At 47.8% G+C, this 72,089-nt stretch overlaps 1 protein-coding gene across 1 annotated transcript; it reads left to right on the top strand.

Annotated features, from left to right (window-relative positions):
* The first annotated feature begins 31,267 nt into the window (after positions 1-31,267).
* Positions 31,268-38,711, top strand: LOC123133423 (disease resistance protein RGA2-like). The gene is made up of 6 exons (XM_044552915.1): positions 31,268-32,302; positions 34,872-36,282; positions 36,334-37,026; positions 37,467-38,229; positions 38,368-38,483; positions 38,590-38,711. Exons 1-6 carry the CDS (start codon positions 31,268-31,270, stop codon positions 38,709-38,711), a joined length of 4,140 nt encoding a protein of 1,379 aa, XP_044408850.1.
* The last annotated feature ends 33,378 nt before the right edge of the window (positions 38,712-72,089 follow it).

The raw sequence follows: 72,089 nt of genomic DNA, 5'->3' as shown, positions 1-72,089 counted from the left end.
TTTCAAACAGCGCTTAATCATCCTTGTTCAATATTCCATTTGAAATTCCAGTCAAATCAAATTCAAGTAAAGTTTGATGTTGCTCAAAAGTTGCTGGAAAAATGTTCCTCTTTTAGCAAATAATCCAAAACTTTTACTGTTAAGGAACACAACATCATCATCAACTCTAAAAGGGCCTAATGCATTTTAACAGAGCAAAAACAGCCTTTATAATGCCCTTTTCATTATTGAGTAAATTCAAATGAACTCCGGAAATGCCCAAACTTTTTGTGGCAGTGCTGCATATTGCAAAGTAATTATGTGACCAAGTTTCACATTTTTGCAAAATCTTATGGAAGCTCAAAATATTACTAAACCCCCCCCCCCTTTCTGTAAAAAGAAAATAGAAAAGGCCACTGTGCACTGGCCCAAGTGCACAGTGCCTAGAGCCCAGCCCACCACGGCCTCCTCCTTCTCCCCCGTTCTCTGTTCAAGCGACCGAGGCGCACCACCGTCGCCGCCGAGCCAGCTCGCCGACAGTGTTACTGGGTGGATAAGGCCTCCACCGAGGCCTCCCCCCAAGATATTTTCCCCCTTTCTCGCTCCGCCTCTCCCTATCCCCGCCAGATTCTCCCTCACGCGCTCGCCGCTCTTCCCTCTCCTTGCCCGAGCACTTCGTCGTCGCCCTCCGTCGATCTCGCGGTCCCTGGCTCCCCCCTCGATCATGTTGGTGGCTGGAAGGAGCGCCGTCCTCCGCTCCGTCGTCCTCGACCATCAGCGGGAGCTGGGAGGCCCTGTAGTGGCCGCTCTCCTCCACCCCCCTTCCGCCTCTGTCGCCGGCAATCTTCGTCGTCTCCGGTGAACCCGGCGCTCCTAAGCTGTCGCAGGCTTTTCGTAGCCGCTCGGTGAGCTCCTCCCTCCCTCCATTCTTCTCCTTGCACTGCGTGGCTCTCCCTAGCTAGCTCGTCGCCGTTGCCGTGAGCTCACCGCCGTAGATCACCTCACCGTCGTGGCCACCGTGGCCCGAGCTCGCGCCCGAGCTCGTAACCGGGCTCCTGGAGCTCGTAGGAGCACAACGCCGCTCCCCGCATCGCCTGACTTGCCCTGCGTCACCGTAGACACCAACGGCCGAACTCTGGCGTCCGCTCCGCCGCTAGCCATCGCCGTCTCCGGCCGTTTTCGGCCAAATCGCCGCGACAGATCGACGCGCGGGCGAGAGCCCGTTTGAAAGAACCTAACCGCGTGCCAAGTGATGCGCTTTAGCGCGATTCCGGCCATCTCCGGCGTTCGGCCGCCGCAGATGGCCTCGCCGGCGTTGCTCCGGCGCTGGCGCTGACCTGGCACCGGTAGGGCCCGCCTCTGGGTCGCTGCCTGTGGGCCCCCTGGACCTAGTTGACCACGTTGACCGTGGTCAACTATGCTGACTGGGCACTCAGTGCCCCTGACGTGCGGGTCCCACTTCTTAATCCTCTAATTAAAACATTTTAATAATTAAAACTAATTAGTTTAGTTAATTAGACACTGACAGGTGGGCCCAGTAGTTTTACTAACTAAATTTAGATTAGTTTAAACCCTGTTTAACCCACTGTCTATGACAGATGGGTCCCCATGTCAGTTTTGATCGGTCAGCCGTCCTATTGACTGTTGATGTCGCTATGACGTCATGCTGATGCAATATTCCTTTTCTGTTTTTTTATATAGTTTCTGAAAATGCTTTAATCTTTGAAAATTCATAGAAAATAAACCGTAACTCGGATGAAAATGTTTTCTATATGAAAGTTGCTCAGAAAAATCCAACGAATCCGAATACGCGGTCTGTTCATCTATCACATGCCTCTAGCATGCTGAACATGGAACTTTCCCCCTCCGGTCATCTGTTTGACACAGGTCCGGAACCGGGAAAACATTCCCGGTTGACTTCCGCCCTCGTCGGTATCGTGTTGCACCATGTTACAACATGTCTAGCTCTACCTGTTGTCCTAGTATGCACTTGCTTGCTATGTATTTACTGTTTCCCCCCCCCCTCTTCTTTTCGGTAGCCCCCGTTGACGATGCTGATGCCCCTGTGATCGACTACGTCGACGACGACCCCTCCTTGCCAGAGCAACCAGGCAAGCCCCCCCTTTGATCATCCCGATATCGCCCATTCCATTCTCTCATGCTTGCATTAGATTTTACTACTGTTATTGTTTGCTCCTATTCTGATGCATAGCCTGCTTTTGTATCTACTGTTGTACCTTACCTGCTTATCCTAAACTGCTTAGTATAGGTTGGTTAGTGATCCATCAGTGACCCCCACCTTGTCCTTGTTGCCCCTGCTTCATCATTGAAGACCCGATCAACGGGATTGAAGACCAGGCCCCGGCACCGCACATCACTTTCCCCTTAGTTGTTCGACACTGCTGGGTTACTATCGAGTGCCGAGGGTGAGACCTCTACAGCACTTCTGATGTTAACCCTGTAGTGTAGCTATTCGGTCGTGGTCATCGAGGGTGATTCCACCTTAACCACTTCCGATATGACTCTGTCGTGCAACCCCTCAAGTGTGAACCTCGGGGGTGATTCCTCTTACGTTCACCTTGATGATTACATTGAGTGGAATTCACCGGGGGTGATTCCTCGGGTTTTCCCCTTGATGTTTAAACACACAGTTACTATGGTTACTATGACTTTACACTGAACCATGTTACTAAAGACGGGTCGACCCTGAGGGGTGCCCGCGCGAGCATAATTGCGAGTGATGAGGAGTCGGGTTGACTTGGAAGGTGCCCGTGAGATAATTACGAGGCGTGGCCGGGCATTCTTAGCCCTTGCCGCAAGTCCTCGAGACGGGGCAATGGGGTCACATCTTTCGTGAGTCTCTGCTTGTTACCGCGCGTTCCTAATCCACTACGATTTGGATATTTGATCCGAGGGGTCTCTGGCCTGATAGCACTAACCATCACGTGGGCATAGTATGGGCATTCTGCGTCGTATGCATCAGCCGAAGCTTAATAGACGTCAGCGACTGAGCGGCGCGCGCCGGGTTGGACTGGTAAGCACCTACCTTTTTAAGGAGGTAGCTAGGTCTGCTCACCGGCCGCGTTCGCAACGTGCAGGAGTTTCCGGGGAGATGGCCCATGACCCCTGGGGGCATAGGTTTAGTCCGGCGTGCTGGCCTCTCTATTAAGCCTAGGTCGGGTTGCGGCGTATTGTTTGGCCAAGGCCGGGCATGACCCAGGAAAGTGTGTCCGGCCGGAGTTAATCGAGCGTGGTGGGTAAGTTGGTGCACCCCTGCAGGGAACAAAACATCTATCGATAGCCTGTCCTACGGTAACGGACACTTGGAGTTGTATCCCGATCGATACAACTAGAACTGGATACTTGTGATGAGAACTGGATGGTGATGAGGATTTGATTGTGATGATAACTGGATAGTATGGCTCTGGGATTGCTTTCTCGCAGGGAGTCGAGAAAGGATCTCTGGCCGAGGTTGATAACACTACTACCACTTTACTTTATGCTACTCTACTCCCTCTTGTTTGCTGCAAGATGGTGGTTTCCAGAAGATGCTAGTCTTCGATAGGACTAGGCCTTCTCTCTATTCTGGCATTTCTGCAGCCCAGTCCACATATACAACCCCTCTTTGATAATGTTGCATCTGTAGTGTAGATCCTTGCTTGCGAGTACTTTGGATGAGTACTCACGGTTGCTTTGCTCCCTCTTTTTCCCCTTTTCCATTCTTCTCGGATGGCGCAACCAGATGACGGAGTCCAGGAGCCAGATGACACCTTTGACGACTGCTACTACACCGAGGGCGCCTACTACTACGTGAAGACTGCCGACAACCAGGAGTAGTTAGGAGGCTCCCAGGCAGGAGGCCTTGCCTTTTCGATCGATGTTGCTTTTGTGCTAGCCTTCTTAAGGCAAACTTGTTTAACTCATGTCTGTACTCAGATGTTGTTGCTTCCGCTGACTCTTGTGTATTCGAGCTTATGTATTCGAGCCCTCGAGGCCCCTGGCTTGTAATATAAAGCTTGTATTATTTTAATTTGTGTCTAGAGTTGTGTTGTGATATCTTTCCGTGAGTCCTTGATCTTGATCGTACACATTTGCGTGTATGATTAGTGTACGATTGAATCGAGGGCGTCACAACCTGCCTCCAGAAGCTTGAGTATTTCTTTTCTTACCACTTCTTTCATTTTTGGATTCAGACGTCGTTGAGGATCACGAACTGGTTTGGCATCTGCTTCCAAATTTATTTTATGTTGACATAGAGTGAGACTAATGCCCTTAAGATCATCAAGAGTATATCCAATAGCAGCACGATGCTTCTTCAGAGTTTTCAATAATCTCTCTTCTTCATGCTCTGAAAGGTTAGCACTAATAATAACAGGATATATCTTCTTTTCATCAAGAAGCATATTTAAGATTATCAGGCAAAGGTTTAAGCTCAAACACGGGATCACCCTTGGGTGGAGGGGGATCCCCTAAAATCTCAACAGGTAACTTGTGTTGCAGAATAGGTTCCTGTTTAAAGAATACTTCATCTATTTCCTTTCTTTCATTCATGAACATATCATTTTCATGGTCTAGCAAATAGTGTTCTAAAGGATCACTAGGAGGTACGGCAATAGAAGCAAGACCGATAATATCATCCTTACTAGGCAATTCTTCCTCACGATGTTGTTTATAAATTTAGAGAAATTAAACTCATGAACCATATCATCCAAGCCAATAGTAACAACATTCTTTTCGCAGTCTATCTTAGCATTAACAGTGTTCAAGAAGGGTCTACCAAATATAATGGGACAAAAGCTATCTTGTGGGGAACCAAGAACAAGAAAATCAGCGGGATATTTAGTTTTCCCACACAAGACTTTGACATCTCTAACAATCCCAATTGGTGAAATAGTATCTCTATTGGCAAGCTTAATTTTGACATCAATATCTTCTATCTTAGCAGGTGCAATTTCATGCTTAATTTCTTCATATAAGGTAATGGGTATAACACTAGCACTAGCATCCATATCACATAGGCCATGATAACAATGATCTCCTATTTTAACAGAAATAACAGGCACGCCTACCACAGGTCTATGTTTATCTCTATCACAAGGTTTAGCAATTCTAGAAGTTTCAGCATTGAACTGAATAACATGCCCATCAATATTATCAGATAAGAGATCTTTAACAATAGCAATATTAGGTTCTACTTTAACTTGCTCAGGGGGTACATAAGTTCTGATATTGCTTTTACGAACAACAGTTGAAGCTTTAGCATGATCCCTTACTCTAACAAGGAAAGGTGGTTTCTCAACATAAGAAGTAGGAACAATAGGATCATTATAAGTGACAGTCTTTTCTTCAACTTTAATAGGTGCAGCTACTTTTACTTCTATGGGAGGATGATATTTAAACCATTTCTCCTTAGGGAGATCAACATAAGTAGCAAAAGATTCACAGAAAGAAGCTACTATCTTCGAGTCAAGTCCATATTTAGTGCTAAACTTACGGAAAATATCGGTATCCATAAAAGATTTAACACAATCAAACTTAGGTGTCATACATGACTCCTTACCTTCGTCGAGGTCCCAATCTTCAGAGTTGCGTTTAATTCTATCCAATAAATTCCATCTGAATTCAATAGTCTTCATCATAAAAGAGCCAGCACAAGAAGTATCGAGCATGGTGCGATTGTTTTCAGAAAGCCGAGCATAAAAACTTTGCATAATTATTTCTCTCGAGAGCTCATGATTGGGGCATGAATATAACATTGATTTAAGCCTCCCCCAAGCTTGAGCGATGCTTTCTCCTTCGCGAGGCCAGAAATTATATATATAATTGCGATCACGATGAACAAGATGCATAGGGTAATACTTTCGATGAAATTCCAATTTCAATCTTTTATAGTCCCACGATCTCGTATCACATAGCCTATACCATATCAATGCGTATTCCCTCAAAGATAAAGGGAATACCTTCTTCTTAGCAACATCGTCGGGTACACCTGCAAGCTTAAATAATCCACAAACTTCATCCACATATAATAAGTGCTCATCAGGATGCTTTGTTCCATCTCCTGTAAAAGGGTTAGCTAGCAGTCTTTCCATCATACCCGAAGGAAATTCAAAAGGAGTTTCATTTTCAATAGGTTCAGTAGGTTGAGGAGCAACTCTTTGCTCTACTGGACGGGGCGAAGATACCCCGAACAAGCCCCTAAGAGAATTACTTTCCATAGTAACAAGTGATAGTAAATTTCAGCACACTATATAAATTTTTCCTTACCAAATTCCACCTACCAAAGGCGCTACACTCCCCGGAAACGGCGCCAGAAAAGAGTCTTGATGACCCACAAGTATAGGGGATCTATCGTAGTCCTTTCGATAAGTAAGAGTGTCGAACCCAACGAGGAGCAGAAGGAAACGATAAGCGGTTTTCAAAAAGGTATTCTCTGCAGGTACTGAAATAAGTGGTAACAAATAGTTTTGTGATAAGGTAAATTGTAATGAGCAACAAGTAACAAAAGTAAATAAGGAGCAGCAAGGTGGCCCAATCCTTTTTGTAGCAAAGGACAAGACGGAACAAACTCTTATAATAGGAAAAGCGCTCCCGAGGACACATGGGAATATCGTCAAGCTAGTTTTCATCACGTTCATATGATTTGCGTTTGGTACTTTGATAATTTGATGTGTGGGTGGACCGGTGCTTGGGTGTTGTTCTTACTTGAACAAGCATCCCACTTACGATTAACCTCTATTGCAAGCATCCGCAACTACAACAAAAGTATTAAGGTAAACCTAACCATAGCATGAAACATATGGATCCAAATCAGCCCCTTACGAAACAACGCATAAACTAGGGTTTAAGCTTCTGTCACTCTGGCAACCCATCATCTACTTATTACTTCCCAATGCCTTCCTCTAGGCCTAAATAATGGTGAAGTGTTATGTAGTCGACGTTCACATAACACCACTAGAGGCTAGACAACATACATCTTATCGAAATATCAAACGAATACCAAATTCACATGACTACTAATAGCAAGACTTCTCCCTTGTCCTCAGGAACAAACGTAATTACTCACAAAGCATATTCATGTTCATAATCAGAGGGATAATGATATGCATATAGGATCTGAACGTATGATCTTCCACCAAATAAACCAACTAGCATCAACTACAAGTAGTAATCAACACTACTAGCAACCTACTAGCACCAATCCCGGACTTTGAGACAAGAATTAAATACAAGAGATGAACTAGGGTTTGAAGATGAGATGGTGCTGGTGAAGATGTTGATGGAGATTGCCCTCTCCCGATGAGAGGAGCGTTGGTGATGACGATGATGATGATTTCCCCCTCCCGGATAGAAGTATCCCCGGCAGAATAGCTCTGCTGGAGCGCTATATTGGTTCCGCCAACGTTCCGCCTCATGGCGGCGGAGTCTCGTCCCGAAAGGTTGCTTCTGATTTTTTTCTCATCGAAAGACTTCATATAGGAGAAGATGGATGTCGGAGACCCACGAGGTAGGGGGGCGCGCCCTAGGAGGGGGGGCACGCCCCCCACCCTCGTGAGAAGGGTGTGGGCCCCCAGGACTTCATCTTTGGCGAGGATTTTTCTTTATTTATTTTAAGATATTCCGTGGTGTTTCAGGACTTTTGGAGTTGCACAGAATAGGTCTCTAATATTTGCTCCTTTTCCACCCAGAATTCCAGCTGACGGCATTCTCTCTCCTTATGTAAACCTTGTAAAATAAGAGAGAATAGCCATAAGTATTGTGATAGAACGTGAAATAACAGCCCATAATGCAATAAATATCGATATAAAAGCATGATGCAAAATGGACGTATCAGCAACCGGGGGCGCGAGGGCCCCAAGAAGAAGAAGAAGGGCCCTCCGTGCCCCCCGGCTTCCGCCTCCACCACCGCCGCGGCTCCTCCTCCGGGCACCAACGCCTCTTCCGACGGTCCGCCGTGCTTCAATTGCAGCTTGACTGGCCACTTCCAGGTGGCTTGTCCCAACCCTCCGATGTGCTACCTGTGCAAGGATGCCGGGCACCCCGCGATTCTCTGTCCGGACCGCCCGGTGACGGAGGAGATCATGATGTACGGCCACGGCATCGAGGACATGGCCTTCTTCCACATCGAGGTTCCGGAGATCCCCCCTCCCTCCCCCTCGCTGCTGGCAATTGTGACAGTCGTGGGCGAGGCCGTCGCCACCCCGGAGCTAATTGAGGCAGGCTCAACCACTTGTGCAGGTGCACGTGGGATTGGCAGGTGACCCCCACCGCTTCCAACGCCTTCTCAGTGATCTTCCCCGACGCTATGAGTATGGGATTCTGTACCCGCAGCAACAACATCACCTTGGCTCTCAACGACATTGTGGTGAACATATCTGAGCCGAGGTGGGATCCCAAGGTCGTGGCTGTCTTGGACACTGCTTGGCTCCTCATCGCCGGTCTACCAGATGTGGCCCGGTCTGAGCGGGTCATCCGCAGTATGTCCAAGATCCTAGGCAAGGTGGTGGTGGTCGACGAACTCTCCTTGCGCAAGGAGGAGGAGGTCCGGGTCAAGGTGAAGTGCCTGGACTCCTCCAAGCTCCACGCCACGATCCGTGTCTTCTTCAACGACGACGGCTACGACATCAAGATCTGCCCCGAGCCTCCGAACCACGTCGGCCGCCCCCGCTTCTCTGATGACAGCCACCTGGGGGTGGCCCAACCGATGCTGACGACTCCCACCACAGACGCTCGCGCCACTCCCGCCTCGACGACCCAGGAGATGACGAGGACGGCTCGGAGCACTCCCGCTCCCCCCCTCCCGGGAGCCCTCCAACCCACCAGCGGGTCGTGGCGGTCCCGGGGCGGGGCGCACTCGAGTGTCGGCCGCTGACCTCGCGGTGGCCCTCCGCCTGGCCACCCCGCCGGTCATGCCCTTTCAGTCTCCGTCGGAGTCGGCCAGTGACATCTCCAGTGTGGGTCTACTCGTCGCCCCGCCATCGTCGCCTCGCTCTGCCTGCGCCGTCTCCGCCCTTCGCCCCTCTCCGTCGGGGCCGGACCCCCCGTCCCCCGCCGGCTTGGCCTCCCCGGTCTCCACGGGTGGAGGCGGGTGTGAGGCTTCCGACGCGCCTGCCCCGTCTTCCCCACCCGCGGGGGCCGCGACCAGTGTCACCCTGGAGCTCGCCGGCCCGCTCCCCTCGCCGGTGCCCTCCGGCGTCCGCCTCTCCTCGCCGACCTCCCCGACTGCCTCGGTGGCAGTGGACGTCTCCACTCCGGCCTCCGCGCACCCTCCTCCGACGGTGGCGTACGCCAGGCGGCCCCGCTCCACCTCGATGCTGGTGACGTCCTCCCGCCGCAGCACCCGCCTCGACGCGACCAGGCTGGCTGACTCTCCGGCTCCGTCCATCGCCGAGCGCACTAAGCTCCGGGCGGCGGTCCGGAATCTCGAGTCAGGTGCGGACCCCGACCTTCCTAGTTCTTCCAATTGTTCATTTTCCGCACTTGAGGCCGCTCCGCTTGGCCACCTCGCCAAGGTGGCCACTAACTCGGCCGTAGTCTTCAACGGGAGGTCGGTCCCCCCTTAGAACAAATCGCGGCCATTAGGGCCCGTGAGATTCTCGACAGCAAGCTGGCTGAGACCCGAGCTCGCTTGCTTCGGCCTCCCGAGGGATCGACCTCCACCCCCGCGGTTCAGGCCCCTCCGGTGGCCGACGGGATAATCCGTGGACGCACCCGTTCGCGCACTGCAGCTCTTCGTGCTCAAAGCGCTTCCCGTGTCCTGGGGTCAAGCAGTCCCCCGATGGGGGCTTAGATGCGGGCCCTTTTCTGGAACATCCGCGGCTTCGGCCATGATGGCCGTCGCCGCCAACTCATTGAGTACATCCGTGACGAACACATTGACATCATTGCCATCCAGGAAACCTTGCGTACTAAGTTCGCCCTTCAGGAGCTTGAACGTCTTAGCTCCCACCTCTTTGCTTGGCACTGGCTCCCTTCTAGTGGTACCTCAGGCCACTCTGGCGGCATCCTTTTAGGGGTAAAGGATGCCACCTTTGAGGTGGGTAGCATGGACCGGGGCGAATTCTTCGTTAGTATGGAGATCTTCGAGCGTGTCCTGAACTTCAAATGGGAGGTCATTATTGTATACGGACCGGCGGACCACCGCCGCTCCCCGGCCTTCTTAGCAGAGCTGCAGCTGAAGATCTCTAACTCCCTCCTCCCAGTTCTCGTGGGCGGAGACTTTAATCTCATCCGATCCCCGGATGAGAAGAATAATGATCGGATTAACTTCCCCGGATGCAATTATTCAACGATTGGATCACAGAGTTGGGGCTCCGCGAGCTTGATCGGATGGGGGCCAGGTTCACCTGGACGAACCGGCAGATTGTCCCGACACAATCCGTCTTGGATCGTGTCCTAGTTTCCCCGGAATGGGAATTACGCTGCCCCTTGGCCTCGCTCCGGGCTGTCACCCGGATCGGGTCTGACCTTGTCCCCCTCCTCCTCTCCACCGCCGACGAGCGGTCTCCCACCCCGCCGCGATTCCGGTTCGAGCCCTTCCGGCTCAATCAGGCCGGCTTCCGGGAGGCTGTTGTTGCTCGCTGGATTTCTGCTCGCTCTGCTCCCCATCGCTCCATGTCTGCTGTCGACTCGTGGCACTTCTGCGCCAAGCTCGCCCGCCAATTCATGAAGGGTTGGGGGGCCAACCTTGGTCGGGACCTTAGAGATCGCAAAAAGGCCCTCCTGATGGCTATCCAAGCACTGGACGCCCGCGCCGACTCGACCCGGATCTCCCCTGATGAGTGGATGTTGCGATACGACCTTGAAGACCAGCTCTCCACCATTTACGCAGATGAAGAGGCCTACTGGTGCTTGCGCGGTACCCAACGGTGGGTGCTTCGGGGCGATGCCAACACCGCCTATTTCCAGGCGGTGGCGAACGGCCGGCGTCGTTGCAATTCCATCCATTACCTGTGGGATGGAGACACGCCTATCGTTCTCCCCTCGGCCATCCATACCCATGTAGACGGCTTCTATAAAGCACTATTTACCCCCACCCCGCAGGGTGGGGCTAGTCTCGCCCCCCGACATTTGGTCGGGTACGCAATTGGTCTTGGCGGAGGCCAGCGCGGCATTAGTTGCCCCTTTTGACGAGGACGAGGTCCTCGCTGCCATTAAGGGGATGAACCCCTCCTCGTCCCCGGGTCCAGATGGCCTGCCCGTGACGTTCTTCAAGACGTTCTGGCCTACCATCAAGCCGGAGGTCATGGCCCTGTTTGAGGATTTTTATTCGGGCTCCATGGACCTTGGGCGCCTCAATTATGGGATTGTGACCCTCATCCCCAAGGTCCCGGGCACTTCTGACATTCGCCAGTTCCGCCCAATCACAGTGATTAATGTGATTTTCCGGATCTTGGCCAAAGGGTACGCCAATAGGGTGACCCTCCTCGCTGACACGATTACCCATCCAAACCAATCCGCCTTCATACAAGTCTGATTTATTCTTGATGGGGTGTTAGTATTTCACGAAGTCCTCCATGAGGTTCGGCTAAAATGCCATCGCGCGGTCTTCCTAAAGCTAGACTTTCACAAAGCCTACGACATGGTACACTGGCCATTCCTGCGGGAAGTGTTGCTTCGCAAGGGCTTCGACGACCGTTGGGTGACTCGCGTCATGCAGCTTGTCTCCTGTGGCCGGACCGCGGTGAACATCAACGGTGACATTGGGCCCTAATTCCCCACCCTCTGTGGGGTCCGTCAGGGTGACCCTTTCTCGCCGTTCTTGTTCAACATGGTGGTCGATGCCCTGGCATCCATCCTGGATAAGGCCAAGGTTGCTGGTCATATCCGCGGCTTAGTCCCCCACCTAGTCGGAGGGGGAGGGGTCTCCCTCCTTCAATATGCGGATGATACCATTATAATGGTGGAGGGATCCTCTCTCGATATTACTAACCTGAAGTTCCTCCTCCTGTGCTTCCAACAAATGTCGGGTCTAACCATCAACTTCGATAAGAGCGAAGTGATGGTTCTCGGTTACCCCTTGGAGGAAGCACATGCTATTGCTGACCGACTAAATTGTCGGCTGGGTTTCTTTCCCCACGACCTATCTGGGGATCCCCATTAGTGATTCACGCCTCACCGTGGCTGATCTTCGCCCCACGATGACCCGTATGCAACATCGCATTGAGCCCTGGAAAGGGCGCTGGCTGTCGAAGGCTGCTCGCGTGATCCTTATCAACTCTTCGCTTGCTAGCCTCCTTTGGTTCCTCATGAGCTTCTATAGCCTCCATGAAACCCTTCACCAGGAGATCGCCAAATACCAATCCAGATTCTTCTGGGCTGGGGAGGGGGATAAGCAGAAGTACCACATGGTCAGCTGGCCAGATATTTGCAAACCCAAGGACTAGGGCGGTCTTGGGATCTTGTCCTCCCGGCGCATGAACATTGCCCTCCTGACCCGTTGGCTCTGGCGCATTGCCAATGGAGATGGAGGTCTCTGGCTTACTATCATCCAGAACAAGTACCTTCGTGGATAGCCTCTCGCATTTTGTCAGCGCTCAGGCGGCTCCCAGTTTTGGCAGGCCGTTGTCCAGCTGCTGCCCATGCTTCGCATTGGCACATCCATCTCGGTGGGTACTGGGTCCTCGAACCTGTTCTGGTTTGATAGGTGGCTTGGCGACACCCCCCTGGCCGCGCGTTTTCCAGTGCTCTTCAACATCGTTGTTGACCCTCGGGTTTCTGTCGAGACGACCCTTATTGACTTAGGGCGCCTCGCTTTCCGCCGCCCCTTTGGCCCCTCTGAGGTTGCAGCTTGGGATGCCCTCCTCCAGGACATCGCCCTCCTCTATATGGACGTCGCTGACACCCCGGACGCCATCTCTTGGCGCCTGGAACCCTCCGACTGCTTCTCCACCAAATCCCTCTACGCGGCTAACGCCCCATCGACGGCCCCCGAGCCCTTCAGTTTGATTTGGGACATCCGCCTGCCCCTGAAGATCAGGATCTTCCTGTGGCAATGGATCCGCGGTCGCCTCCCGTCCGGCGTAGAGGTCCTTAAGCGTCATGGACCTGGAGATGGGATGTGCCCCATGTGCGGCACGGTAGAGGATGCCAACCACATCTTCTTCTCGTGCTACACGGCACACTTCCTTTGGTCCTGTTTCCGTGAAACGGTTGGGGGCCAGTGGTGCAACACCAACTTCCCTGACCTGCTTGCGGAAATTCAGGCCTCCCCCTCGCTATAGGCATATTAGATGGCTTTGCGTTGGGGTCCTTGCCTGGACGTTGTGGACTGTACGCAATAAGCTTGTCATACAGAAGGTGCCTCTTCGGCGTGCTACTGACTCCATCTTTAAAATGTGTGGTTACTTGTAGCTCTGGCGGCAGCTTAGCCGCCCCCAGGACCGGGACGTCATCAGCACCCTCCTCGCCGACCTTCGATCGATGGCCTTCCGCTTGGCGCCTCCGCTCCCTACGCCACCCCCGGAGCCCGACTAGATGTTGTGTCACTCCCGGCGCGTGTGCTTTTTTGTGTTTTTTCAGGGCTTGTTGAGCTGTGCTCTCAGCATTAACCCTTTGACTACTTATCTGTCTGGACCTTCACTAGTAGAAAAGGGGGCAATGGTCCAGGCCGGTCCAGCCCATTAGTCCCGGTTCAATCCAGAACCGGGACCAATGGGGGCCTTGGACCCGGTTCATGAGCCCCAGGGGCCGGCCGGGCCACGTGGGCCATTGGTCCCGGTTTGTCTGGACCTATTGGTTCCGGTTGGTGGGACGAACCGGGACCAATGGCCCTCGCTCCTGGCCCACCACCATTGGTCCCGGTTGGTGGGCTGAACCGGGACCAAAGGACGACCATTAGTCCCGGTCCATTCCACCAACCGGGACTAAACGGTTGGTCCTCGTTGCGGCCAAAGTTTAGTCCCACCTCGCCAACCTGAGGGGAATCAGACCGGTTTATAAGCCCCTCCCTCTCTGCCTTATTGAGCTCCTCTGAAAATGAAAATAGATGCCCTTATATAGGGAATTTAGGCTAAATTCATACGAATTTCTCTTGAATTTGTTATGAATTTAATTTGAATTTCCCCTATAAGCGCATCTATGCTCATTTCTGAGTAGCTTTTTATATAGTTTTTTTCTTTTCTGCTATATTTATTTTTTCTTTTAATTTTTGAGTTGTAATAAGTCATTAAAAATAAGCATCTATGCTCATTTTTTAGTAAAATTAATCATAACTATTTTTTCTTCTATTTATTTTTGAATTGTAATAAGTCATTAAAAATAAGCATCTATGCTCATATTTTAGTAAAGTTAATCACAACTATTTTTCTTTTTTTTATTTCTGAGTTTTAATAAGTCATTAAAAATAAGCATCTATGCTCCTTTTTTAGTACAGTTAATCACAACTATTTTTTGCTTCAAATCATTTCTGAGTATCTTTTTATATAGTTTTTTTCTTTTCTGCTATATTTATTTTTTTCTTTTTATTTCTGAGTTGTAACAAGTCATTAAAAATAAGCATCTATGCTCCTTTTTTAGTACAGTTAATCACAACTATTTTTTGCTTCAATTTATTTCTGAGTAGTTTTCTATATAGTTTTTTTATTTTTAACTATATTTATTTTTTTCTTTTTATTTCTCAGTTGTAATAAGTCATTAAAAATAAAAAAAGAGGCGCAATGCTTGTTAATTTGCTTCAAGCCTTTCGGAATAGTGTCAACTGCACTGCACATAGCTCTGTGCAGTCTACCGTATTCCTCAAGGCTTGAAGCTAACCAACGTGCAGGAGCATTGAGCCTCTTCGTCATCGTCTCTGCACTCAGGGCTTATAAACAGCTGCGAGTGCCTCTCGCTTGGCGAGGTGGGACTAAAAAAACAGCTGCAGGAAGAATCAAAATAAAATAAATAAAATAAAAAAAGTGCCACCTAAAGGACTAGAAACCCAAGAATGGGCCAGGATTCAGGCCCGCAATAGGCCCAATAGGCCCACAGGCACATATAGTGCGTTTAGGCCCGTAAGCCTGCATTTGAGAGGAGGTCGAGAGGGCAGCGGGACTGGGGCTTATAAACCACTCTCGAGCTCCCTCAGCTAGCGAGGTGGGACTAAACTTTCGTGCCGCGACGCGGGCAGCACATGGCATTTAGTCCCGGTTGGTGGAACCAACCGGAACTAAAGGGGTGCATTGGTACCGGTTCGTGGCACCAACCGGTACCAATGCCCCCCGTTAGTCCCGGTTGGAGCCACCAACCGGGACCAAAGTTCTTTGTTTCCCGCCCTTTGGGCTGCTGAAAAGAGGCCTTTGGTCCCGGTTGGTGGCACCAACCGGGACTAAAGGGGGCATTAGTCCCGGTTGGAGCCACCAACCGGGACCGATTCTCTTGCTATATATACAGGACTTAGCAGTTTTCGATCTCTCCCTGCTCCACTCCCATAGCCGCCCCGCCCCGCCACGCCCCGACGCCGTCGCCGCCCCGCGCCGCCCCGCCCAGCCCCGCCCCGCGCCGTCGCCGCCCGCGCGCCCCGCTCAGCCCTTCCGCGCCGCGCCCCGATCGACGTCGCTCCCGGCCCGCGCCGCCCCCGGCCCGCGCCGCCTCGACGCCGTCGCCACCCCGGCCCGCTCCGCACCTCGCCGTCACCTTCGCCGTCGCCGTCGCCGTCGCCGCCCCGCTCCGCACCTCGCCGTCGCCTTCGCCGTCGTCGTCGCCGGCCGCACGTAGTAATTTAGATATGTAGTAATTTAGATTTTTTTTTGTTAGATTAATTAGATTTTTTGTGTTAGATTAGATGTGTGTAGTAATTTAGATATGTAGTTCATAGATTTTTTTGTTAGATTAGATTTTTTTGTTAGATTAGATGTGTAGTAATTAATTTGTTTATATTATGTTAGATTTTTTTGTTAGATTAATTAGATTTTTTTGTTAGATTAGATGTGTGTAGTAATTTAGATATGTAGTTCATAGATTTTTTTGTTGAATTAGAATTTTTTTTGTTAGATTAGATGTGTAGTAATTAATTTGTTTATATTATGTTAGATTTTTTTGTCAGATTAATTAGATTTTTTTTGTTAGATTAGATGTGTAGTAATTTTGATATGTAGTTCATAGATTTTTTTTGTTAGATTAGATGTGTACTAATTAATTTTGTTCATAGAATTTTAATGATTTTATTGTTCATAGTATTTAGAAAAAGGAAAAAAAATAAGAAGTAGTTTATATATAGTTGAACTAGCTTTATAGAAGTAGTTTGTTTTTAGTAAGTACTAATTATTTATTTATAGTAAGTGCTTAGTAGTTGAACTAGATAGTTGATTTAATTAATAAAACTACTTTTATTTAACTATATATAGAAATAGTTGCCGCATCGACGTCGGCGATGCCTATCCCGCATCCTCTTCTTCGTCGACTCGGCGGTGGAGGCCTGCTTGATCAGGGCCATGTTCGGGACTGGGCTCCGCCGGGCTGGTATTGGGAGGTGCTATCTTCCGGGGGACGTAGGTTGGTGAGAAGGCAGCCCGTTGTTGACCCGATCCTTGTTTGGTGGCGGTCGAGTGGGCCAGTGACGGTGGTGAGGCATCCGGACACCGCGGAGGTGGTACGTCACCGTGTCAGCGAGGAGGACGAGCACGTCCGTCGCTACATGGTTGCATTGGAGGGCAGATTCGACAATACCTGGCAGGTTCTTCAGGGATCTCACTGGAGCTATGATCCCGTGATGGTTCCTTATCTTTGGGTGTCCACCGCTTGCGTCGATACCCGTCGGGCGCTACGGTTCTAGTTGTATTAGTGATAATATTCGACGATGTACGAACACCAAGAGATGATGTACTTTTGCTTATAATTATTGAATGCATGCTAATTTGAATACTATACTTTATTTTATGATTTGGTTTTGCTTATTTTATGATTTAGTTCTGCTTATTTTATGATTTGGTTTTGCTTATTGAATGCTCATATTGGATAAGTTCTCCTTCATTCCCGTGTGCTAGACAATTTGATATAATAATGCTTTCCGAAATGAAAGGAGGAGCTACGTACATCGATCATCGATAGTCAACCCGTGATTAATAATAATGATCTAGTTTAATATTTGAATTATGAACGTAGGCCGGAAATGTCGTACTCATCGGACGACGAAAACCGCCCGGGGGAGTGCGACTGGTGCCACGACGATCGAGGTATCTGCGACAGGTTCATTGTGCTGGACGAAGATCGGCGCTTCAGCATTAAGCTCGAGGAGACCTTCGATGTTCATACGGTACGCAACCGACGATAATAATTTTTTTTCGTAATTACTCATGACTTCAACTATTTTAATCATGACAATATTTTTCATCTTTTCCAATTCGACTAGCTTATCCCATGCTTTGCAAGACGCTATGTCTTGGAGAGGATGGGTTTTGAAGACCATGAAAGTTTCGAAACCAAAAAAATTATCCTAAGTACCCATCATGGTGTGGATTTTCAAGTAAAGTTGTACAATGCTCAGAGTGTAACCCATTTTGGTTGCAAAAATTGGGAAGCACTTTGCAAGATGTATGGTTTTGATGAGGGTATGCTTGTTACCATGGATCTTGGTGATCCTACAATCGAGGAAGAGAGACCTACGATTTTCGTCCTTGTGGATACACCTCCAATTCTTCCCCCATGTGAGCTTAACATAGTTATTAAGTAATTTATATTGTTTATTTGAAAATAGTTGACAACTTATTCTTCATTGACAGCTTATTTTCATTCTTCAAAAAATGTGCGGAAGATGGTAGACAGAACCTACTACACCGAAGGCTCCGAACTAACTTATTAGGAGAAAAATCATCTGGTCGAATTTTGTACTGATCTTGAGAATTACAATGTCTACAATCGAACTCCTCAACATTATGGTCAATACGTGCCACTAGTGCACGTGTTGAACTACGGTAACTACCATGGAGATACACTGGTATGATTTTTTACTATTACAACATTCGTGCATCTTTTTGCACACTTCTAAAACTAGTACATCATATCATTGCTAACTACGAAGTTATTACTATGTTTTTTAACAGATAATCCCGAATGATTGTGTGCCTCATCTGATGTATACACGGGGTAGCCTTCATGTTTTGAACATACACCCAGGTCGTCCTACGAATCTCAGCTGTCCATACCGGGTTTCTAAAAGAAGTGGAGACATGATAATCAAAGAATGGAAAAAATGTATGGACAGTCGTAAGGAGCTTCTTGGAAGCAACATTCAGCGAAGGGCAAAAATTGGAGACAGGATGATCGCCATTCTTCATAATGGAGAGTCAAGGTCTATATTGTTTTATGCTATTTTACCTTAAGGGCGTTTAGGTCCTACCTGATACTGATGATCATGTGCTAAGAACAATTATGTAGGGTTGGGTTCGATGACTATGAGGATGATGATCGTATGACTTATTATTAATAATGAGTAGAAGTTGTATATGATGATGCATGATTAGTAGGACTTGTTATTATATATATATGATGATGTATGATGCAAGCATGCATGAGCATTTTATATCTGCGGGTGCAATGAACATAGCAGCAGCGTTGATAAACCAAGGACGAAGATATAAGAGAGGACACTTCTCTCTATTAGCTAGCTATAATAACAACCTAAAAATAACCCCTAAATTAAGCAGCCACTTCTAAAAAAAATTGACTTTTGGTCCCGGTTGGAGCCACCAACCGGGACAAAAGGCCCCCTGACTGGGGTGGGCGCACAGGGCCACGTGGAGGCACATTGGTCCCGGTTCTGGTTTGAACCGGGACTAATGGGTGGAGGTATTAGTAACGACCCATTAGTTCCGGTTCATGAACCGGGACTAAAGGCCCTTACGAACCGGGACTAATGGCTGGTTTTCTACTAGTGCTTGTTTGTGTGTGTGTGTTTGAGCCTTGTTGGATGTTGGTTTGGGCATTTGCTTTATAATATAAAGCGGGCGAAAGCCTTTTTCGGTAAGAGAAACGGTAGAGAAAATACCTTCATCTTAGCAGAACACCGGCAGTAGTAAAAGTACCTCCATATAATCTCTCCGAGAAACATCAATCTGTAGTACAAAACAACACACACACAGACACCATAAGAATGGAGATCCCCTAATAGGATGAATCATTTAATAGAATGGGGATATGACTGTCAATGCTTTGTAAGACCATTAGTTTGGGTGATTTTTAGCAAATGTTGAAAATCGACCTGTTGGCGATCAGCACCATTGGAGACAACAACAGAACGATCAGAGACTGTAAACTCTCAACCATCCGTGCGTGGCAGAACCCCACTAGCTTCATCAGCTATCTGTTGAGAAATTAACCAAATTCATTATCACATAAGCTTAGAGCAGGAGAAAAGAAGCCATCCGACTCGGGATCAATGTGCAGAAATTTATCAAACTGAACCTTCTGCCCATTACAATTAGCATCTTTGCCTGCTCAAGGAGCAAACAAGCATCAAAACCTGTTCCCATAGTCAGAACCATATAGGACGTGGATTTTTAGAGCATATGCATCCAGGCCCTGCTATCCTAGCTCTCCAATATCGCTTTAAGATCCGTGCGGTACAACTAAGTTTCTATACAAAATTTTCTCTTTTTTGCTTCTCCCACATAGAACATATCTTGAAGTTGGAACCTATGCAGGATGGCAAAGCTTTCTAACTAGAATCTAGGATAAATCTTTCAGATTTTTTTGTCCGACGTAAATACTAAAAATATGATTTTTTAATCAAAAAAAACGTATTTTGTATATTTATGTTTGACAAAAAAATCTGTACGATTTATCCTAGATTCTACTCAGAAAGCTTTGTCACGCCGCATAGGTTTGAACTTCTAGATATGTTCTATGTGGGAGAAACAAAAAAGAGAAATGTACTTGCACGGATCTTAAAGCAAAAAATGGATGGCTGGATAGAGAGGGCCTGGGTGCATATGCTCTAAAATATATTTTCGGAACCATATAAGGAAGCAGGCCAATTGCTGATCGAAGATACAACCAGAAGACACAGAAACTGTGCAAGTGCTCCAGCGCATAGAAACAAACTATCAATTTTTTTTTCCTTTTTATTCATTTTCAAATACATGTCTTTTTTTCTTAAATACATGTTGAACATTTTCCGTGTACATGCTGAAATTTTTGGGATACACGTTAAATATATTTCAAATAGACTATGAAGATTTGTATAAATACACTTTGAACCTTCGTAAACTGCTCATCGAGCATTTTTTAAGTCATATTTGACCATTTTTACACATTGTTTTTTTTTTAAATATTCATGGATATTTTTTATCAAACATGCAAACATTTCTAAGTTTTAGAAGAAATACATTGCTAGTTTCCACCACAGAGGGCGGAAATTCCCCCTGAAGCCCACTCTTGACCAGTGGGTTGGGCTGGGGCTGGGCTGCCTCCCGTCGTTTCTCGGAGCACCCGCAGTGGGCCTGGATTGGCTTGCGGCCGTGGCTGGAATATGCCCTTTGCTGGCCCTGGGTCAGAACTACTCTGCTCGGATGGATGCTTCTTCGCGGCCGCCGCCATGCCGCAGCCAAAGGAGGGCCACGCGGTTGATTGGGACGGGTGGCAGCGGGCGGCGGGAATCGGTGGCTCAGTCCGGTGAATAGGGCTGGGGACAGCGCGACCTTTTCCCCCGTCGCCGGACGCCACCGCTTGGAGGGGCCGACATCGGAGGCTGTCGAGGCGGGCGTGGAAGGCCTTGCAAGTTGCAATGTGGCTACCAGCTGCTAGCGTCGTCTGTCCAACTCCATGGCACCACATCCGTACTCACCCTTTGCTCCTTAGCATTCCATTTGTTCTATTCACCCTTTGACCCTTAATTTCGCTGCTACTGTAATTCATTTGCTGTGCTTCATTCGTATGTCTGAAACTCTTGTCTACGGTGGGGCCTACATCGGTGGTCGTCTATGGTGGAGTTGGAGTCGTCCTCGTGGAGGTGTGATGATGATGACGCCGGATTGCAACCTCGAAGGCGTTTTTCTCCTTGGCGGCGTGTGTGCGTTCTTGTGTGGGTTGCCAGGTCGCCCGGTGTGCCTTGTTTTTGTGGGCGTGTTGTGACGGTTTTCGCCCGGTTTTTCGTTAATTAACCGGGCAACTCTTTTCAACCTTTTTTAATGAATCGGGCCCTAAGGGACCGCGTTTAAAAAAAACGATTTCTGAATTCATTGAGAACACTCTGCACTGCATTAACCAGATTCAATGTTAATAGAATGCAACAGTGACGTCTCTGAATTAGTTAAGCAACAACAACCATTATTAGGCCTGGTTCCATCGTCACTGCTTTTCGACCATCAATATTTGATTACTGCAGTCCTGCTAATAGTGCCTCATCTACTACATTTCACCTGGTCACTCTTTCTCTCTATCCAGTGTAGTGTTGCTCTGTTTCGGTGCTCATTTCTCTTAAACAACCTGTGCTTTTTAGTTGTCATTTGTGACAGATTTATCTACAACATCCTCCTATGGTACTCCTCCAAGTGGGACTCTGGGAGGTAGAAGATGGTGACAATTAATGTCAGTTAACTAATGGGTGCCCATCAGGAAGGCCTTTATTATAGTAACGTAAGTATCGTGCAGCAAGTTAGGCTAGTGTGAAACGATGACACTGAATCACAAAGAGTCTTTTGGCTATGGCCTTCCAAGCGAACATGCCGTTTCAAACTAAACTACACGACTTCCTTCTGGGAAATAACAGGATGCCCCTAGCTCTTGGCTTATGTGTTTCCTTCCCGCAAAGCATTCAGTAAGAGACGGATATATCTAGGTACAGATAATTGTATTAGAGATTTTTAACATTAGAGGTGGCATCAATTGTACCGTACCTCTCACCAGCTAGCTAGCTGTCAGCTAACAGGTCAGTTTGATGAACAATCCAAGACTCAACACATCATTTAATTTGTGGACAGTGTGTATGGACCCATTGATCACAATGTGCGGGTTAGTATATTCGCATACAAGTTGCTTGTAATCTCCCTTTAGCTTATACATACATAGTGCCCCGTCCTTTAGCTTATATATACTACCGTACTCCTCCAAATTTGGGTTGGTCCTTTAATCAATGAAACTTTCAACCCATGTTCGCTAAAAATGACTAAAAACGGTAGCTCCTCGCTTCCGAAAAACAATCTGATTTTTGGCAGACATAGAAAAATGTTGTTAAAATAAAAAGTAGTTCAAGCATTTTTTTAATGTGGAAGAAACTCAACATGTGAGCCAGAGTTACTTTTGGAATACATTTTGTTTAGGGAAATGCGAATACCTTTTTTTAGACAATGAAATTCGAATACCTAGTTTCCACCGTCGAGGACAGAAATTCCCCCTAGCCCACCCGCCCGGTACCCTCGACCAGCGGGCCGTCGGGCTGGGACTGGGCTGCAGCCATTTTCTCGGAGCACCCGCCGTGGGCCTGGATTGGGTTGCGGCCGTGGCGAGGGTTTGCTCTTTGCTAGCCCGACGCCGGCGAGAAGTCGCGGGCGGCGGCGCCATCAGAGCGCCTCTGGTCGGGTCGGCGCCATGGTGGAGGGGGCCGGGGTGCGACGGGCACCGGTGGCTCAGTCCGGCGAATAGGGCGGGGTCAGCGCGGCCTTTTCCTCCGTCGTCAACCGGCACCGCTTGAAAGGCGGCTGGGGGGAGGCCTTGCAACGCCGCTGCCATCTGCCACATCCGTACTTACCTTTGCTCCTTGGCATTCCATTCCTTCTATTCACCCTTTGACCCTTAATTTCTGTAATAATTCGTCTGCTGTGCTTGATCATGGCTGAAATTGCCCATCTAATATGTGTTTACATAGTTAATTCCAAATTAATTGAGAGCACTCTGGAGTAAATTGCACAAAACCACCACTTTGAGGGCTAGGTTTTCAGAAAACACCAGGTTACAGTTTCTTGACAAATTGCACCATGTCTTGTGTAATCTTTTTGCAAAAACCACTGGTTGGCGGATCTGGCTCGGTTAAGTGCGTTTATGACAGATGGGGCCCCTATTTTGCTGATGTGGCATAGCGTTTTACCAAAGACAACATTAGATGGGTAAAAAAGCAAAAACACCCCCAACACTTTTGCCAAAAAGCGAAAACACCCTCCCCGATTCAGATCGGGATCTGTCTCTCCCGCACACCATCGCCGTCCTCCTTCCGCTGCCGGTGCAGTCGTGTTGTGGTGCTCGAGCAGGACGCTACTGAGGCAGGAGCCGTCGTAGGAGTCGGGGGAGGGCAGGGGCTCGGGCTTGACGGCCGCGAAGGAGCCGTTGGGGAGCCAGCCGCGGGGGAAGGCGTCGCGGAGGGCACCGTAGACGACCATGTCGTCGGCGTCGTTGGGCCGGAACGGGAGTGACTCGCTCCACTGGTCCGCCACGAGGCTGCCGAAGCTCGCGCTCCGGCAGTACGCCGGCCGCGCCGGCGCCACCGGCTCCTCCAGGAGCTACTGCCGGATGCTGTCCACCGCCGCCGCCGCGTCGGACGACCAGCCGCCAGGCCGTCCTCACCTTCCTCCGCCGGTGCAGCCGTGCTGCTCAAGCAAGGACGGCGGCAGCGCAATGGCCGACCCGCCGCGCGACCGCCGCTCTGCTTCGCCGGCACCATCGCGGCTTTGCTCGCTCGGCGCCGCCGCGCTCCGCGCAGGGAGGAGACAAGAGTCTGCACTCCGCGGCCACCAAGGACGGAGAAGGAGAGAGGAGGCCGTGACATCTCACGCGAGGGAGTGGCTGCCCGGCGTCCTGTGCATCGGCGCCGAGCGAAGGATCTGGCAGCGAAGGGAGAAATGGGGATCGAAGGGAGTTGGGGCTAATTGCATTTTTTTTTCTTTTTGATTCAGGGGTGTCTTTGTAAAATGTAAGGACTAGTTTGTAAATTCATATTAAAATTGATCTGGCACAAAATGTTACGCCACGTAGGCAAAAAAGGGCCCCACCTGTCATAAGCATGATCAAACGAGGCTTATCCGCCGATCAGTGGTTTTTGCAAAATGTTTACGAGAGACATGGTGCAATTTGTCAAGAAACTGTAACCTAGTGTTTTCTGAAAACCTAGCCCTTAAAGTGGTGGTTTTGTGCAATTTACTCGAGCACTCTGCATTGCATTACCCAGATTCAATGTTAGGAGAATGCAACACTGACATATCTGAATTAGCTAAGCAACACTAACGTCTTTGCATTGCACTACCCAGTTCCACCATCACTTCTGTTCAAAAGTATTTATAGCAACCATACTCATGCATGCACAACTCATTTTGATTCCACTAGTGATGACCCTGCTTGGTGATCATCTTGCAGAAAATTGACGCAGGGATCTTTAGTGTTTGATTTCTGCGGTGCTGATAACTAATAGTGCCTCATCTACTACAGTTCACCGGTTTGCTGTTTCTCTCTAGCTTGTGTAGTGTTGCTCTATTTCAGACTTTCAAAAGTTAGGCTAGTGTGAAATCAAACCAAATCATTAAAGAGTCTTTTGGCCATGGCCTTCTGAACAAATAGACCGTTTCAAAGTAAACAACACCACTTCCTTCTAGGAAATACCAGGATGCTGTTGGGTCCTGGCTTATGTGTTTCCTTCCCTGCAAAGCCTTCAATAAGAGACGGATATATCTAGGTACAGCTAATTGTATTAGAGCTTGTTAACATTAGAGGTGCCATCAATTGTATCGTACCCCTCACCAACTAGCTAGCTGCCAGCTAACAGATTAGTCTGATGAATAATCCAAGATAACACGTCATTTAATCCTGAGGTTACGGATATGGCTGTCGATCCTGTGCAGTCGGCTGAGTTGCCTAGCCAGGCGATGGAGGTTGTGACGGCTTTGGCCAATGTGGAGGTTCCTGTTTCTGGAGGTGATACGGAGGCAGGGGTTAGGGCTGAGTCGGAGAGGGCGTCCAAGGGGGCGCGTAAGAAAGAAAAGATGCTGTGCTATCGATGTGGTGAGAAAGGCCACTTTATTGCCGAGTGCTTGGCGGATCTTTGCAGCTTGTGTGGTAAGATTGCTCATGGTGGGGGGGAATGCCCAACCATGCGAGATCAGGCTCCGGCGCTTACGATGTATGGAGTTTTCTGTGCTGAACTCACTTTCTTTGAGTCCCCGGCGGCAAGGGAGATTCCTGTTGAGACTCAGAGTATGACTACTGGCATTGTGAAAGTTACTCGCGAAGTGGTGTCTGAGGCTCAAATTGTGCAGAGGCTTCAGGAACTGGCTCCAGGTGAGTTTCAGTGGGAGCTCGTTCAGATCGAGGACAATGTCTTTAGGGTTGATTTCCCAACAGTTGAGGATTTGCAGAAGCTGTTGAGTTTTGGGTTGTGCAAGGTGCCTGGTACTAAGTGCATCTTGGAGTTTCACGAGTGGAAAAAGGTGGAGCCTAAGGGCAAACCGCTGACAAAGGTGTGGCTGCGGTTTTCAGGGGCCCCATCTGAAGCTTTGTCCGATGTTAGAGTAGTGGCGAGTTTGGGTATGATGGTTGGTAAGACTGAGGAAGTGGACATGCCTTTTACCCGAGCACAGGGGGTAGCCAGGCTCTTAGTGGGTGTTTTGGACATTGCTTTTGTCCCGGACATGGTTAACTGGTTTTACCGGGGCGAGGTGTTCCCTCTTGAGATCGAGTTCGAGGATCCGGAGCTGTTTGCCGAGGGGGTTTCTGCGGCTGCCATGGATACGCATGAGGGGGATGGTGATGCCGGTGCTCGTGGGGATCAGAATGACAAGGATGCACGTGAGAAGGCCAATGGGTCAAGTCTGGCTGCTCAGTTGCCCGGTGATGGCTCCGGAGTGGAGCATACATCGCCTCCAGCGGTACCGATGAACACGCCGCGTTTTGGGTCCTTTGGGCCAGCATCGGCTCCTCCCCGGTTTTGGAGTGACAGAGTGGAGTCTGATGACAGCTTTGAGTGTATGCTTCCGCCTTTGGAGTTTGATGCTGTGCCTGGTCCTGTGATGGTGGGTGAGATTAGGGAGGTGGAGCCTACGGTGGGTTCGTTTTCTCCTACCATGGTTTCTAACCGAGATATGCTGACAGTCTCGGCGGTTCGGTGTGGGGAGGAGAGTCTAGGGCAGGTGGCCCCGGCCTCTCCTTCTTTTAGCCTGGCGCAGGTAACATCGATGGCGCCGGCGATGGCCGGCGGTGGGGGAGGCTGCATGGCCCTTTCTCCTACGGTGGCGCAGGTTCCAGTGGGCGTGGCCAGCGCCGGGGGAGTGAGCCCGACACAGGCGGCCTTGGCTCTCCCTTCTTCTCCTTCTCCTGCGCCGGCTGTGGGGGCGGGAGGAGGGTGCGGGCAGGAGGCCCCCACCTTCTCCTTCCCTCGCGCTCCCGTGGGCCTTGTGTCTAGGGGGCCTGGGAGCCCGCAGCCGCCTCCTTCGGTACCTTTGGTTGATCCATTGAGGGATTCAACGCGAGGCTTTACCAGGGAGGAGGTCGTTGCTTTTGGCGGGATCCCCGACTCTACGGGGTGTCGGATGAGCGCTCGCGTTCTCGAGGACCCGGAGGTGGATGATATGCAGCAGCGGTGCGCTATGAGGGCGGCCAAGCTTCAGGATGCTGCAATCTCATCTGGTATGTCCGTCAACATCTCTAATTTGTTATTGCATTTTTCTAATGAGGAGATTATAAACAATGCAAACCAATTAGGAGTTTCACTAGGAGATAATGATAGTGAGATTTCCAATTCGGTGAATGATCTATTAGATTTGGAGGCGGAACGGGCCTTAGAGACTATTCGTAATCTAGCGTCGGTTAAGCCGATGAATGATGTTGAGATTGATGCGTTAGGGGTGTGGGTGCTTCATAGTCTGTGTGCGTATCTAGCACCCCTTATCCATGAGTCCGAGGACGATGATGTGCCCATAGAGATTGAGGCTAGTTCTACAGTTGAACCCGGTTGTGAGGACCGGACGTCTCAGCCTAGTAAACCTAAACGCAAGTGGAAACGGAAGATTTATCCCGATTCTGCAGTTCGTAGGAGTGCTAGAATTCGTACCACTAAAAAATTCCATGACGAATTATGAAAGGAATCTTTTGGAATAGCAGAGGTCTAAAGGACTTGGCTAAAAGAAGGTTTCTTGCTGAGGCTGCTTTAGACCAGCGTCTAGATTTCATTGCTCTTTCGGAGACTGGTAGAGAAAACTTTGCGCCCCAGTTTCTGTCTTCTCTTGTGGGTGGTATTGATTTCGATTGGCATTGCCTCCCCCCGCGAGGAAGATCGGGTGGTATCTTACTTGGCGTGAGATGCGATTCGCTTGAGGTCCGAAGTGTAGTCATGGGCGACTTCGCGATCAAGTTTCGAGTCAGGTCTAAATCAGATGGTTTCAACTGGGCGTTGGTGGCGGTGTATGGTGCCGCACAGCCTGAGCTTAAACCAGAGTTTCTGGCGGACCTTGTTCGAATCTGTGGATCAAAACAGCTTCCACTTTTGGTTGGAGGGGATTTCAATATCATTAGGAGGAGAGAGGAGAAAAATAATGATAACTTTGACGGCCGATGGTCGTTTATGTTTAATACCATTATTGAAAGCTTGGATCTGAGGGAGATTGAGCTTTCTGGTAGAAAGTTTACCTGGGCAAATGCTCTGCCAAACCCAACCTATGAAAAACTTGATCGAGTTCTTGCAAGCGTAGAGTGGGAACAAAAGTTCCCTCTGGTTACGGTGCAAGCTCTTTCGAGGGGAATATCCGATCACACACCCTTATTCGTGGATTCAGGGGAGCCTAACCACGTGGGTAACAAAAATACCTTTTCTTTCGAGATGTCTTGGTTCGAACGAGAGGGGTTTTTGGACTTGATTGCCAGGGAATGGGATAGAGGTGCAGGCGGTAGGACTGCGGTCGAGCGTTGGCAGAATAAGATTAGGCACTTGAGAAGCTTCTTGCGGGGCTGGGCTAAGCACCTAAGTGGTGTGTATAAGATTGAAAAGGATAGACTTCTTTCTCTTATACAGGCCCTTGACATTAAGGCTGAATCCACGATTTTGCTGCCAGCTGAGCTTCAGGTTAAATTTGAGGCGGAGAAGAGGCTGAAAGAGCTGCTCCGTGAAAAAGAATTGAAGTGGGCTTTGCGTGCTAAAGTACGCAAAGTGGTCCAAGGGGATGCCAATACTCAATTCTTTCATTTAATTTCTAATGGTAAGCATCGAAAGAAGCGCATTTTTCAACTTGAACAAGATGAGGGCATGATTTTAGGTCAGGATAACCTAAAAACATATATTACTGAGTATTACAAGCAGCTCTTTGGACCACCGGAGGATAATTGTGTGTCCCTCGATGAGTCTAGGACTGAGGATGTGCCTCACCTTTCGGCGGCCGAAAATGACATTCTGGTCGCACCGTTCTCTGAGAAGGAGGTGTTTGAGGCAATTTCACAGATGAAAAACAATAAGGAGCCCGGACCGGATGGGTTTCCAGCCGAATTCTATAAAAGATGCTGGCACATTATTAAGGGGGATTTGCTACCTATGTTCCATGATTTGTTCTCCGGACAGCTTCAATTATTTCAATTGAATTTTGGAACTATCACTTTGCTTCCTAAGAAAATGGATGCTGTGAGGATTGAGCAATTCAGACCTATATGCCTCCTCAATGTTAGCTTCAAAATCTTTACCAAGGTCGGGACTAATAGGCTGACACAGATTGCGCATTCTGTGGTGCAACAATCCCAAACTGCTTTCATGCCGGACAGAAATATCCTTGAAGGGGTGGTAGTCCTGCATGAAACGCTCCATGAAATCCACTCCAAAAAATTAGATGGAGTAATTTTTAAGGTGGATTTCGAGAAAGCGTATGATAAGGTCAAATGGCCATTTCTCCAACAGTCATTGCGTATGAAAGGTTTTGATGAAGCCTGGTGCAGTCAGGTTGAATCTTTTACGCAAAAAAGTAGTGTGGGAATTAAAGTAAATGACGACGTAGGTCATTATTTCCAGACACATAAAGGCCTAAGACAAGGAGATCCAATGTCCCCTATCTTGTTCAACATTGTCGTGGATATGTTAGCAATTTTGATAGGTAGGGCTAAGGAAAGTGGTCAAGTAGGTGGATTGGTACCTCATCTTGTTGATGGTGGTGTTTCCATTCTTCAATATGCTGATGACACGATCATCTTTATGGAGCATGACTTGGCCAAGGAGAGAAATATGAAGCTGGTGTTATGCCTGTTTGAACAATTGACCGGGCTGAAAATCAACTTTAATAAGAGCGAGCTGTTCTGTTTTGGTAGAGCCAAAGACGAACAGGAGGCCTATAGGCAATTGTTTGGGTGCGAGTTGGGAGAGTTACCTTTCTCATACTTAGGTATTCCAATCCACCATCGTAGGCTGACAAACAAGGAATGGAAGTGCATCGAGGACCGATTTGAGAAGAAACTGAGTTGCTGGAAGGGTAAGCTCATGTCATACGGAGGCCGGTTGATCCTGATTAACTCGGTGCTCACGAGTATGCCTATGTTTCTCCTATCGTTCTTTGAGGTCCCAGTTGGTGTTCGAAAGAGACTGGACTTCTATCGATCGCGGTTCTTTTGGCAGAGTGATGAGACCAAAAGAAAATACAGGCTTGCTAAATGGGATATCATTTGTAGACCGAAAGACCAAGGGGGTCTTGGTATAGAAAAGCTTGAAGTCAAGAATAGATGCCTTCTTAGCAAGTGACTGTGGAAGCTCTATTCAGAGACTGATGCCACGTGGGCTCAAATCCTTCGCAGCAAGTATCTTCAGTCAAAAACTCTGTCCGAGGTTTCAGTCAGGCCGACTGATTCCCCCTTTTGGAAAGGACTTATGAAAGTCAAACAACTTATGTTTAACAGGACAAAGTTTGTTGTTGGCAATGGTACTTGCACACGTTTCTGGGAGGATACTTGGCTCGGCGAGACGCCCTTGGCCATCCAGTACCCTTCGTTGTACCGTATTGTTCAATGACGTGAGGTGTTCGTGGCTTCGGTTCTTCAGTCGATCCCCCTTCATATTCAGTTCCGACGGACGCTGGCGGGCAATCGTTGGGAAGAATGGCTCCGTCTAGTTAGGAGACTGATGGAGGTCCAGCTTTCCTAACAACCCGATGAATTACGCTGGAAACTAGCTAGGTCTGAAGTATTCACAGTTAAATCAATGTATATTGATGTTATTAATTCGAGCTCCATTCCTACTTCCAAGCATGTTTGGGATGTGAAGGTTCCTTTAAAAATAAAAGTGTTTATGTGGTTTATCCACAAACAAGTTATTTTAACCAAGGACAATTTGTTAAAGCATAATTGGACAGGACCTACTAGGTGTAGCTTCTGTGATCGGGATGAGACTATTAAACACCTATTTTTTGATTGCCCGTTGGCCAAAGTCCTTTGGCAGACGGTTCACATTGCTTTTAATATCAAACCACCGAATTCTGTTAACGCCTTATTTGGGACATGGTTGAATGGGGTTCAACCTGACTTAGCGAAACACATTCGGGTTGGGGTTTGTGCGTTGCTGTGGACTATCTGGACTTGCAGGAATGATTTGGTTTTTAACAGAATATCATGTATCCACTTTTTGCAGGTTATATTCCGAACTACGGCACGGATCCGTTCGTGGTCGCCACTCACTCGGACGGAGGCCAGGGAGCATTTGGTTACTGGATCCTTCCGCTGGGAGATGGTAGCTCGGGATATATTCAACCGGTTTGAATGGCGGTCATGTAATAGGATAGGCATCTAGTATACTTATCCTTTGGTAGCCAGCCGGTTGTGGCCTCTTATCTTGGCTAGTTGTTTTTTTTTTAGCTACTCCATGGCTCTGTGTGAGCTTGTTTTACTTTTTCCTGTTTTGGAGACCTTCGAACCTTGTTGACACTATTTTTGTTCGGTTTATAAGATGGCCGTATGCATCATTCTGATGCAGAGGCCCGGGAATTCCCTCTTTTCGAAAAAAAACGTCATTTAATTTGTGGACAGATAGCCTGGATCCGTTGATCACAATGTGCGGGTTAGTATATTCACATACAAGTTGCTTGTAATCTCCCTTTAGCTTATATATACATAGTGACCCGTCCTTGTTAGCCCTTCACCAGTACTACTGTACTACAAATTGCTCTAGAGGAGCTAGAGCACGACCCGACATCCATCCATCTTGAAGGTAATTTTGGACCACTCTATACGTTTAGTTGGCTTTTCTTGCCTCTGCTAATCTTGGTAGCTTTCCCATGCTCATAAATTTTAACTTGTTCCTCATGTACCCATGTTAGCATTCGAGTGCTGCCTCCTTAAATAGTTTTGGCTGACAATTTTAAGCTGCAACGAGTCGCGGAGATGATTATGATATGTGGTTAAAATTTGTAACAGAAAAAACGTAGCAAACATAACGATGGTCCTGGATGCCTTTGCGTCCTATGTGCTACACATGCTGACAGAGATGGCGAGCAAAGAGGTGCACATGCTGCTTGGATTCAGACGCGAGATCGACACGATGGACATTAAGCTTAGGGACCTCAAGAACTTCCTCGCCGACTCTGACAGGAGAAACATCACCGACAAGAGCGTGCAAGAGTGGGTGGCCCAGCTCAAGCGTGCCATGTATGAAGCTACCGATATCCTCGACCTCTGCCAGCTCAAGGCCATGGAGCGTGGTATGTGCACTGCAGATGTGGGGTGCTTCAACCCCTTGCTCTTCTGCATGCGGAATCCCTCCTATGTCCACGACATCGGCACCCGCATAAAGGCGCTCAACAAGAGGCTCGACATCATCAAGGAGCGAAGCGCTGCTTTCAGCTTCATCCCTCTTGGTTCCTATGAGGATCGCAGGAGCAAGGTCCATGGCTCTCATTCTATGAATAAGAGACGTGAAACGTCAGGGGAGTTTGATCGGTCCGGTGTAGTCGGAGAGAAGATCGAACAAGACACGAGAAAGCTGGTTGAGATCATGCTGAGTGAAAAGGAGGGCAACACCAACATCATGGTAGTCGCCGTTGTTGGGGTTGGTGGAATCGGCAAGACCACTCTTGCCCAGAAGGTCTTCAACGACGAAGCCTTGAATGCAGAGTTCGAGAAGACGATATGGTTGAGCATCAACAAGGACTTCAACAAGGTTGAGTTGCTCAAGACAATCATCACACAAGCGGGGGGAGTACATGGTGGTGATCAGGCGTTGGCTGTTCTTCAGCCAATCCTTGCCACTACCTTGAAAGGGAAGAAGCTATTCCTGGTGCTGGATGATGTGTGGAACCATGAAGCATGGGATGATGTGCTTAAAACACCCTTGGCTAATGTTGTGGCTCCAGGTAGCCGAGTCCTCGTCACTACTAGAGATGAAACAATAGCTCGAAGGATGAAAGCTGTGACTCCCCACCACCATGTGGACAAATTAGATGAGGAGGATGCCTGGTCATTGCTCAAGAAACAGGTGCTTAACTAAACTCCATGCATCTTTAATATTACTAGCTCCATTCCTTTCAATTTCTTTTACTAGCTCCATGCTTAATTTGGGGTAGCGATATGTTAATCGGACACACTCATGTACTACTATTTGAGATTACAACATGGATTCATACAACACGGAACATATATGTATGCCATAGCACATGCACCCAGCGCAGGTGTACTGTGTGTAGTGTGTACAGAAGGCATAGTACCTTTACCTAGTTATCAAATTTAGACTGATGAAAGTTGGACAACCATGCTCCCACAACAACACTAGACCTCATGTATTATTTTTTGATTATAGTTGTACCTAGGAGTAATAATTCATAAAAAAATTGCTAGTGTGACTCAAATATTTTTTTTCTTTGTTGGCATTGTTTTCCCCTTCACTAGTAGAAAAAGGACCTAATGTGAGACACATTAGTGCCGGTTCGATTTTGGCCCGGTACTAATGGTACCATTAGTGCCGGTTCGAATGGCTATGCATTAATGCCGGTTCGTTTTGAACCTTTAGTACCGGTTCGTGCCACGAACCGGTACTAAAGGGGTGGTGGCAGGCTGGCATCAGGCCGGGGCCCCGCGATCACCTTTAGTACCGGTTCGTGGCACAAACCGGTACTAAAGGGCAATTTTCAATTTCTACCCCCCCTATATCGCCATTTTAGTTTTGAAAAATACAAAAGAAAATGATAAAAAATTCAAAAAATAAAATTCTTTGAGATGTAGTTATATTACTACATCTACTAGTTAGGAAAATTGAAAAACTTAAATTTGGATATGTTTTGCAAAAAGTGTAGGGAAAATCTAAAACGGCTATAACTTTTGCATACGATGTCGGAAAAAAACGTATAATATATCAAAAAATTCAGCACGAAAATCCGCATCCAATTTTGAATGCCTACGGCTTGTTTGCAATTTTTTAGAAACCTCAAATTCCAAAAGTAGAAAAAGATATGCTCAAATTTAAGTTTTTTTTAAATTTTGGTTAAATCTGGTCAAACTATGGTCAAACTACTTATTCAAGAAGTATTAATGTTACTACATACTTATTCAAGAATATTAGTGTTACTAAATAATTATTTCAATTTTTTGAATTTTGGTCAAATCTGGTCAAAGTATGGTCAAACTGTGGTCAAACTTATTTAAGAAATATTAGTGTTACTAAATAATTACTGTTTTTTAGAATAATAGTTTCAAACTCAAACGGTGAAATGTGTGACCTAATGCTCAAGCTAAACTGCTGAGAGTTAATAGGATTTACAACTTACATTTGTCAGGAAAACAACATGTGTGGACTTGAAAAGTAGGGGGAATAAAACTCCAAAGTTAAGCGTGCTCAGGCTGGGGGAGTGAGAGGATGGGTGATCGGTCGGGAAGTTAGACGATTTGGAATCAGTGATCCACACTTGAGTAGTTAAGATGGACGATTAGAGACTAAATCATCAAATAATTCAGAAAATTGAAAATAAAAAAAATTATTTTTTTTCAAAAATTTCAAAAAAAAATACCTTTAGTACGGGTTGGTAACACCAACCGGCATTAAAGGTCCCCCATACCACGGCGCGAGCTCACGCCACGTGGTGGGCCTTTAGTAGCGGTTCGTGCCGAACCGGTACTAAAGGGGGGGCCTTTAGTCTCCACTCTTTAGTGCCGGTTGCAGAACCGGTATTAAAGGCCCTTATGAACCGGTATTAAAGCTCCGTTTTCTACTAGTGCTTTTAGAAAGCTAAATTGTTGAAATATATGTAGTCGCCACCCCAAATGCAAGTCCAACCAAAATTAGTAACTAGGATCGTATAAATGTTCTTAGATTTATTAAAAAGGGTAAATTGGTACATGTAGCTCCCGCTTCCGCAGGGTCTACGGAAGGGTCCGACCACTTTGGACCTTTTGTATGCAGCCTTTCCCTACATTTCTGCAAGTGACTGTTTCCTACGCCAAGGCTCCCCTTCCTTTATAAATCTAAGAACATTTATAGTGTGTGTGTGCGCGCGCATTGGTGTTGGATGAGAGCATCCTAGCTATGGAGAGGCTAGGTGTGTGCTCACTGTATTTGTATCCTCTTGCTACTTCATTTTGATTCAATAAAATCCATCCTTTGTCAAAAAAATGTTATAAAATTGTATAGTACAATTATAAATATGTAAGAAGCCTCCACCCTTGTGTATGTAGTTTTAGATCAAATATGACTCTGTTTTCTGGAGAATGAAAATGTATATTGTAGACTAGTATCTATCTCTGTAGGATTAAGCACATAATTTGTGTAGTTTCTAAGATGGTAGATTGAACTAAGCATCTTGTCTGGGTGAGCATGTTATGATTATAGTCACTCACATGCTAGGCATCCCAGATGACAGCAACATCCCCGCTTAACAGTTCATTCACTTGATAGTTCAATTTAGGTAGTACATTAGCCGATCTTTCGTGAGTCTCTTTTCTCCACTAGCCTATTATTGACTAATATTAAGTTGACACTTGTAGGTAATAAGTGATTATTTTCCCCCTCAAAGAAAACGACTCCTTATTGACTCTATCAGTTCAACTGCTTGCAGCTAATATCAACTGAGATTGATGATCGTGACATTGATATGCTCAAGGATATTGGGGTTCAGATTCTAGCAAAATGTGATGGTTTGCCTCTTGCAGTCAAAGTAATGGGAGGTCTATTGTGTCAGAAGGACAAAAAACACCATGAGTGGGAGAAGGTTCTGGCTGATTCTATATGGTCAATATCTGGACTGCCCGAAGAGCTAAACCATGCAGTATATTTAAGCTATGAAGATTTGTCTTCTTGTGCCAAACAATGCTTTCTGCACTACTCACTTCTCCCTAAAACTGCTTCATTTGTTAAAAGTGAAATCATTGCCATGTGGATTAGTGAAGGATTTCTTCACGAGACCTCGAATGACTTAGAAGAACTCGGAAGCATGTACTACAAGGAGTTGATACTAAGGAATCTTATAGAGCCAAATACGAAGTATGCTGATCAAGGTGTTTGCAACATGCATGATGTTGTATGCTCATTTGCTCAATTTGTGGCTAGAGATGAGGCACTAGCAGCTCACAGTGGAGAAACTAATATTGTTAGTAAACTTGGTGCACATGAGTTTGTTAGGTTATCTCTAGAAAGCAAAGCATCAGAATCAGATGGGTTAGGCTGGGGTACTTTGCAAGCAAAAAGGGCATTAAGGGTCCTAATATTAGTCGGCAATATAAATATCAAGCCTGGTGATTCTTTGGTTCATTTTCCATGCCTACGAACTTTACATATAGATTCTGCACATGTTGCAGCATTGCTTGAATCTTTGCATGAACTCAAGCACCTGAGGTACTTGTCCTTAAAGAACACTGACATGCCTAGTCTGCCTGATAGCATTGGAAAGATGAAGTTCTTGCAGTACATTAACCTTCGTGGATGCCGGCAACTTGTGAAACTTCCAGGCAGCATTGTAAAATTAGGGCAGCTAAGGTATCTGAACTTCAGTAGAACAAATATAGATGGCACACCTAGGGGTTTCTGTGTTCTAACAAATTTGAGAATACTATATGGGTTTCCAGCCCAGCAAGATGGTGATTGGTGTAGTTTGGAAGAGTTGGGTCCTCTTTCTCAGCTCAAGCATCTTGAATTGGACGGATTGGAGAATATAACTGCTTCCTCATCTGCAGCAAAGGCAAAACTTGCCGACAAGGTGCATCTTACTATTCTATTCTTAAATTGTGGTAGTATATTGGGAGATGATGGGCTGATTAAAGAGGAAGATTGCGTGTCTGAGGAAGCGCAACAACAAATCGAGAAGTTGTTTGATGAGCTCTGCCCTCCGTCCAGGTTAGAAACTCTTTACATCAGAGGATATTTTGGCCAACGGCTCCCAAGGTGGATGATTTCATCACTAGATGTGCCCCTCAAGAACTTAAGGATTCTGTTCATTGCCGACCTAGCATACTGCACACAGCTTCCTATTGGTTTGTGTCAACTCCCTTATTTGGAGCTCATTCAGATCAATCGTGCTCCAGCCATCAAGCTTGTTGGACCTGATTTCCTGCAGTCCTACCATCACCACAGTCCTCGTCCTTCCCAAATGCTGCCTGCATTTCCAAGATTGCATGAGATGAATTTAATAGGAATGGTGGAATGGGAGGAGTGGGAGTGGGAGGAGCAAGTGCATGCCTTTCCTGTCTTGCAGCAACTTATGCTAGCACGGTGCAAATTGAAATGTCTTCCTCCTGGCCTTGCCTACCAGGCAAGGGCTTTGAATAAATTAATCATATACTATGTCCAGGGTCTCATCTCTGTAGAGAACTTTCCATCTCTGGTCGAGCTGAAACTGGCTATAAACCTTGACGTCAAGAGGATCTCTAATCTTCCGAGATTGCAGAAGCTTACCATCCAAGACTGCCCAAAGCTGAAGGCACTAGAAGATGTTCCTGCACTCCAGCGGCTCATACTCACAAAAAAAGATATGGAGACACTCCCAGAATACATGGGAAGTATAAACCCAAGTCATTTGGAGCTATACTGCAGCCTAGCACTACTCGCTTCCATAGCCACGGGACAATCTGGCCCTGAGTGGGACAAGTTCAGGCATGTCGAGCATGTCAAGGCATATGCATGTGAAGGAGATAATTCAAGGAAATGGTATGTCTTGTACACAGCTAATCCCTACAGCTTGGAGACAAATGTCAACCTCTGTGCTTTCATGTCTAGAGGTAATTAAATTTGCATTGCTCATTCATCTTAATTTGTCTATCTATTCTGGTTATTTGAACTGTTCTATTTGTTTCTACGTTCCGTCAGTATGTTGGAGTTTGAATATATTCCTAACTATTCCTGTTGAATACAACCTTCTAAATTAGGACAACAACAATATGGTAGTGATGTCAACAAAGATGTGTTACTAGTTTTTTCTCAAAAGAAAATAGATGACCGGCTTTTTATCATTTTGTAATGGCTATTTTTTTCCAATGCTACTTTCTGATTTGGCTGGAGTCCCTCATTTCCTAAGTTTTTGTGTTCTTACAAGTTCCCTACTTTCCCTGCTCATATATATGTTATTTTTGGATCTCGCTATTTTAATTCTGTCATAGTTGAGCTCCTGCTTTGCAAGCTATGGATTGTGTAACCACTTTTATCTTTTCTTCACTTGCAGGAACCTTAACTTCTTTTGAGGACACACAAAGATTTGAGTCTGTCTTTAAAATGACAAGAAAAACCTTTAGCTACATCTGCAGCTTGGTTTATGTGCCGTCATTGGAAGATATGAACAACTACACCTTTGATGACGGGAGGTTACTGTCTTTAAAAGACCGAGTAGCCATTGCTCTGAAAAGGTTATACTCTAGTGAGCCACCGGAGATCATAGGATCCTCTGTCAGTGTGAGTGAGTCAACTGTCTTGTTGGTAAGTGAGAGGTTCGTTGATGCTGTGTACAAGCGAGCAAAGAACCATGGGTGCTGGCCAGACTCCAGTAAAATGGACAACATCAAATCCATGTTTGACAAGATCCACAATATGCATAACTGCTGCGGTGTTATATGTACAACTCACATCCCATTTGGACCAAACTGGGACTGTGAGAAGAATGACAGCATTCTAGTTCAGCTCGTCATCGATCCAGAAATGAGGTTCAGGAACATTTGGTGGGGACCGGTAAGCAGCATGAACCAGTCAAGCATTTTGCATGAATCTAATTTGTTCAATGAGTGCGAGGAGGGCGGTTACCTGAACGGCAGCAAGCTGAAGGTGGCACTAGATGGATCAGAAGTCGGGGAATACATAATTGGTGATGCAGGATTCCCTCTTCTCCCGTGGCTACTCACACCTTACCAGGAAGAAGACCTCTTAGACTCCAAGGCGGAGTTCAATAGGAGACACAATGCAGCCACAAACTGTGCTCTGAAGGCGCTGGCAAGGTTCAAACACACGTGGAAGTACCTGCAGGGAGAGACGTCATGCCTTGTCAATCCGGACACACTAGTTGAAACAATCTATGCTTGCTGCTACTTGCATAACATAGTCATAGATATGGAGGATGATGGGGCCATGCCGAGCCCCAAGCGGAGGAATCGCTCCAAGGAAGTGCGCCAGTTAGCAAACGAGGATGCTGTGAGGGCGAGGGATATGCTGTCACAATACTTCTTGACCAGCATGTCATCCGAATCTGGAGGTGAATTAACACACCTGCTCCTCCTCTTAATTTGTTAATTTGATTTCTCTGTCCACTAATTGTCATGATTATTTGCTACCGTTGTTTTCACCCTTCATCTGTTTAGTTGGCCTGGCGGACCTTGAAGTCGCTGCCACAGGCTCAGGCGATGAAGGCAAGGAACAAAAAGCACAGACAAGAGCATCAAAGGAAGAGAGACGTGATGGTGACCATGATATCATTACCTAAGAAATACAGTATTTCTTTCAGCCACATCTTGATTCTAGGTACTACGGCGAGCACTATCTGCTTCGAGTTCTTTCAATGAAGCAATAATATCACAGTTCTCTCCTTGGTTTGTTCTTTCGATACAAGTACTAGCAACGTGCCAAGCAAACCATCAGTAGCTATTAACCGATACTCATGTATTTTTCCCCCTCGGTCGTGTTGGCAACTGCTTTAAAATTGATGCTTCATTTAGTAGGCTGGTGATGTATTACATCCTGGTGCATGGTCGTATATATGATACAACTAATTATAAAACCTTTATGTGATCAGGTGGCAGGGAAGCCTTGATTGTTCTGCTGGAATGGAGCATTTTTAAGGCATGGATGCCGAGCTGCCCTGGCAATGGAGCCAAACAGCACTTTGTTGCTGCAGCATGAATTCAAGTTCAACATTGTTTTTTTTATATATATAAAAAATTGGTCATCTGTCTGCTTGGCAAAGTCTAGTGTTATGTGTGTAGTCTGCACTTTATGTTATGTATTGGCAATTGCCGTAATTCAGGTTTCATTTAATAGCATCATTAATCAGGAAAAGAAAAACCGTAGCAGCTATACTATGCGGGGGGAAATGCAACTCCGTTTCAAAAAAAAAAGTATAAAGCATGGTGCATGGTCGTATATCTGATATAACTAAAACTCCATTTGATCAGGTTGATATATGAAAATGCTGGTTTGAGTTTTTGAATGCATGGACGCAGAGCAGCCCTGGCAATGGAGACAAAGACTGGCTACTTTGACGCTACAGCATGAACTGAGCTTCAACTCTTATCTAGTGGCAAAGACAGACAGGTGGCAAACCATTGCCTCCATACACCGGTTGGTGCAAACTGAAGAATTTGCAACCATATTGGCAGGAGTCCTCCTCTGTGTCTATGACTTATTCTATGCAAGGACTTCTGAAGAATCAGCTAAATTGCTTGCTGATTACGGTGATTATCAATTACGAAAAATTGAAATCCCAATCTGAAGAGTCGGGCCAGGTGTAGGTGAACTGAAGGAGTAAGCTAGAACAGTGTTAAACTCTAGTCTAGTAGTAAGGTTCAGTTGCGTTAAGTAAGATCCAAATTATAACATACAGCATTCAAAACACCACAGCTAGCTAAAGATCATTAGCTGTGGTTTACTGCACGGTATATTACAAGATAGAATAACAAAACATCATCTCGATTCAGACTGGAAAACACATGCAAATTCAGTTAAAAATAGGTTCCACCACGTACACTGACGTACAACAGTGCATCCCCATCTTTTACCCATTACTAGTGTGCATGGTCGCATAGCTGATATGATTAAAACATTGATTTGATCAGATGGAAGGGCAGCCGAGATGGATCCTGCTGGTTGGAACATCTGAATGCATCAACGCAGAGCAGCCCTGCCAATGGAGCCAAACACTATTCTGATGCTGATGCATGTTTTTTTTTCATTTAGGTCTTGTATCTATTATCGAAAAAGGGTTTCCCCCCTCTTTGTATACAAAGCAACCAATCAAGACAACCAACGATAGGTGCTGGGGCGGAAGCAGCACAGTCACGCCCAAAAGAATTGAAAGAGAAAATACAAGAGAAACAAATGCCGACAACGGCGGATCGACAAAAAAACGAAGAGGCCTCATGACCGCTGCATCCACCGGAGATCGCCCACCAAGCTTCGAGCCTCCGAAGCGCCGATACCAATCAACACCTCCAAGAAGGGACGCGACGGCGACAACGCTGCTGCCAAGGGTTTCCCCCGGTACGCGGTGAGGAGAGAGGAAGGGTAGCCCCGACGCCCTCCAGGAAGGTCCAGTGGCACCCTCATGCGCCACCGCATTGGTGTCGACCAAGCCAACAGGTATTTCTCCCGATCCCAACCTTCACCTCAGGCACTCCAGAGCTCGCCACCAAACCGACCACCACCTTGCGACAACCCGGTCATGAAGCATCCCACGCTGCAGTCTCACCACGGCACCGCAAAGCATGGCCTGCACAATGAAGAAGAGGAGCCGGGACTAGGGCAGCAACACCGTCGGCACGCGGGAGGACCCCATCTCCACCGTCAACAACGGTAGCTGACCGGACGCAATAGTAGGAACCTACCAGGCCCGTGGCCGCACAGGCCCGGCCGGGATCTCCGAGGCCCGTAAATTTCCCGCCTTCGCGCTGCAGCCGGCACGCCGTCGGCGTCGCCGCCCCTGTCCAAGCCGCTCCCCCCCCCCCCCCCCCCCGCATAGAGAGCGTTAAGGCCGAGCCGTAGCCGGCCCGCTAGGACCCAAATGGGCCCCACGGGCCTAGATCTGGGCCAGGGTCATGACACCAGCCACCCAGCACCACCGGACTGCCCCGCCGCCAAGTGGAAGCAGCACCACCACGCGCACCGCCGGCCACCACCACCAGGTCACCGGACTGCCACCGGCCGAGTCGCACCACCGCTGCACGCCCACGACGAAGAGGAACCCTCGCAGCCGTCGGGAGCCCGTAGCCAGTCCCCTGCTGCCGCCTACACTGCCCGCGGCCCGCGTTGCCTGGCCAGATCCGCCGCCACCACCGCCGAATCGTGCCCACGCACGCCCCACCAAGCAGCCGTCGCGCCACCACGAAGCACCAGCGGGGCCGCCATGCCGGCACCACCAGGAGCTCCCGGATCCGCGCCGTCGAGCCCTGCCACAGCCCGACGCCTCATGCAGCCTGCCGTCCAGCGCCGGCCAGGAGCTCCGCGAGGAGGAGAGGATGCGACCCCGCCGCCGCCCACGCCGACCGGGCTTCGCTCGGCGGCACCCCTAGGCGGCAGCGACGGAGGAGGAGGCCGGAGGAGGGGAAGCTGGGGGCGGAGCTAGGGCTCCCCTGGCCCGCTCGCGAGAGCGGCGTCGGGGGTGGGGAAAAACGTTCCCTCCCTCTTGTATCTATTTGGCGAAGAGAAGTGTTGTCATGTGATCTGTACTCTAATGTGCTGAAAAAAAGGCAGTATAGCCTCATCCATCAGTTGATCCAAACTGAAGAATTTGCAAACATAATGGCAGGGAGTCCTCTGTGTCTTTATGACAGGTGTATGTTCGGCCAGTAATCTTATTCAATGCAAGGACTGCTGATGTACTCACTGATGAAAAAAAAAAAAAAAACTGGTATACAGTCCGGTTGTTCAAACTCCAGACTTCCAGAGACAGGAGCTTGCTGGCTTTGAGTTGAGAAATCAAAATGGTAATCGCTGCATTTCTTAGTTTGTTTTAATGATGTTTATTTTTAATTTTTTTCTTCTCCTGTTTTTTGTCTGCTTTTAATTTTTTATTTTCCCATTTTAATTCAGGAACAATACTGAAAAGTCATGAACTTTGAAAAATCAAGAACATTTTTTCATGTTTGTGAAAATATTTAATCAACTTTGCGAGTAATATTTAATCAACTTGACTTTTCATATTTGTGAACAATTTTAAAGTTTGCATTTTTATAAACTCATGAATATTTAAAAATTTGTAAATAGTTTTTGGAAATCCGTAAAAAAATCGAGTTGGTGAACAATTTAGAAAACATATTTAAAAAAAAATTTGTGGATATTCACTCTGAAAATTCACAAACACTTTCTATTCATAGACACCTTTTCTAATTTGTACAAAAAGTCAAGTTCACATTTTTGTGAATTCGATAACATTTTTTAAAATTGTGAACTATTTTTGAAAACCCTTGAATATTTTTTTCATTTTCATCTACATTTTAAACATTGCTTGGATTCTTTCTATTTTATGATTTTTTTAAATCAGGCGCAAACTGAAGTAGATACAGTAACAGGCCAGTACATTAGCACTACTAAAATAGGAGAAATGGAAGAAAATGCGGGCTCGCAGGATTTGATCCCTGGTTGCCCAGTTAGTGGGCGGCGCTGCTTTTTTTTTTTGAGAGAGAGTTAATGTCGCCATTTTATTTAAAACTCAAAACTCGGAATCTCATCCGACAGTACATCAAGCACAAAGTCTGGGGGAGTCCCCAACCACACCTTACAAAGTTCATCCCCTACGTCAACTCTAGCTAATTTATACGCGGCGACATTAGCTGATCGTCTAACCCACGTTACGTTTGAATCTTCAAAAGATCCCAGCAACACCTTGATCTCCTCCACCAACGGCCCCGCCACAGAGAGATTCTTCTGTGGGGAGTTCAGTGCGTGAACAACCCCCTGACTATCGAGCTCCACGTGAACCTTCTCTGCGTTGATTTCCCTCGCCACATGAAGTCCTTGTCTGCATGCCAATATCTCCGTTGTCTCAGGATCCACAATATGACGGAACAGATGGCACATTCCTGCCCTAAAATCCCCATGGTGATCTCTAAGCACAGCACCACCACCCGATTTGTCCCCTGTCTTGGTAGTCGCTCCGTCGGAGTTGACCTTAATCCACCCCTCCTCTGGCGCCTCCCACTTCTGGGCCACTTTTTGCACCGGCGTTTGGCTCGACGGAGGATGAGCACTTCTCCATTCCGCCATGTGACAGAGAACGGAAGCTAGTATTTCATGTGGCTGCTTGATCTTCCTTCCATCTCTAGCCTCATTCCTCGCCAGCCATAGGCCATATATTGCATTTATCGTCGCCTCCTTCTCTTCATCTGACGCCCCACGCCCCCCCCCCCCCCCCCCCCCCCCCAAGCCACCCAAGGAGCCAGCTAGCCAGTTCACTTTGGGAGTCCATCGAGCTAGGTGGGATTGCCACCCCAACCCCCTTTTCCGAGTGAAATAGCTTCCAGAACAAAACCGAATGTGGACAAGCCCAAAAGCGATGATAGATGGATTCTTCTCTTCCACAGGCCACACAAAAGACTCCGGGTTTGATGCGTGGTCGATGAAGTTCAGCTCCCACCGCCAGCCTGTTGGGGAACGTAGTAATTTCAAAAATATTCCTATGCACACGCAAGATCATGGTGATGCATAGCAACGAGAGGGGAGAGTGTTGTCCACCTACCCTCGTAGACCGAAAATGGAAGCGTTAGCACAACGCGGTTGATGTAGTCGTACATCTTCATGATCCGACCGATCAAGTACCGAACGTACGACACCTCCAAGTTCAACACACGTTCAGCTCGATGACGTCCCACGAACTCCGATCCAGCAGAGCTTTGCGGGAGAGTTCCGTCAGCACGACGGCGTGATGACGGTGTTGATGATGCTACCGACGCAGGGCTTCGCCTAAGCACCGCTACGATATTACCGAGGTGGAATATGGTGGAGGGGGGCACCGCACACGGCTAAGAGATCAAGAGATCAATTGGTGTGTCTAGAGGTGCCCCCTGCCCCCGTATATAAAGGAGGGAGGGAGAGACCGGCCCTAGAGGGGGCGCGCCAAGTGTGGGGAGTCCTACTTGGACTCCCAGGTCCTAGTAGGATTCCCCTTTCCTTTCCGCAGTAGGAGAGAAGGAAAGAGGGGGAGAGGGAGAAGGAAAAGGGGGCTGCACCCCTTGTCCAATTCGAACCAGAGGGGGGGCGCGCGCCTCCTTCCTTTTGGCCTCTCTCCTCTATTCCCGTATGGCCCAATAAGGCCCAATACTTCTCCCGGTGAATTCCCGTAACTCCCCGGTACTCTGAAAATACCCGAATCACTCGGAACCTTTCCGATGTCCGATTATAGTCGTCCAATATATCGATCTTTATGTCTCGACCATTTCGAGACTCCTCGTCATGTCCCCGATCTCATCCAGGACTCCGAACTACCTTCGGCACATCAAAACACATAATATAAATCGTCACCGAACGTTAAGCGTGCGGACCCTACGGGTTCGAGAACTATGTAGACATGACCGAGACACGTCACCGGTCAATAACCAATAGCGGAACCTGGATGCTCATATTGGCTCCCACATATTCTACGAAGATCTTTATCGGTCAAACCGCATAACAACATACGTTTGTTCCCTTTGTCATCGGTATGTTACTTGCCCGAGATTCGATCGCCGGTACCGCAATACCTAGTTCAATCTCGTTACCGGCAAGTCTCTTTACTCGTTGTGTAATGCATCATCCCGCAACTAACTCATTAGCTACATTGCTTTCAAGGCTTATAGTGATGTGCATTACCGAGAGGGCCCAGAGATACCTCTACGACAATCGGAGTGACAAATCCTAATCTCGAAATACGCCAACTCAACATGTACCTTCGGAGACACCTGTAGAGCTCCTTTATAATCACCCAGTTACATTGTGACGTTTGGTAGCACACAAAGTGTTCCTCCGATAAACAGGAGTTGCATAATCTCATAGTCATAGGAACATGTATAAGTCATGAAGAAAGCAATAGCAACATACTAAACGATCAAGTGCTAAGCTAACGGAATGGGTCAAGTCAACCACATAATTCTCTAATGATGTGATCCCGTTAATCAAATGACAACTCATGTCTATGGCTAGGAAACTTAACCATCTTTGATTCAACGAGCTAGTCAAGTAGAGGCATACTAGTGACATTATGTTTGTGTGTGTATTCACACATGTACTAAGTTTCCGGTTAATACAATTCTAACATGAATAATAAACATTTATCATGAAATAAGGAAATAAATAATAACTTTATTATTGCCTCTAGGGCATATTTCCTTCAGTCTCCCACTTGCACTAGAGTCAATAATCTAGTTCACATCACCATGTGATTTAACACCAATATTCACATCAGTATGTGATTAATACCCATAGTTCACATCGTCATGTGATCAACACCCAAAGGGTTTACTAGAGTCAATAATCTAGATCACATCGCTATGTCATTAACACCTAAAGAGTACTAAGGTATGATCATGTTTTGCTCTTGAGGGAAGTTTAGTCAACGGGTCTGTCACATTCAGAGCCATGTGTATTTTGCAAATATTCTATGTCTACAATGCTCTGTACGGAGCTACTCTAGCTAATTGCTTCCACTTTCAATATGTATCCAGATTAAGACTTAGAGTCATCTGGGTCAGTGTCAAATCTTGCATCAACGTAACCCTTTACGACGAACCTCTTATCACCTCTATAATCGAGAAACATAACCTTATTCCACTAAGGATAATTTTGACCAATGTCCAGTGATCTACTCCTAGATCACCATTGTACTCCCTTGCCAAATCAGGGCATAATATACAATAGGTCTGGTCCATAGCATGGCATACTTTTATAAAACCTATGACTGAGGCATAGGGAATGACTTTCATTCTCTTTCTATTTTCTGCCGTGGTCGGGATTTGAGTCTTACTCAATTTCATACCTTTGCAACATAGGCAAGAACACTTTCTTTGACTATTCCATTTTGAACTACTTCAAAATCTTGTCAAGGTATTTACTCATTGAAAATCTTATCAAGCGTCTTGATCTATCTCAATAGATCTTGATGCTCAATATGTAAGTAGATTTACTGAGGTCTTTCTTTTAAAGAACTCCTTTCAAACACTTCTTTATGCTTTCCAGAAAAAATCTGCATCATTTCTGATCAACAATATGTCACTTACATATACTTATCAGAAAAGTTGTAGTGCTCCCACTTACTTTATTGTAAATACAGGCTTCACTTCAAGTCCGTATAAAACTATGTGCTTTGATCAACTTATCAACGCGTATATTCCAACTCCGAGATGCTTGCACCAGTCCATAGGTGGATCGCTGGAGCTTGCACATTTTGTTAGCACCTTTAGGATTGACAAAACCTTCTGGTTGCATCATATACAACTCTTCTTTAAGAAAACCATTAAGGAATGCAATTTTTACATCCATTTGCCAAATTTCATAAAATGTGGCAATTGCTAACATGATTCGGACAGACTTAAGCATCGCTACAGTTGAGAAAAATCTCATTGTAGTCAACACCTTGAACTTGTCGAAAACCTTTTTGCGACAAGTCGAGCTTTGTAGATAATAACACTACTATCAACATCCATCTTCCTCTTGAAGATCCATTTATTTTCTATGGCTTGCCAATCATCGGGCAAGTCCACCAAAGTCCACACTTTGTTCTCATACATGGATCCTATCTCAGATTTTATGGCCTCCAGCCATTTCGCGGAATCTGGGCTCATCATCGCTTCCTCATAGTTCGTAGGTTCATCATGGTCTATTAACATGACTTCCAGAACAGGATTACCGTACCACTCTAGTGTGGACTGTACTTTGGAAGACCTACGAGGTTCTGTAGTAACTTAATCTGAAGTTTCATGATCATCATCGTTAGCTTCCTCACTAATTGGTGTAGGAATCACTGGAACCGATTTCTGTGATTAACTACTTTCCAATTCGGGAGAAGGTACAATTACCTTATCAAGCTCTACTTTCCTCCCACTCACTTCTTTCGAGAGAAACTCCTTCTCTAGAAAGGATCCATCTTAGCAACGAATATCTTGCTTTCAGATCTGTGATAGAAGGTGTACCCAATAGTTTCCTTTGGGTATTCTATGAAGAAGCACTTCTCCAATTTGGGTTCGAGCTTACCAGGTTGAAACTTTTTCACATAAGCATCGCAGCCCCAAACTTTAAGAAATGACAACTTTGATTTCTTGCTAAACCATAGTTCATAAGGCATCGTCTCAACGGATGCTGATGGTGCCCTATTTAAAGTGAATGCAGCTGTCTCTAATGCATAACCCCAAAATGATGGTGGTAAATCGGTAAGATACATCATAGATCTCACTATATCCAATAAAGTGCGGTTACGACATTCGGACACACCATAACGTTGTGGTGTTCCAGGTGGTGTGAGCTGTGAAGCTATTCCACATTGTTTTAATTGAAGACCAAACTCGTAACTCAAATATTCATCTCCATGATCAGATCGCAAAAACTTTATTTTCTTGTTATGATGATTTTCCACTTCACTCTGAAATTCTTTGAACCTTTCAACTATTTCAGACTTATGTTTCATCAAGTAGATATACCCATATCTGCTCAAATCATCTGTGAAGGTCAGAAAATAATGATACCCGCCACGAGCCTTAATACTCATTGGTCTGCATACATCAGTATGTATTATTTCCAACAAGTTAGTAGCTCGTTCCATTGTTCTGGAGAACGGAGTTTTAGTCATCTTGCCCAAAAGGCACGGTTCGCAAGCATCAAATGATTCATAACCAAGTGATTCCGAAAATCCATCTTTATGGAGTTTCTTCATGCGCTTTACACAAATAAGTTGCACTATCATTATTAACTTTGCATCTTTTGGCATCAATATTATGAATATGTGTATCACTACGATTGAGATCCAACAAACTATTTTCATTGGGTGTATGACCATTGAAGGTTTTATTCATGTAAACAGAACAGCAATTATTCTCTGACTTTAAATGAATAACCATATTGCAATAAACATGATCAAATCATATTCATGCTCAACGCAAATGCTAAATAACATTTATTTAGGTTTAACACTAATCCCGAAAGTATAGGGAGTGTGTGATGATGATCATATCAATCTTGGAACTACTTCCAACACTCATCGTCACTTCCCCTCAACTAGTCTCTGTTTATGATGTAACTCCTGTTTCGAGTTACTAATCTTAGCAACCGAACAAGTATCAAATACTCAGAGGCTACTATAAACACTAGTAAGGCACACATCAATAACCTGTATATAAAATATACCCTTTGTTCACTTTGCCATCCTTCTTATCCACCAAATATTCAGGGCATTTCCGCTTCCAGTGATCATTTCCTTTGCAGTAGAAGCACTCAGATTCAGGCTTTGGTCCAGCTTTGGGCTTCTTCACGGGAGTGACAACTTGCTTGTCATTCTACTTGAAGTTTCCTTTCTTTCCCTTTGCCCTTTTCTTGAAACTAGTGTTCTTGTCAATCATCAACACTTGATGCTCTTTCTTGATTTCTACCTTCGTCGATTTCAACACCACGAAGAGCTCGGGAATCGTTTTCGTCATCCGTTGCATAATATAGTTCATCACGAAGTTCTAGCAACTTCGTGATGGTGACTAGACACTAGTAGAAAACGGAGCTTTAGCGTCGGTACGTAAGGGCCTTTAGTGTCGGTTCCATAACCGGCACTAAAGTGTGGGCACTAAAGGCCCCCCCCTTTAGTACCGGTTCGGCACGAACTGGCGCTAAAGTGCCACCACGTGGCATGAGCTCGCGCCCTGGTATGGGGGACCTTTAGTACCGGTTGGTGTTACCAACCGGTACTAAAGGTTTTTTTTTGAGTTTTTTTTGATTTTTTTTTCGATTTTTAATTTTTCTGAATTATTTGATGATTTATTCTCTAATCACCTCTCTTAACTGCTCAAGTGTGGATCACTCATTCCAAATCATCTAACTTCCGGACCGGTCACCCATCCCTCTCACTACTCTAGCCCAAGCACGCTTAACTTTCGGGTTCTATTCTCCTTCGTTTTCGAGTCTGCACTTGTTGTTTTCCTAACAATAGTAGGATGTCAATCCTATTAACCCTCAGGAGTTTAGCTTGAGCATGAAGTCACACATTTCACCGTTTGAGTTTGAAACTATTATTCTAAAAAACAGTAATTATTTAGTAACGCTAATATTTCTTGAATAAGTTTGACCATAGTTTGACCACAGTTTGACCATAGTTTGACCATAGTTTGACCAGATTTGACAAAAATTCAAAAATTGAAATAATTATTTAGTAACACTAATATTCTTGAATAATTATGTAGTAACATCAATTCTTCTTGAATAAGTAGTTTGACCAGATTTAACCAATTTTTTTTAAAAAAACTGAAATTTGACCATATCTTTTTTTCCTTTTGGAATTTGAGGATTCTAAAAATTCCAAACAGGCCATAGGCTATCTCCATCGGATGCGGATTTTCGTGCTGAATTTTTTGATATATTATACATTTTTTCCAACATCGTATGCAAAAGTTATAGCCGTTTTACATTTTCCCTACACTTTTTGCAAAACATGTCCAAATTGTAGTTTTCAAATTTTCCTAACTAGTAGATGTAGTAATATAACTACCTCTCGAAGGATTTTATTTTTTGAAGTTTTTATCATTTTCTTTTGATTTTTTCAGAACTGAAATGGCGACACACGGGGGGGGGGGGGTAGAGTTTGAAAATTGCCCTATAGTGCCGGTTTGTGTCACAAACCGGTACTATAGGTCAGACCCCTTTAGTACCGGTTCATGGCACGAACCGGTACTAAAGGTTAGACCTTTAGTACCGGTTCGTACCACGAACCGGTACTAAAGGTGATCGTGGGGCCCCGGCCTTACGCCAGCCTGCCACCACCCCTTTAGTACCAGTTCGTGCCACGAACCGGTACTAAAGGTTCAACACGAACTGGCATTAATGCAAATCCGTTCGAACCGGCACTAATGGTACCATTAGTACCGGGCCAAAATCAAACCGGCACTAATGTGCTTCACGTTTGACCCTTTTTCTACTAGTGAGAGAACTCTGTCAATCACTATCTTATCTGGAAGATTAACTCCCACTTGATTCAAGCGATTGGAGTACCCAGACAATCTGAGCACATGCTCACTGCTTGAGCTATTCTCCTCCATCTTTTAGCTATAGAACTTGTTGGAGACTTCATATCTCTCAACTCGGGTATTTGCTTGAAATAATAACTTCAACTCCTGGAACATCTCATATGGCCCATGACATTCAAAACGTCTTTGAAGTCCCGATTCTAAGCTGTTAAGAATGGTGCACTAAACTATCAAGTAGTCATCATATTGAGCTAGCCAAGCGTTCATAACGTCTGCATTTGCTCCTGCAATAGGTCCATCACCTAGCGGTGCATCAAGGACATAACTCTTCTGTGCAACAATGAGTGTCAGTGTCAAAACCGGCAGATCTCGGATAGGGGGTCCCGACCTGTGCGTCTAAGGCTAATGGTAACAGGAGGCAAGGGACACGATGTTTTACCCAGGTTCGGGCCCTCTCGATGGAGGTAAAACCCTACTTCCTACTTGATTGATCTTGATGATATGAGTATTACAAGAGTTGATCTACCACGAGATCGTAGAGGCTAAACCCTAGGAGCTAGCCTATGATGATTATGATTGTCTTTATATGGACCAAACCCTCCGGTTTATATAGACACCGGAATGGGCTAGGGTTTACACAGAGTCGGTTACAAAGAAGGAAATCTATTATCCGGATCGCCAAGCTTGTCTTCCACGCAAAGGAGAGGCCCATCCGGACACGGGACGAAGTCTTGAGTCTTGTATCTTCATGGTCCAACAGTCCGGCCAAAGTATATAGTCCGGCTGTCCGGATACCCACTAATCCAGGACTCCCTCAGTAGCCCCTGAACCAGGCTTCAATGACGATGAGTCCGGCGCGCAGTTTGTATTCGACATTGCAAGGCGCGTTCCATCTCCGAATACTCCAAAGTAAACCTCGAACACTTTAAATCGTGTCTGGCTCTGCAAAACGACTTTCATATTCTACCATAGAGAGAACGATATTCCACAAATACAATCTGCTAACAACTTTAGATAACGTGACACAACACCATGGTCGAGTCATTATTGAAATGTCCTCCCTCGGCCAGCTACCGCACATATCGTGAGGCGGTTTCCCCGGCACGTCTTGTCGAAGCAGATATTATGTCCCCTTATCACAGGATTCTCATCAATACGGGTACGGGTAACCCAACCGCGCCATCAATCGTGGCGCTTGGGAAATAAGGAATTTTCAACGGGCAAGTGGGGAGGCGCACCGTTTTCGTCGCCTCTATAAAGGGATAAGGATTCCCCATTTTCACCCACGCCTTCTCCTTCCCTCGCTTATCCATTCTTGCCCCCTCAAGCTCTAGTGCCCTAGTTCACACCTTTTCCGCACAGCCAAACATGTCCGGAGCAGGAGGCAAGTGGGTGGCTGAGGGAATCCTGGATTAGGGGGTATCCGGACAGCCGGACTGTGTACCACGTCCGGACTATTGAAGCGTAAAGATGCAAGACTCAAGACTTCGGCCTGTGTCCGGATGGGACTTTCCTTGCCGTTGAAGGCAAGCTTGGCGATCCGGATATTATATTTCCTTCCCTGTAACCGACTCCATGTAAACCCTAGCCCTCTCCGGTGTCTATATAAACTGGAGAGGTTGCTCCTTAGAAGGCCGATCGCATTTATATTCATACCATCATAGGCTAGCTCCTAGGGTTTAGCCTCTACGATCTCGTGGTAGATCTACTCTTGTACTGCCCATATCATCAATATTAATCAAGAAGGAAGTAGGGTTTTACCTCCATCGAGAGGGCCCGAACCTGGGTAAACATCTGTGTCCCTTACTTCTTGTTACCATCAGCCTTGACGCACAGATCGGGACCCCCTACCCGAGATCCGCCGGTTTTGACACCGACATTGGTGCTTTCATTGAGAGTTCCTCTGTGACGTCACCGTCAAGCTCGATGGCTCCTTCTATCATCATTGACGATGCTGCCCAGGGTGAGACTTTCCTCCCCTGACAGATCTTCGCATTCGGCGGCTTCGCGCTATGGGCCAATTCGCTTGGCCACTTGGAGCAGATCGATAGCTATGCCCCTGACCCTCAAGGTGGGTTCGGAAACCTGAACCACACGGCGGATACCCGAGGAGACTTGATGTTCGACAGATTCGGGCCAGCGCCAGAAGTGCCGAACAGTCACGATGAGCACGGCTTAGACCTGCTGTCAGACGTTGCTTGGGATATCATCCCGGCAGAAGCCCCGGACCTAAATCCGGGACAGGTTGCGTTGCCCAAAGACGGAGGGCTGGACCCCGCCCCACAGGTCGTACCCTCGGCGATGGAGCCGAACACAGGCTTCACTTTTGAGGAAACTAGTGACCCCGGGCCCCTGGACTCGTGTCCGGTTGTAGGCTCCAGTCCGTGCGTCCCTGGGCCCGCCGATCTCGGTTGGGCTCCGGTGATGGAGTTCATCGCGGCGGACATCTTTCAGCACTCGCCCTTTGGCGACATACTAAACTCATTCAAAACCCTCTCTTTGACAGAGAATCTCGGGCCGAATTATATCCGGCTCGAGTGGGAAGCAGGCGACGAAGACATTCGTTGCCCACCCACCACCCACTTCATAGCCACGGTTGATGATTTAACCGACGTGCTGGACTTCGACTCCGAAGGCATCGACGGTATGGATGACGATGTAGGAGAGGACTCAGAATCTATGAGGTGCCGGATTCACGCCTCACCACACGACATATACATGGTGGATACGCCCAAGGAAGGCGATGGTGACGATCCGGAAGATAACACCCCTGGGCAAAAACCAAAGCGACGGCGCAGGCGCTGTTCTAAATTGGGCAACAGTAACAATATCAGCAAGAGTGCCCGAAGAATGGATACTCCGGCCAACCCCGATGGCAATAATGACAAAACAAAACCAGCGATGGAGCAGGACGAACCAGGTCACGCCGAACATAGTCCGGGTCATACGCCCGAAGAAAACGATCCAAAGGGACGAGTTCACCAATCCGGCCCAGGACAAGAAGACAGTACGGACGACAACGCATTCATCGTTCCGGAAGAATGCGTGGAATAAGAGAACCTCCATAGAAAGCTTATGGCCACAGCGAGAAGTCTGAAGAAGCAAAAGCAACGGCTTAAAGTTGCACAGGAAACGCTCAATCGCAGATGGAATAAAGTGCTAGACACTGAAGAAAGATATGGCGACGATCGCCATACAAAGAGCTACCCAAAACGCAAGCTACTGCCAGAATTCGACGACGAGGCCGTTCCACCGAAGAACAACACGACCAAGAGACCAGGAGTACCACTTCATAATCGCAACAAATCAGCTGCCAAAGACACCCACGATTTACGTGAGCACCTAGAGAAGAAAGATGGCGCAGCTAGGTCCATCTACGGATCTAAAAGAGACACCCCAGCAAAGGACTATGGTCGTCAAAACAATTATGATAACCAAACACCAGTTCGGAACAAACACCGAACACAACAACAGCCGACAGCATGCCACAGCGCGTCCAGATACAGAGGGGCTGCTCACCCCTTGTGCTTTACTGATGAAGTACTGGACCACGAATTCCCACAGGGCTTTAAACCTGTAAACATAGAGGCATACGACGGAACGACAGACCCCGGGGTCTAGATCGAGGACTTTATCCTCCACATACACATGGCTCGTGGAGATGACCTCCATGCCATCAAATACCTTCCCCTGAAACTAAAGGGACCGGCCCGGCACTGGTTGAAAAGCCTCCCCGAAAATTCAATCAGGAGCTGGGAAGAACTAGAGGACGCTTTCAGGGCCAATTTTCAAGGGACTTATGTCCGGCCTCCGGATGCTGACGATTTAAGCCACATAATACAACAACCCGGAGAGTCCGTCTGCAAGCTTTGGAACAGATTCCTCACTAAGAAGAATCAAATCGTTGACTGTCCGGATGCCGAAGCCTTAGCGGCATTCAAGCACAGCATCCGGGACGAGTGGCTCGCTAGACACCTCGGCCAAGAAAAGCCAAGGACAACGGCAGCCCTAACAAGCCTTATGACCCGCTTTTGTGCGGGAGAAGATAGCTGGCTCGCCCGCAAAGGCACCAGCGACCCCAGCACATCCGAAACAAGGGATGGTAACGGGAAGCCACGACGTAATAAAAATAAATGCCAAAACAAGGAAGAGAGCCCGAACAACACAACGGTTAATGCCGGATTCCGAGGCTCTCGACCTAGCCAGCAACATAAGCAACCTAAAGGCAGTAAAGAGGGACCGTCCGGTCTAAACAGAGTTCTGGACAGACTATGCCAAATTCATGGCACCCCCGACAAACGTGCGAACCACACGCACAGAGAGTGCTGGGTCTCCAAGCAGGCCGGCAAACTAAACGCCGAACACAAGGGAAGGGAAACACCAAGTGAAGACGAGGATGAACCTCGCCAACCAAACACTGGGGGACAGAAAACATTCCCGCCAGAGGTTAAAACAGTGAACATGATCCACGCGACTCGCACATCCTTGGGAAGTCACGAACGCGCCCATAAAGTCGCACGCGATATAGAGCCCATCGTACCCACACCCTGGATGTCTTGTTCAATCACCTTCGATCACCTAGACGGCCGAACTAGCATTCAGTGCGAAGGTTCAAATGCCTTGGTGCTTGACCCAACAATCGACGGATACCATCTCACTCATGTCTTCATGGACGGTAGCAGCAGTCTCAATTTAATATATGAGGACACTGTCCGCAGGATGGGGATAGGCTCATCCAGAATCAGCAAAATTCATACCACCTTTGAAGGGGTGATACTAGGCGTTGAAGCCTACAGCAAGGGCTCCGTCATACTGGAGGTAACATTCGGTTCTCCAGGTAACTCCAGAAGAGAAGAACTAGTCTTCATCATCGCACCCTTCCAAAGCAGCTATCAAGCATTGCTTGGAAGAACAGCCTTCGCCCGCTTCAACGCATTGCCGCACTATGGCTACCTTACACTCAAGATGCCCGGTCCATGCGGCGTCATCACCGTTAGCGGAACAACGGAGCACTTTTAGCGCGCAGAGGAATACGCGACGGCCCTAGCGGCCGGACTATAAGCGGCCTCTAAACAAAATTATACCAGGTCGTTAAGACCACGGACACGGTTAGACGAGTCTGGCAGCCCACATTAAACCAGGGCAATTGTATATGTAATCCCATAGCGGACACCAGGGGCTAATAATAAAGCCCCACACTCTCGGCTCAACCTTATTGGCAGGCCAACATTTTACATTTTCTACTATCCATCGCACACTTACGTTGCACTCTTCTATGAGATCCCCTTTTTGGGCAGACAACGTTCGCGCGATACCCTTCCAGGATGCGGCACAATAGAGAAAAAGGCGCAGACGTGCAGCAGGGCCCCGTCCAACAGGTTTCTTTTTAGATTAAGCCCCTGTGTAAACCTTTTCTACTGCCTCTTGTTGTTTCATAATCCCACGGGTTCCATACCCATAGAGGATACTGCTGTTTTTGGCATTACGCCACGACAGATTAATGCTCGCACCTGGACATACATGGTTTATAATGAATGGGCATTCTTGAGCCCATCATCTGGTAGAAAGTCCGAATACCTTCGGGAGTGTTCGGTGTCACGAGTTTGGCCTTATATGCATCAGCTCCGAATCATGTCTTTGGTCAAATGTTGGGATTGCCCGGCTCCTGGGTTTGCCGCCTTATGTTCCGTTATAATCGGCTAAGGTGGCCAAAGGACAACTACTGCGATTGTGCCCTGGTTATTCCGGATGAGCACCTCAGTAGAGAAAGCCGAAAACTGACCGTCATGATACAGCGAGAGACTGATCAACCACTCGACGACTCACCGGAATCTCTAGGATTCCTCCGCCTTAATGAAGGGCCATTTCCCGGCCAGGTACATACGCGCCCATATTCGGATGCACGCGATGGTACCAGGGGCTACATAGTAGCCCCAATATTAGAATCCCGTGGCTAAGAGAAAGTGTTACATCTATATAGTCCGGTTGCCTAGTTCGACGTGCGATCACCTCCTTGCCGGACCAAGACGTTGGATAAAGAGTGATCAGGCACATTTTTTCATGAACACCCCCGCATTGTATGCGTGGGGGCTGAAGCCAACGACTGCTATCTTTCGGATTACACACACACACAAATATATATATATATATATATATATATATATAAAAATAAATGATAGCACAGGCACAGGGGACACAATCATATCTTCAGACACAAATTATAAATATAACCTTCTAATCAAAATGTTTTTACAATAATTTGAATCATCACTCGAAGAGGAGATCCTTCGGGCACTGCGCCTCTATCAGGCGGGCACCCTCCGTGACTTGCGCCAAGTAGTGCCCGGCCGGATATTGACCCCCTACCGGATCCTGAGACGCTATCATAGTGGCATCCATATCCATCCAATATGCTTTAATGCGTGCACGGGCCATCCGCGCACCCTCTATGCATGCTGACCTCCTCATGGCATCGATCCGGGGCACGACCCCAAGGAACTGTTGCACTAAACCAAAGTAGCTGTCCGGCTTTGTCTCTTTCGGCCAAAGATGGTCTATTACAGACTGCATCGCAAGCACGGACAGCCTGTGAAGCTCCGCCACAGCAGCCATCCTATCACTTAACGGCACCGGGCGAGCGGGAGCATGGAGCTGCAACCAAAAAAGCTTCTCCACCTCCTTTTCACCCTGATCTTTGAAGAACTCCAAAGCATCAGCCGTACTCTTTGCCAGGTCTGCATACGCGTCCGGCGAGCTCCAGCGTCCATCAAGGGGAGCGTACTTCGGATTGAAGAACTTCGTCCACAGCAAATAGGAGCCTCCAGCCACGATTTTACCGGCCTGTTGAAGCTCCTCCCGCGCACCCCTGAGCTCAGTCCGTGTTTCCTTGGTGGCATTCAGCGTTTTGTTCAGTTCAGCCGATTTATCTTCATGCTCCTTCTTCAGGAGCTCATACCGGTCAGCGACATGTTTTAGCTCGATAGCCATTTCGGCTATCTTTTCCTCGCTTCGGCGATGAGCAGCCTGTTCGTCTCTCAATTCCTCGGCCGCCTTTAGGGCAGCCGCATTGCTCACCCGAGTTTGTTCCTTGGCTAGAGCAAGTTCCGCCCTTAGGTTCTCCACGGCAGCAGCACCATCTGCAGTCCGAACAAATTATATTAATACGTGCCACCCTAATATTTTCCTATGCAATGGGAGACAGGGCACATACCTTGTGATGTATCCAGCCGCTCATTCATTAGAGTAATATCGGCATCAATCGACCCAATTTGCCTCGATAATTCGGCAACTTCAACGGACGGGCCGGCGGCCGGACCCACAGGTACCTGCACACGTTCACCGCACTATCATTGGTTTATGATCCCCTGTTTGCCGCCTAGGGCGGGCAACCAGAGTCTCAGGGGCTGCTATCTATATGGAGCACACCTAGCGCGTCCCTTACAACCAAAGAAATAGTGACTTTTCCATTACATACCTCAAAGCCTCTGAGCAGGCTTGTGAACACTTCATTCAAATCGCTTGTAGCAGATGAAATCTTCTTGAGCACCGCGCTCATTAATGAGCAGTGCTCCTCCGAGAGCGCAGCTCGCTCCAGTAAGCCCGTCAGTACGTCCGGATTTAGGGTGGCTGACGCATTGGCTTCCGACCTTGGCGGATCCGGGCTCCTCCGTGACGACACCTTAGTGTCGCCCGCATCAAGAACGGGAGAGGCGGGTGGGGTCTCTCTCTCCATCATCTCCGGAGGAAGGTCGCCCGAAGACGATCCCTGTTGAGAAGAGCTGCTAGCCGGACTGCAAAAAAGTTGAGTCCTGGTCATTGGTCCAGGAGAAATACAGCACCTTTAAGTTAATTATTGACTTACGACTTGTTGGAGGGCTGGCCCGTTGGAGGTCATGATGTAGTGAGGGTGCCTGTCGGGGCGAGGACCCATGGGGATCCCTTTTTCCCCAATTTGGGCATCTTTGCCTCCAAATCTTCGGAGGCGTCCCTTTTCTTCCCGCGTGGGGAGGCGGCCTCGACTTCTCCTCCCCGACTATCCCCGGATCGGATGCATAGTGTGTGGGGTTTGGATCTCTCATCCTTCCCCTTGTCTTTCCCCGAGGGCATTCTGCTGAGTACCCGGTCGAGCATCTTGGCCACGGTAGGGGCAGGCGAGCCTTCGGGAAGTGGCGCCGAACACCTGATTCTCTCCTCCTTGCTGAGCCATTCCTGGACACAGATGATATTCAGAATAAACAATGTTGACAAATACAAAACAGGGTGTCCGGTATCAAGGCTACTTACTTGAGTATCTAGGCGATTGCAGCTTAGGCCCGCATCCTCGGTGGTATCCGGACACGTTACCTTCCGTCCAAAGAATAATTTGCACATCTCTTCGAGCTTTAAACCGAAGAAGTGCTTCACCGTCTGCGGACCCTTCGGATTGAACTCCCACATCCGAAGAGGTCGGCGCTGGCATGGCAACATCCGCCGGATTAACATCACTTGCATTACGCTAACAAGGTTGATATCCCTCTCGAGAAGCTCCCAGATGCGGTTCTGCAATATTGGTACGTCGCCTGCGGGCCCTGACCTATGTCTGTCCAGGATGCCAACTGCGACGGGAGGGCCGAGCGGAACTCAGGGGCGGTTACCCACTTTGTGCCCCTTGGGGCTGTAGCATAAAACCACCTCCGCTGCCACATGTCAGATACTTCGGGGAAAGAGCCCTCCGGCCATGGGGCATCAGCGTTTCTGCTTATTACGGCACCTCCGCACTCCATGTGTCGCCCCTCGATCATCTTCGGCTTCACATTGAAGGTCTTGAGCCATAAGCCGAAGTGTGGCGCGACATGGAGAAAAGCCTCGCACACGATAATGGACGACGAGATATGGAGGATAGCATCTGGAGCCAGATCATGAAAATCCAGCCCACAATAGAACATGAGCCCCCTCACGAAGGGATGGAGGGTGAAACCCAAACCATGGAGGAAATGTGGGACAAAAACAACACACTCATTGGGCTCCGGCGTGGGGATAACTTGCCCTGGAGTAGGAAGCCTATGCTGGATATCTGCGGTTAGGTATCCGACCTCCCTAAGCTTCGCAATGTCCTTCTCCTCGATCAAGGAGGCGACCCACCGGCCTTGAGGATCAGATCCGGACATACTGGCTGATTCCGAAGGGGTGGAGCTTAGGTTTTGGGTGTTAGACCTCGAGGTGCGAGAAGGCGCGGTGAAGGTGAAGAAAGAGGCATAGGTCTCGACCCCTTTATAAAGAGGATGAATATCAAGAGTCCCCGGTGTGACCGTTTGAGGCTTATCTGAAAACACACGGGGTAATACCAATGGCCGTCATGGGGTCACGCACGCTCATGTTGATGGAAAATCCCGTAATAAAAGGGACACGATCTCTGCCTCGACGGGACGTGCCAATAAAACTGCCTTGTAACACGAGTCGTTGTGGGGTAGGAAACGTCGGTTCACATTGGACCGAGCCACGATACAAGGGCACGACGCACGAAGATTGCCAGCAAATCAGATCTATACCATACGGAGATCATCCTGCGGATCCGGACACGGTCTATGTGTTCGATAACCATTTTGGAGTATTCGGTGGAGGAACCCGCCTTGCAATGCCGAAGACAATACTGCGCGCCGGACTCATCGTCATTGAAGCCTAGTTCAGGGGCTACTGAGAGAATCCTGGATTAGGGGGTATGCGGACAGCCGGACTGTGTACCACGTCTGGACTATTGAAGCGTGAAGATGCAAGACTAAAGACTTCGGCCCGTGTCCGGATGGGACTTTCCTTGGCATGGAAGGAAAGCTTGGCGATCCGAATATTATATTTCCTTCCATGTAACCGACTCCATGTAAACCCTAGCCCTCTCCGGTGTCTATATAAACCAGAGAGGTTGGTCCTTAGAAGGCCGATCACATTTATATTCATACCATCATAGGCTAGCTCCTAGGGTTTAGCCTCTACGATCTCGTGGTAGATCTACTCTTGTAATGCCCATATCATCAATATTAATCAAGCAGGAAGTAGGGTTTTACCTCCATCGAGAAGGCCCAAACCTGGGTAAACATCTGTTTTTTGTGACCAGGAACAGTAGGAAAGGCTCCTACTGTGTTACTATATTATAATAATAAGTAAACTGTACAATGGGTATTTACATAATGGGGGGGGGGAAGATACAAGTTGCCAGCTTTGTGGCAAGTAGAACTAAGAAAAAACAGAGAGAAACCACTAAAGGGAGTGCACAAGGTTCAGCACAAGGAGCCTATGCTCCTCTTTGACTCTATGTTGAAGAAGCCCAAAGTCTCTCTTGAATCTGTCCAGCCAGGAGGTTAGTGAGGGTGTTATTGCTTGAAAATGTTTGTTATTCCTCTCCTTCCAAATACTCCAGGCTGCCACAATGAATTTCTCAAGGAACAGTGGGGTGGGATGAGAGTTTCTGTGATCTTCAACAACTTGTATTCGGCCAAGGAAAGGTTCCCAGTTAAGCCCAAGTTTGGCCCAGCAAATTCTACTGAAAGTGCATGTGAAGATCATGTGTTCCACTGTTTCCTCAATGTTCAAACCACATAGGAGGCAATTGTGGTAATCTCCTATGTTGTAGTGCCTCCGTTTCAACATGTTCCTCGTATTGAGCCTGTCATGGAAGAGCAACCAAGCAAAGACTTTCAACTTCATCGTGCATTTTGAATCCCAAATCCATCCAAATATCTGCTGCACCTGGACATTTTTGAAGAAGAATTTATAGTAGTCTGTTGATTTGTAGATGGTTTTACCCCACGTGTAGTGCCAAATATCCGTGGATGACGAGGATGGTTGTAGATGAGCCGCAATTGTCTGCAAGTCTCTAACCTCCACAAGGGCTTGAGGGGTCAAGGGCAGGTGGAACATTTCTTCCAGCGAAGTTATTCCCAGGAACTTTTTGACCGAAACATCCTCATCGAGAGAGTGAGAGAAGGCCCTAGGATGGGAGTCTTGAAGAATTTGCCCTGACCACAGATCTTTCCAAAACAAAGCCGTGGTGCCACAGACAATATTGATTTGAGAAATCTCACGAAACTTAGGTGTGAGCTTGAGTACGTCCTTCCACCAGAATGAGCCGACTGGATCCGAGGCATGAGGAATTTTTTGGGTGTAATAGGAGTCCCATGTGAGCTGCACCCAGGGTATATCCAACTTGTTATAAAACTTGTGTAGGAACTTCAGAAGCAATGCTTCATTTTGTACACGAAGATTAAGCACTCCAAGTCCTCCCTTCTTTTTCGGTTTACATACCATGTCCCAGGCCGCCAGAGAGTTACACTTATTACCTTGTTCAGTCTTTTTAATCCATAGGCATCGACGCCTAATTTTGTCTAAGAGTTCAATGAGTTTTGGTGGAAAATGTAACGTGCACATGGCATAGATGAGTAACGAGGTAACTATGGAGTTGAGAAGAGTCAGCTTGCCAGCATGGGACATTAAGGACAACGTTGACGACAAGCTTCTTTCAACCGTGCTGACAAGGGGCATAAAGTCCTGAAGTGTAGGTCGAGACGTGCCCAGAGGCAGCCCTAGGTAGGTGAAAGGCATGGTTCCAATTGTACACTCAAAGATAGCAGCAAGTTGGGCAGCTAGATCATCCTCCAAGTTTATGGGAATTAGTGTGGACTTGTGGAAATTAATTTTAAGGCCGATGGACTGTGCATATTTGGTGAGGATGTCTTTAATGATCATGGCTTGTTGAGGGCAGGCAGGCATAAGCAAGATTGTATCATCGGCATATTGGACAATTGGGTAGTCCATTTGACCCGTGGTTGGAAAAGGGAGTTGAATTCTGCCCTCTCTATAAGCTTCGTTAATGGCCGATTGAAGGAGTTCGGCGGCCAACACAAAGATTAGCGGGGATAATGGGTCGCCCTGCCTAACCCCACGCTTGCAATGAAACTGTCTTCCGGGAACACCATTTAGGAGAACTGAGGATCGGCCCGAGGAAAAAATAGCCTTTATCCAGGATAGCCATCTATCATTAAAGCCCATATGCTTCATGATGTTGATCATGGGATCGTGCTCAATTGTGTCAAACGCTTTAGCAAAATCCAACTTAAGCAGAACAATCGGTCTCTTGGAGGCTTGGCATTGGTGAATGTATTGAAATGTCCACGCAAGACAATCCTGTATTGATCTCCCACGGATGAATCCATATTGGTTACGGTGGATAATTTGCAAAATGACTTTCTGGAGATGGTTAGCCAAGAGTTTGGTAATGAGCTTAAGACAGCAATTAAGTAAGGTGATTGGCCTGTAATCATTAACTGTGGATGGGGATCCATTCTTCCGGATAAGAGTAATCAGTCCATCATTAATGCTCTGGAGGTTAAGTGTTCCTGCATGGAATTGATCACAAAGCATGTAGAAGTCATTTTTAATGATTGGCCAACAAGCTTTAAGGAAAAGACCACTAAATCCTCCTGGGCTAGGTGCCCTACTGCCTGGCATCTCTTTAACAACCAAGTCAATTTCCTCATGCGTGAAGAAGCGTGAGGTGATCCAAGTTTGCATTGGGCCTGATTAAAGACGGGAGATCAAAGTGCATCCGAGTAGGGCTAGAAGTGCCTAGTCTGTCCGAGTATGCATGAAAAAGTAGGGCTTCCTTTCCATTATGATCTTCCACGACTAATCCCTCCAGAGTTTGCAGCTTGGCAATGTTGTTTTTACGATATCTATCAGTAGCCATTGCTTGAAAAAACTTGGTATTTTCGTCACCAAACTTAACCCACCGGATAGTACATCTTTCCTTCCAATACTGTTTCTGATAATCCAAGAGCCGGAGGAGATGGTTTTTAATAATCTTGCGAAAATTGTTCTCGGGTACTGTGAGAGACCTCAGATTTTCCAATGCATCCAACTCTTCCAAGGTTTTGTTGGTGTTTTCAATAGCCACCGATAACCGTGAAATACTTTTGCTCCAAGTTTTGAGCTCCTGTCGTAGCCGTTTGAATTTCCGACAGAGCACAGTAGCAACATTCTACACCGCAACTGGTGTATCCCAAACACTTTTAACCATGTCCATAAAGCCCGGGTGCATAAGCCAGTACGATTCAAATCTGAATAACTTGGCACGAGGGATTTTAGTCTCAATGGTGACCACACATGGTGTGTGTCGGTGTCAAAACCGGCGGATCTCGGGTAGGGGGTCCCGAACTGGGCGTCTAGGCGGATGGTAACAGGAGACAAGGGACACGATGTTTTACCCAGGTTCGGGCCCTCTTGATGGAGGTAAAACCCTACGTCCTGCTTGATTAATATTGATGATGTGTGTTACAAGAGTGGATCTACCACGAGATCAAGGAGGCTAAACCCTAGAAGCTAGCCTATGGTATGATTGTTGTTCGTCCTATGGACTAAAGCCATCCGGTTTATATAGACACCAGAGAGGGCTAGGGTTACACAAAGTCAGTTACGATGGTAGGAAATCTACATATCCGTATCGCCAAGCTTGCCTTCCACGCCAAGGAAAGTCCCATCCAGACACGGGACAAAGTCTTCAATCTTGTATCTTCATAGTCTTGGAGTCCGGCCGATCATGATAGTTCGGCTGTCCGGACACCCCCTAGTCCGGAACTCCCTCAGTAGCCCCCGAACCAGGCTTCAATGACGACGAGTCCGGCGTGTAAATTGTCTTCGGCGTTTTGCAAGGCGGGTTCTCTTCCAAGCTTCATGCTCCTGTCGGATAGTGTCTGGCTCCCTCATAAATGTTGCGCTCCTTGGCTTCTACGTCCAATAATGGCCCTCTTCCACGTGTCGGATGAATGCGAAAAGCTAGGGTATTTTTACATTTTACCCCCTGGCCGCGCGAACGAGCAGCCTATAAGAGAGGCGAGGATCTTAGATCCAACTCACACCATCCTCCTTCCGCAAGTTCTCATCGAAGAGCCTCCGACCAAAATCCATTCTACCATGGATAGTCGACGCGGCTCCTCCTCTCGCGCTCCCAGCCCTAAGCTAGGAGATTGGGGGAGATGCTCGGTTCCACACAGCGAGCTAGTGGCGCTCCAAACCGAGGGATATCTTCCCCCAGCCTTCATGGTTCCGGTTCGAGCCGGATTGGCCACCTTCAGGGGCGGAAAGCAGGCGGAGAGCGTCCCCAACCCTTCCAAAGGAGAGCGGGTATGCTTCGTCCCTTATCTAATAAGGGGACTCGGATTTCCCATACACCCGTTTCTCCGGGGGCTCCTAGAGTTCTACGGACTCTAGCTTCACCACCTCACACCTGCCTCCATTTTGCACATCGCGGGCTTTGTAGCTCTTTGCGAGCTGTTCTTGGGTATCGAGCCCCATTTTGCGCTGTGGAAGAGATTGTTTTGCCTCGTACCCCGTTCTCACGAGGGGTCGATATATCAAGTGGGCGGAGCCGAAATATGGCGCATCGCCGGGACCGGATATCTATCCGGCACCCCGAAGAAGGCGTCCGAAGACTGGCCTTCGGAATGGTTCTACATGGAGGACGCCCCTCCGCCGGATCCAGTTCGGATCGGCCTCCCGGAGTTCAGCAATGCTCCTTTGAAGAAACGCCTAAGTTGGCGCCCGCGGAGCCCTCAACAGGAGGATGATGGGAGTGTCTATTATCTCATGGGCCGGATTAGGTTACTGGCCCACTCCGGATTGACCATGATTGGAGTCATGGCCAGGTGTATTATGCGAGGGGTGCAGCCGCTCCAATATAGGGGCCACCCAATGTGGGATTTCAATGGGGAAGATGATGCCACCAATCATGGCCGCAGAGGACCGGGCTCGGTAGCCGATCTGGTAAAGATCCTGTCCGGCTTGTACAAGGGGAGGAGGAGGACTTCCTCCGCACGAGTCCGTTAAATGGATTCTCCATGAATAACCCTCGGAGCTGGCTAAGCGGGCGTCTATCTACCCGATCCATACTTCCAAAGTCAAGTATTTTACTTTATGATTTCGACGAAGGAGCTGCGCCGGGACGTGAAGGGCATACGAAGCCTAGCTCCACAACCCGAGGATCTGGAACGATGCCTAGATCCGGCCTCCGAAGAGGATCCGGACATAAAGGTGGAGCTGATAGACGGGGTGTTCCACCAACTTAGCATAGACAATGCTCTAGTCGCCATTACGGCTGACTACCCCGGTTTGCTTCCGGCTTCCCAGGTGACTACGACCGAGGTCTCGACACCGTCATTTGATCCATGCTCAATGCTGACCATCCTATACTGATGGTGTATCACAGGAGGTGCCTTTAAGGCGGGAAGACGAACCTGCGGCGACTGACCAGCAAGGGTCAGTTCGGCCCAGCAGGCGAAGGAGGAGTGCGACGCAAACCAAAACGTTACCGCAACGGTACGGCGCGCCACTGTTTTTAAGGGAAGGATCCCTAGGAGGTATATTAATGCCCATAACTTTTCCAGGAGAAAGAGCGCTCTCCGGACAGTGTCCGGATAGGTTGCCAACCAAGCCTCCGCCAGCCATGCTCCAACGCGTGGTCCGGAAGGGGAGGCGAATACAGGGCATGAGCCGGATGTTCCTCCGACGGAGGATGCCGACAGGCTGTCCGCCACCCCGTCTGAGGTGGAGAGCGCCATGAATCACGGGCGTCGCCGGACAGCTCTTCGTGACGCGTGTTTCTCCCTGGAGGCATTGAATGCCTTTAATGCGGGAGACGCGCACCTCCGTGCCACTCAAGATGGTTTAACCAGAGCCACGGAGTAGTATGTGAAGGACATATGGGTAAGTAATTTTAATAGGTATATATGCCAGTAGCCCCCGAGACTTAAAATAGTTAAAAGAACTGATTTAAGGATCACTTATTATGCAGGATCTTACGGAGAAGAATACCCACCTGTCCCAGGAGCTTCAAGAGTGCAAGGCCCAACTTGAGGCCGCACTGGCCGCCACGGGGAGAGCCACAGAGACCCCCGCTGGTAATACGTACTTCGAAAAGATAAGTAGTTGATAAAGTGCGGCGTGTCCGTAAATCTGACAATAATATTGCAGAGGGCGCCAGACTAGATCTGGACAAGCAACAGCTACTACGTCAGCTGAAGGCCGGCGAGAGGGTGCTTATGAAAGTGCAGCAGGAGAGGAACAAGCTCCAAGATGCCCACACCCAGCTAGGAGAAGAGCTGAAAGATGTGCGGGCTCAGCTGTCTGGCTCCGTGAAGGAGAATCAGCGGCTTCGTCGCGGCATTTATAGTAAGTGCTTGAGCAAATTCCTTTGAAAAGAAGAATTCGGCGAGGAAGTCGATTGACAGAAATGTGTCTTTAGGTGTGCTCATAGGTCGCCCTCCGGAGGAAATGCCCGGTTCAACGGGTGACCAACTGCCCAAGCTAGTGCAACTGTTCGAACGTGTTCGGCAGGGGATGAGTGGCGTCGTTCAGGCCTTATGGCCTTCCGTCTCCCTACCCGAGGGCCTTGAAGGGTTTGCTGAAAAGCTTCAGGGAGTACGGCGACGGCTCCATCTGTGGAAGATATCGGCCTGCCGTCAAGGCGCGAGGGAGGCCTGGGCGATGGTGAAGACGCGGTACCCGAAGGCTGACCCAAACCACATGGCCGAGGTCGGACCTGTGGGGCCTGATGGGAAGGAGATCCCTGTGAGCTTGATGTACGGCCACGTAGAGCTGGCCGCGAAATATTCCCAATAGGACTGTAAATTAGACAGCCTGTTAGATGGGATTGAAGAGGAGTACAATTAGTCAGTTTGACGATGTAATTGTAAAATGACATGTAAAATGCCTCCTAGCCAGATTGTAGATCGTTTGTCTTTGCCGACCTTTTCGCTTCGACCTCGGGACCCTAGAGTCCGGAGTGTGTCCGAATAACTTATCGGTTGTGAAAAAACCGGGGCATGCATGGAGACCAGGCGTAGGGGTCATTAGTGCTTTATCAGACAAATGCCCAACTAGTTATGTTATATTACATGGTTAGTAAGAAACATCTTCCAGGGAGAATAGTTACGTTAGGGGTTCCTTTCCCTGGGAGGCATGCCCTAAGGTGCATGTCCGGTCTGCGAAAATAGCAGAAAAAGCATCTGGGGGCAGATAAATAAGTAAGTAATAAATCATCTTTTAGGTCACCGACCGAATATTCTCTTAAGAACGCTAGCTTTCGGCTTCACCCAGTCTGAGGTACACATCCGGCTGACCTGACAGTAACAATTGCAGAGGTGCTCCCTTTACCTCCTAGCCGAACAATCGGGAACGTAGGGGTAAGCACAGGAGCCAGGCAACCCAGCTTGGCCAAAACTTAAGTCATATCGATGCATATAATGGTGAATAAAAGGTACATGCGGAAGTATGACACATGTGTTGGGCATGAAGCCCGTGTAAGTAAACTTCTGTTAAAGAAGCCCCCAGGTATAATGAGTGCTAGGAGCACATCAAGTGTGTGCGAACAATGCGCAAACTAGCCTATCAAAGGTATTGAAAAAAGAAAGTGGGAAGAAGGAGGGGGACAAGAGGCAATGAAAAATTAAAAAAAAGGGACGGAGGAGTGAGACGAACTCTGAGTCCGGCGTTAGGCGTAGAATCTTCGGAGACGGGCTGCGTTCCATGGGTTTGGCTCGAGTCGGTTGTCAGAGGCGTTACGTAGACGGTATGCTCCGCCGGTCAGGACTTGGTCGATGATGAAGGGACCTTCCCATTTGGGCTTAAGTTTGTCCTTTTTCTTGTCCGGTAGGCGTAGAACAAGATCGCCAACATTGTAAGTTTTGGCCCGTACTTCTCTGCTTTGATATCTTCGAGCCTGCTGCTGATAGAATGCGGAACGAGCTTTTGCCACATCCCGCTCCTCCTCTAAGGCGTCCAAACTGTCCTGCCGATCCAACTCGGCTTCTCTTTCTTCGTACATGCGCACGCGAGGTGAGTCATGAATTATATCGGAGGGCAGAACTGCCTCTGCGCCGTATACCATAAAAAATGGTGTGAATCCGGTAGTGCGGTTTGGCGTGGTCCGCAGCCCCTAGAGTAGGGAGTCGAGCTCCTCTACCCAGTGCGTGTTAGATTCCTTGAGGGACCGCACTAGTCTGGGTTTGATGCCATTCATGATTAGACCATTTGCTTGCTCGACTTGACCGTTAGTTTGGGGGTGATAATCTGAAGCGTAGTCGAGCTTGATGCCCATGTTTTTGCACCAGAGTTTAACCTCGTCGGCCGTGAAATTCGTGCCGTTATCAGTGATGATGCTGTGGGGGACGCCAAAATGGTGTACTACCCCAGATACGAAGTCTATCACAGGTCCGGATTCTGCCGTTTTAACCGGCTTGGCCTCTATCCATTTGGTGAATTTGTCCACCATGACCAATAAGTATTTGTGCTTGTGGGTTCCCCCTTTAAGGGGTCCGACCATGTCAAGCCCCCAGACCGCGAACGGCCAGGTAATGGGTATAGTTTTTAGGGCAGTGGGTGGCATGTGGCTCTGATTAGCAAAGAGCTGACAACCGACGCATCGTTGGACTAAGTCCTGAGCATCTGCCCGGGCCGTCAGCCAATAGAATCATGTACGGAAGGCCTTGCCTACAAGGGCCCGGGCTGCAGCGTGGTGCCCGCCGAGTCCGGCTTGAATTTCAGCCAGGAGATTTCGCCCTTCCTCTTCGGAGATACACCTTTGAAGGACTCCGGTTGTGCTTTTCTTATAAAGCTCTCCCTCATGGACCTTGTAGGCTTTAGATCGCCGAACTATGCAGCGGGCCTCATTTTGGTCTTCGGGTAGTTCCTGCCGGTTTAAATAGGCTAGGAATGGTTCCGTCCACGGGGCAATTACTGCCATTGTTTCATGGACTGAAGGTGTTATTTCATTGGCAGATCCGCCGATTGTGTCAGAATTTTCTGAGTTAGGTGATGCAGCTGGTTCCGGGTCGTTATTTCGGACTCCTCTTCCCATAATACTGATGGCTTAAAGAGCCGTTCCAGGAAGATGTTCGGAGGGACGGCGTCGCGTTTTGCGCCGATGCGTGCCAACACATCCGCTGCCTGGTTATTATCCCGGGCTACATGATGGAATTCGAGTCCTTCGAACCGAGCTGACATTTTTAGGACGGCGTTGCGGTAGGCTGCCATTTTCGGATCTTTGGCGTCAAAGTCTCCATTTATTTGGGATATTGCGAGGTTTGAATCCCCGCGCACCTCTAGGCGTTGAATGCCCATGGAGATTGCCATCCGGAGGCCATGTAGAAGGGCCTCGTATTCGGCTGCGTTGTTGGAGTCCGTGTACATTATCTGAAGTACGTATTTGACTGTGTCTCCAGTTGGGGACGTCAAGACGATGCCAGCCCCAAGCCAGCCAACATTTTGGATCCATCGAAATGCATGATCCAATTAGAGTACGCGCCGTACTCTTTAGGGAGTTCGGCTTCTGTCCATTCGGTGACGAAGTCCGCCAGGACTTGCGACTTTATAGCTCGCCATGGTTTGTAGGTTATGTCAAATGGTAAAAGCTCAATGGCCCATTTTGCAATCCTGCTCGTTGCGTCGCGATTGTTTATAATATCGTTGAGAGGTACTTCGGAGGCCACTGTTATGGAACACTCTTGAAAGTAGTGTCGCAGCTTCCGAGATGCCATGAACACCGCATACGCTATCTTTTGATAATGTGGGTACCGGGATTTGCATGGAGTTAAGATAGTGGATACGTAGTACACTGGTTTTTGAAGAGGGAATCTGTGCCCTTCTGATTCTCGTTCGACGACGAGTACTGCGCTGACAACTTAATGAGTTGCTGCGATATATAACAACATAGGTTCGCCCAGGTTGGGCGCGGCCAGGACCGGGTTTGTTGCCAGAATGGCCTTGATTTCTATGAGTCCGGCTGTGGCAGCATCCGTCCATTCGAAGTGTTCGGTGCGCCGGAGGAGGCGATAGAGGGGCAGAGCCTTTTCTCCCAAACGGGAGATGAAGCGGCTTAGAGCCGCTACGCATCCAGTTAGTTTCTGTATTTGCTTGAGGTCTTTTGGGATATCCAATTGTGACAGAGCTCGGATCTTAGCTGGGTTTGCTTCAATTCCTCTATCGGATACAATGAAGCCCAAAAGCTTTCCGGCTGGTACTCCGAAGACACATTTTTCCGGGTTGAGCTTGATGTCGTATGCTCAGAGGTTGTCGAATGTCACCCTCAAGTCGTCTACTAGAGTTTCGACGTGTTTGCTCTTGACGACCACATCGTACGTATGCCTCTACAGTTTTGCCTATCTGGGTAGCCAGACATGTCTGAATCATGCGCTGATATGTTGTGCCGGCGTTTTTGAGTCCGAAGGGCATTGTGTTGAAGCAGAATGGCCCATATGGAGTAATGAATGCCGTTGCGGCCTGGTCTTTCTCCGCCATCTTGATTTGATGGTATCCGGAGTATGCGTCGAGGAAGCACAATGAATCGTGCCCTGCGGTAGCATCAATGATTTGGTCGATGCGAGGGAGGGGGAAAGGGTCCTTTGGACAGGCCTTGTTAAGGTCTTTGAAATCGACGCGGAGGCGCCAGGATTTTTCCTTTTTTGGTACCATTACTAGGTTGGCTAGCCAGCCCGGATGTTTTATATCTCTGATGAATCCGGCCTCTAAGAGTTTGGCTAGCTCCTCTCCCATTGCCTGTCTTTTGGGTTCGGAAAATCGCCGAAGAGCTTGTTTGACTGGCTTGAATCCTTTTAGGATATTTAGGCTGTGCTCTGCCAGCCTGCGTGGGATTCCTGGCATGTCTGAAGGGTGCCAGGCAAAAATGTCCCAATTTTCCCGAAGGAATTCTCATAGTGCGGCTTCTACATCGGGATTTAACTTTGCCCCAATGGAGGCCGTCTTTGTGGGGTCCGTTGGATGGACCTAAATTTTGACTATTTCGTCTGCTGGTTTAAAAGAGGTGGATTTGGACCTCTTATCGAGTATCACATCGTCCCTATCCACCGTGGAGCGCAGCGCAGTTAGTTCCTCTGCCGCTAGGGCTTTGGATAATGCCTCTAGGGCTAGTGCGGCTGTCTTATTTTTAGAGCGGAGTGCTGTATCTGGATCACTTGCGAGAGTGATTATTCCATTGGGTCCGGGCATTTTGAGCTTCATGTACCCGTAATGGGGTATAGCTTGGAAGATTGTGAATGCCTCTCGCCCTAACAAGGCGTGATATCCACTGCCGAATGGGGCCACTTGGAACGTGACCTCTTCGGACCTGTAATTGTCCGGCGAGCTGAACACTACATCTAGTGTGGTTTTTCCTGTGCAGCGTACTTCTCGACTAGGGATTATTCCCCTGAAGGTTGTGCTGCTTCGCTCAATGCGGCTCCAGTCAATTTCCATTTTTTGAAGGGTTTCTTCATAGATGAGGTTTAATCCGCTGCCGCCATCCATGAGTACCTTGGTGAGGCGAAAACCGTCCACTATGGGACTGAGGACCAATGCGGCTGGTGCTCTAGCTGTTCGGAATTTAGGTTCGTCGCTGGCATTGAAGGTGATAGCCGTGTCACTCCATGGATTTGTTATTGCTACTTAGTAGACTTCGGCGAGGCTGCGGATTGTTCGTTTCCGCATGTTATTTGATGCGAAAGTCTCGAAGACTGTTAATACCGTACTAGTACCACTGGACTGGTTGCTCGGGGCTAAAAAGCCTTCGCCACTTTTGGCCACCTGCCGTAATATCCAACATGCTTGAAGGCTATGTGTTGGAGTGGCGCCCTCCGTACTGTGGATTTTGCAGGGTTCGTTGAGCCATCCCTCCAGTACGGTTCCGTACCCTTTAGGGGGTTTTTGCTTTTTGGTTTTTAACCCAGGTGCTTGAGGATGACGCACCCTTTTATTTTGGACTGGGGTTGTATTCAGGGCCGGATTGTCCCAAAACCTAGTTTCGGTTTTCCAGGTACTCTCCATCGTGCAGTATTTTTGTACGATGGTCGATAGGTCGGCGAAGCGTGTAACTTCAGGACGACTGATGGCGTTTATAATTCCCTTGTCCGTGCAATTGTTGCAGAAGGTTGAAATCGCACTTTCTTCAC

Source organism: Triticum aestivum, chromosome 6B (genome assembly GCF_018294505.1).
Source record: "Triticum aestivum cultivar Chinese Spring chromosome 6B, IWGSC CS RefSeq v2.1, whole genome shotgun sequence".
Taxonomy (NCBI): domain Eukaryota; kingdom Viridiplantae; phylum Streptophyta; class Magnoliopsida; order Poales; family Poaceae; genus Triticum; species Triticum aestivum.
This window is presented reverse-complemented; position numbering and strand designations above follow the sequence as displayed.

Bases quoted from the DNA above. Each gene is read 5' to 3' on its own strand.
- LOC123133423 (XM_044552915.1), top strand. From the start codon at position 31,268: ATGGTCCTGGATGCCTTTGCGTCCTATGTGCTACACATGCTGACAGAG. The intron at 36,283-36,333 runs GTTTGTGTCAAC...ATCGTGCTCCAG, and splicing joins CTGCACACAGCTTCCTATTG to CCATCAAGCTTGTTGGACCT. The intron at 38,484-38,589 runs GTGAATTAACAC...TCATCTGTTTAG, and splicing joins CATGTCATCCGAATCTGGAG to TTGGCCTGGCGGACCTTGAA.